We start from the raw sequence: 72,089 nt of genomic DNA on the forward strand, positions 1-72,089 counted from the left end.
TAGAATACAGCAATATGGAGGAAGTGTCACTACTGGACTTAAATTACAACAGATCATGACCTTTGTGTCGCTAGCAGATTCTTATTAGCCTTAATGAGACAAGAGGCATGTCAGAGATGGCTGGATGGGCAGAAACTGAGGGTAACTCTTTGCCAACAATCTATAAGGAACTGAGACTCAATTCAACAGCCTTTGGGGACTAAATCCTCCCAACAGCCAGGTCAGTGAGCTTGGAAGTAGATTTTTCCTTCATTGGACCTTTAAATAACATCCCAACACTGGCTTTTGAGAGGTCTCAAAGCAGAGCACCCAGCTAGGCTAAGTTCAAATATTCTTATCTCCTAGAAACTGTAGATAATAAATGTGTGTTGTTTTAAGCTGCTCGAGGGTAACTTATTGCACACCAATAGATAACTAATACAAAGTATGAAATACGTAACTAGATCAGAGACTATGTAGGAGCCACATTGTGTTGTGCCTGCTAGATCATAGCAAAGAAGTTGATTCTTATTCTAAATTGATTTTTATTCAGTGGGAAACCACTAGGGATTTTTCAGCATGGAAAAGACATGTCCTGAATTATATTTTAGAAATATTACACTGGCTGCTATGAGATGGACTTTATGGGGCTGCTTTAGTTGTATTTTACATGTCTTCTAACCAAAATTAAAATGATGTATTCTTTCCTCAGAGGAAGCAGAAGTATTCATTCTTGATCATCTCTTTGGTAACACTCAATATAGGACACCTCATTCCCTATGGAATCATCAGCTTCAGTATAAGAAATTCCAGCTTTAGAAGTTTTCTTCTTTAATTCTTTTTAATTTCTTTTTTGAGGTAAGTCTAGATTAACATGCAGTTTTAAGAAACATTACAAAGAGATCCTATACACTCTTCATCAATTGCCTTCAACAGTAATATCATGAGTAACTATAACACAATATCAAAACCAGGAAAGGCTACTACCTGCTAAAGATACTCAGATTTTGCTGAATCTGCATGTATTGATTTGAGTGTGTGTTTGTGTGTGTGTGTATTTAGTTCTTTGGAACTTTTTCACATGTGAACTTTATCATCATCACCACAGTCAAGATAAAGAAGAGTTTCATCACAGCAAGGATCCAGAGTGTTACCTTTTACAGTCACGCCACTTATTTTCTCTTTGCCTCATCTGTACTCTCTGGAACCAATAATCTATTCTCCTCTACAACTTTAGCATTTCATGAATATTATATACTATAAATAGAATCGTATGGTATATAATCATTTGCAATTAGCTTTTTCCCACTCATTTCATATTCCTACTGGCAATGTATGAACCAGTTTTCCTGTATCTTCATCAGGATTTGGTATTATCACTATCCTTTAATTTTTACTATTTTTCACATGTTTATAGTGATATCTCATGGTAGTTTAGTTTACAATTTTCTACTAGCTCATGATGTTGTACTCCCAGGTGGCACAGTGGTAAAGAATCTGCCTGCCAATGCAGTAGACACCAGAAACTCAGGTTTGATCCCTGAGTCAGGAAGATTCCCTAGAGGAGGAAATGGCTATCCACTCCAGTATTCTTGCCTGGAAAATTTTATGGACAGAAGAGCCTGGCAGCCATGGTCCATGGGGTTGCAAAGAGTCAAACACCACAGACCATAAACACACATATTAAACATCTTTTCATGTGGTTATTTGATCTGTATATCCTCTTCACTGAAATGTCTTAATGCATTTTACCCTTTATCGAATTGGATTGTTTTCTTTTTACTATTGAGTTTTGAGTGTTATTTACTGATACTAAGCATGACCCAGCCCATTAGAGTAAGACCCAGATTCCCTCACAGCCAGTCCCTCCCATGAGGAAGCTTCCACAAGCCTCTTATCCTTATCTATCAGAGGGCAGACAGAATGAAAACCACAATTATATAAAAATAAGCAAACTGATGACTTGGATCACAGTCTTGTTTAACTCAATGAAACTATGAGCCATGCGATGTAGGGCCACCCAAGAGGGACAGGTCATGGTGGAAAATTCTGACAAAACATGGTCCACTGGAGAAGGGAATGGCAAACCACTCCAGTATTCATGTCTTGAGAATCCCATGAACAGTATAAAAAGGCAAAAAGACAGGACATTGAAAGACGAATTCCTCAAATTGGTAGGCACCCAATATGCTACTGGAGAAGAGTGGAAAAATAGCTCCAGAAAGAATAAAGAGGCTGAACGAAAGTGAAAACAACACCCACTTGTGGATGTGACTGGTAATGAAAGTAAAATCCGATGCTATAAAGAACAACACTGCATAGAAACCTGAATATTAAGTCCATGAATCAAGGTAAATTGGAAGTGGTCAAACAGGAGACGGCAAGAGTGAACATCAACATTTTAGGAATCAAATGGACCAAATGGGCAAATTTAATTCAGATGACCATTTCATCTACTATTATAGGCAAGAATCTCTTAGAAGAAATGGAGGAGCTATGAGTGCTGGAGTCTGAAATGTAGTATTTGGGTGCGATCTCAAAAACGACAGAATGACATCTGTTCATTGCCAAGGCAAACCATTCAATATAACAGAAATTCAAGTCTATGCCCCAACCACTAATACCGAAGAAGTTGAAGCCAAACAGTTCTATGAAGACCTACAAAACCTTCTAGCTGCTGCTGCTGCTGCTAAGTCACTTCAGTCGTGTCCGACTCTGTGAAACCCCACAGAGGCAGCCCACCAGGCTCCCCTGTCCCTGGGATTCTCCAGGCAAGAGTACTGGAGTGGGTTGCCATTTCCTTCTCCAATGCATGAAAGTGAAAAGTGAAAACAGTCAAGTTGCTCAGTTGTGTCTGACTCTTTGCTACCCCATGGACTGCAGCCTACCAGGCTCCTCCACCCATGGGATTTTCCAGGCAAGAGTACTGGAGTGGGTTGCTGCTGCCTTTTCTGAGACCTTCTAGAACTAACACCAAAAAAACTAAAGATGGCCTTTTCATCATAGGGGACTGGAATGCAAAAGTAGAAAGTCAAGAGATACCTGGAGTAACAGGCAAGTTTGGCCTTGAGAACAAAATGAAGCAGGGCAAAGCCTAATAGAGTCTTGCCAAGAGAGCACTTTTTGTCACAGCAAACACCCTCTTCCAACAACACAAGCGATATGGGAAGGGAGTCTTAAAAAGAGAGACGTTTCCAAACACCAGGAAACACTCTCACTGCCGAGTCTGTGGTGAGCCTTGGAAGCACAGAGGGCAACATAACAGGGAGGAAAAATAAATAAATAATTAAAAGCAACAGATTACGAGCCCAGTGGTAACTCCCCCAGCAGAGAAGCAGAGCAGACGACTGCATCCGACACTAGCAAGCGGGGGCTGGGCAGGGAGGCGTGGGCTGCAGTGCTTTTTAAGAATCGGGCCAGAATGCCCCAAGCGTAACCAGAGCAAACTAACTTGGGCTAGCAAACCAGACTGTGGGATAGCTACCACGTGAAAAGCTCTAACATAAGACGCCACCAGGACTGTGCACAGAACAAAGGATGGAACAGAATTAGCTGGCTGCAGACCATCCCCCTCTGGTGACAGGCAGCCAGAGCCGGAAGGGCCGGAAGGGGGCAATCGCAGCCCCAGAGAAACATTAACTTCCAAACTGCAAGCAAGCTTCTTTGCTAACTAAGCTTTCTTGGGGTTCTGGACAGTCACCATCCGCCTAAGGAGGGGCGCCAGCTGTACACCCAGAAAACTGCGCAGCAGGAATGGGAGAGGCAATAGTCGCAGTGACCGCACTTGACAAACACCCGAGCTGCTCGGACCTGGGAAGGGCACAAAACGCAGGCCCAACCAAGTCTGCGCCTCTGAGGACTACCTGAGTGCCTGAGCCTGAGCGGCTTAGACCGGGGAGGTGCATGCAGCCCAGGGCCAGCCTCAGACGGTTCCCAGCGGAGCAACCTAGAGCCTGAGTGGTGTGTGCTGCGAGCGGGGACAGGACCAGTGTGGCTGAGACACTACGATCACACACCAGTGTTATTTGTTTGCATCATCCCTCACTCCCCACAGCACGACTGAACAAGTGAGCCTAAAAAAAAGTGCCCACCACCGCCCCCCTTGTGTCAGGGCAGAAAACAGACACTGAAGAGACCAGCAAATAGAAAAAGCTAAAACAGAGGGAACCGCCTTGGAAGTATAGATCTTAAGAAATATAAGCCAGACCAAGGAACTATCCGAAAATGAACTGACCCCACACTGCCCACAACACCAGAGAAAGTCCCAGATATACCTTTACTATTTTTACGATCATTCTTTTTTGTTTGTTTTGGTTTTTTCCTCTTTTCTTTTTCTTCTTTTTTTTTTCTAATTTTAACAGTTTTTAATTTTTAAGTTCTTAAAGCAAACGCCATATATATATATATATATATATATATATAGTGGTTGTTGGTTTTTTTTTTTTTTTAAATAATTCTTGTGACTTTTTTTCCTTTCTTCTTCTTCTTTTCTTTAATATTGTATTTTTGAAAATCCAATCTCTACTCTAGATTTTTAATCTTTACTTTTTGGTATTTGCTATCAATTTTGTACCTTTAAAAACCCAATCTTCAGTACCCATTTTTACTTGAGAGCGAGATTACTGACGACCGCTCTCTCCTCCTTTGGACTCTCCTTTTTCTCCACCAGGTTGCCTCATTCTTCTCCCTCCCCCTTCTCTTCTCTACCCAACTCCGTGAATCTCTGTGTGTTCCAGATGGTGGAGAACACTTAGGGAACGGTTTAATGGCTGGATCTGTCTCTCCTTTTCATTTCCTTCTTTTACCCTCCTGGCCACCTCTGTTTCCTTCCTCCCTCTCCTTTTCTCTGTATAACTCTGTGAACATCTCTGAGCAGTCCAGACAGTGGAGCGCACATAAGGAAGTGATTACTGGCTAGCTTGCTCTCTCCTCTTTTGATCCCACCTCATCTCATTCCAGTCACCTCTAACTCCCCCCTCCCTCTTCTCTTCTCCATGTAACTCAGTGAACCTCTCTGGGTGTCTCTCAATGTGGAGAAACTTTTCATCTCTAACCTAGATGATTTATCATCAGTGCTATATAGATGGAGAAGTCTTGAGGCTACTGTAAAAATAAAACTGAAGACCAGAAGCAGGAGGCTTAAGTCCAAATCCTGAGAACATCAGAGGACTCCTGACTCCAGGGAATATTAATCGATAGGAGCTCATCAAACGCCTCCATACCTACACTGAAACCAAGCACCACCCAAGGGCCAATAAGTTCCAGAGCAAGACATACCATGCAAATTCTCTAGCAACACAGGAACACACCCCTGAGCTTCAATATACAGGCAGCTCAAGTTTATCCAAAACCATTGACATCTCATAACTCATTACTGGACACTTCATTGCACTCCAGAGAGAAGAAATCCAGCTCCAGCCACCAGAACTCCAACACAAGTCTCCCTAACCAAGAAACCTTGACAAGCCACTGATACAACCCCATCCACAGCAAGGAAACTCCATAATAAAGAGAACTCCACAAACTGCCAGAATACAGAAAAGCCATCCCAAACACAGTAATCGAGGAATACCCAGCAGGTAAAGGAACAGGATAAATGCTCACCAAGCCAAACAAAAGAGGAAGAGATAGGGAATCTACCTGATAAAGAATTCTGAATAATGATAGTGAAAATGATACAAAATCTTGAAATCAAAATGGAATCACAGACAAATAGTCTGGAGACAAGGATTGAGAAGATGCAAGAAAGGTTTAACAAGGACCTAGAAGAAATAAAAAAGAGTTAATATATAATGAATAATGCAATAAATGAGATCAGAAACACTCTGGAGGCAACAAATAGTAGAATATTGGAGTAGAATATAGGGTTAGTGAAATACAAGATAGAATGGTAGAAATAAATGAATCAGAGAGGAAAAAAGAAAAACGGATTAAAAGAAATGAGGACAATCTCAGAGACCTCCAGGACAATATGAAATGCTCCAACACTCGAATTATAGGAGTCCCAGAAGAAGAAGACAAAAAGAAAGACCATGAGAAAATACTTGAGGAGATAATAGTTGAAAATTTCCCTAAAATGGGGAAAGAAATAATCACCTAAGTCCAACAAACACAGAGAGTCCCAAACAGGATAAACCCAAGGCAAAACACCCCAAGACACATATTAATCAAATTAACAAAGATCAAACATAAAGAACAAATATTAGAAGCAGCAAGGGAAAAACAACAAATAACACACAAGGGGATTCCCATAAGGATAACAGCTGATCTTTCAATAGAAACTCTTCAGGCCAGGAGGGAATGGCAAGACATACTTAAAGTGATGAAAGAAAATAACCTGTGGCCCAGATTACTGTACCCAGCAAGGATCTCATTCAAATACGAAGGAGAAATCAAAAGCTTTACAGACAAGCAAAAGCTGAGAGAATTCAGCACCACCAAACCAGCTCTCCAACAAATGCTAAAGCATATTCTCTAGATGGGAAACACAAAAAGGGTATATAAACCCAAACCCAAAACAATAAAGTAAATGGCAATGGTATCATACTTATCAATAATTACCTTAAACATAAATGGGTTGAACGCCACAACCAAAAGACAAAGACTGGCTGAATGGATACAAAAACAAGACCCCTATATATGTTGTCTACAAGAGACCCACCTCAAAACAAGGGACACATACGGACTGAAAGTGAAGGGCTAGAAAAAGATATTCCATGCAAATAGAAACCAAAAGAAAGCAGGAGTAGCTATACTAATATCAGATAAAATAGACTTTAAAACAAAAGCTGTGAAAAGAGACAAAGGAGGCCACTACATAATGATCAAAGGATCAATCCAAGAAGAAGATATAACAATTATAAATATATATGTACCCAACATAGGAGCACCACAATATGTAAGACAAATGCTAACAAGTATGAAAGGGGAAATTAACAATAACACAATAATAGTGGGAGACTTTAATACCCCACTCACACCTATGGACAGATTAACTAAACAGAAAATTAACAAAGCAACATAAACTTTAAATGATACAATAGACCAGTTGGACCTAATTGATATCTATAAGACATTTCACCCTAAAACAATGAATTTCACCTTTTTCTCAAGTGCTCACGGAACCTTCTCCAGGATAGATCACATCCTGGGCCATAAATCTAGCCTTGATAAATTCAAAAAAATCGAAATCATTCCAAGCATCTTTTCTGACCATAATGCATTAAGATTAGATCTCAATTACAGGAGAAAAACTATTAAAAATCCCAACATATGGAGGCTGAACAACATGCTTCTGAATAACCAACAAATCACAGAAGAAATCAAAAAAGAAATCAAAATATGCATAGAAACGAATGAAAATGGAAACACAGCAACCCCAAACCTGTGGGACACTATAAAAGCAGTGCTAAGGGGAAAGTTCATAGCAATACAGGCATACATCAAGAAACAAGAAAAAGTCAAATAAATAACCTAAGTCTACACCTAAAGCAAATAGAAAAGGAAGAAATGGAGAACCCCAGGGTTAGTAGAAGGAAAGAAATCTTAAAAATTAGGGCAGAAATAAATGCAAAAGAAGCAAAAGAGACCATAGCAAAACTCAATAAAGCCAAAAGCTGGTTCTTTGAAAGGATAAATAAAATTGACAAACCATTAGCCAGACTCATCAAGAAACAAAGGGAGAAAAATCAAATCAATAAAATTAGAATTGAAAATAGAGAGATCACAACAGATAACACAGAAATACAAAGGATCATAAGAGACTACTATCAGCAATTGTATGCCAATAAAATGGACAACTTGGAAGAAATGGACAAATTCTTAGAAAAGTACGACTTTCTAAAACAGAATCAGGAAGAAATAGAAAATCTTAACAGACCCATCACAAGCACAGAAATTGAAACTGTAATCAGAAATCTTCCAGCAAACAAAAGCCCAGGTCCAGACGGCTTCACAAGCTGAATTCTACCAAAAATTTTGAGAAGAGCTATCACCTATCCTACTCAGACTCTTCCAGAAAATTGCAGAGGAAGGTAAACTTCCAAACTCATTCTATGAGGCCACCATCACCCTAATACCAAAACCTGACAAAGATGCCACAAAAAAAGAAAACTACAGGCCAATATCACAGATGAACATAGATGCAAAAATCCTTAACAAAATTCTAGCAGTCAGAATCCAGCAACACATTAAGAAGATCATACACCATGACCAAGTGGGCTTTATCCCAGGGATGCAAGGATTCTTCAATATCCACAAATCAATCAATGTAATTCACCACATTAACAAATTTAAAAATAAAAGCCATATGATTATGTCAATAGATGCAGAGAAAGCCTTTGACAAAATTCAACATCCATTTATGATAAAAAAAAACTCTCCAGAAAGCAGGAATAGAAGGAACATACCTCAACATAATAAAAGCTATATATGACAAACCCACAGCAAACTTTATCCTCAATGATGAAAAATTGAAAGCATTTCCCCTAAAGTCAGGAACAAGACAAGGTTGCCCACTTTCACTGCTACTATTCAACATAGTTCTGGAAGTTTTGGCCACAGCATCAGAGCAGAAAAAGAAATAAAAGGAATCCAAATTGGAAAAGAAGAAGTAAAACTCTCACTGTTTGCAGATGACATGATCCTCTACATAGAAAACCCTAAAGATTCCACCAGGAAATTATTAGAGCTAATCAATGAATATAGTAAAGTTGTGGGATATAAAATCAACATGCAGAAATCCCTTGCATTCCTATACACTAATAATGAGAAAGCAGAAAAAGAAATTAAGGAAACAATTCCATTCACCATTGCAATGAAAAGAATAAAATACTTGGGAATATATCTACCTAAAGAAACTAAAGACCTATATATACAAAACTATAAAACACTGATGAAAGAAATCAAAGAGGACATTAATAGATGGAGAAATATACCATGTTCATGGATTGGAAGAATCAATATAGTGAAAATGAGTATACTACCCAAAGCAATCTATAGATTCAATGCAATCCCTATCAAGCTACCAGCAATATTTTTCACAGAGCTAGAACAAATAATTTCACAATTTGTATGGAAATACAAAGTCCTCGAATAGCCAAAGCAATCTTGAGAAAGAAAATTGAACAGGAGAAATCAATCTGCCTGACTTCAGGCTCTACTGCAAAGCCACAGTCATCAAGACAGTATGGTACTGGCACAAAGACAGAAATATAGATTAGTGGAACAAAATAGAAAGCCCAGAGGTAAATCCACACACCTATGGACACCTTATCTTCGACAAAGGAGGTAAGAATATACAATGGAGTAAAGACATCTCTTTAACAAGTGGTGCTGGGAAAACTGGTCAACCACTTGTAAAAGGATGAAACTAGATCACTTTCTAACACCATACACAAAAATAAACTCAAAATGGATTAAAGATCTAAATGTAAGACCAGAAACTATAAAATTCCTAGAGGAGAACATAGGCAAAACACTCTCTGACATAAATCACAGCAGGATCCTCTATGACCCACCTCCCAGAATTCTGGAAATAAAAGCAAAAATAAACAAATGGGACCTAAGTAAAATTAAAAGCTTCTACACAACAAAGGAAACTACAAGCCAGGTGAAAAGACAGCCTTAAGAATGGGAGAAAATAATAGCAAATGAAGCAACTGACAAACAACAAATCTCAAAAATATACAAGCAACTTATGCAGCTCAATTCCAGAAAAATAAATGACCCAATCAAAAAATGGGCCAAAGAACTGAATAGACATTTCTCCAAAGAAGACATACAGATGGCTAACAAACACATGAAAAGATGCTCAACATCACTCATTTTCAGAGACATGCAAATCAAGACCACAATGAGGTACCATTTCACACTAGTCAGAATGGCTGCAATCCAAAAGTATACAAGCAATAAATGCTGGAGAGGGTGTGGAGAAAAGGGAACCCTCTCAGACTGTTGGTGGGAATGCAAACTAGAACAGCCACTATGGAGAACAGTGTGGAGATTCCTTTAAAAACTGGGAATAGAACTGCCTCATGACCCAGCAATCCCACTGCTGGGCATACACACCGAGGAAACCAGAATTGAAAGAGACACATGTACCCCAATGTTCATCGCAGCACTGTTTATAATAGCCAGGACATGGAAGCAACCTAGATGTCCATCATCAGACAAATGGTTAAGAAAGCCGTGGTACATATGCACAATGGAGTATTACTCAGACATTAAAAAGAATACATTTGAATCAATTCTAATGAAGTGGATGAAACTGGAGCCGATTATACAGAGTGAAGTAAGCCAGAAAGAAAAACACTAATACAGTATACTAACACATATATATGGAATTTAGAAAGATGGTAATGATAACCCTGTATGCAAGACAATGAAAGAGACACAGATGTAAAGAACAGTCTTTTGGACTCTGTGGGAGAGGGCAAGGGTGGGATGATTTGGGAGAATGGCATTGAAACATGTATACTATCATGTAAGAAATGAATCGCTAGTCTAGGTTCCTTACAGGATACAGGATGCTTGGGGCTGGTGCACGGGGATGACCCAGAGAGATGATATGGGGAGGGAGGTGGAAGTGGGGTCCAGGGTTGGGAACTCATGTATGCCTGTGGTGGATTCATGTCAATATATTGCAAAACCAATACAGTACTGTAAAGTGAAAAAATTTAAAAAAAATTATATAGTTAAAAAATTTAAACACACACACACACACACACACACACACACACACACACACACACACAAGGGACGACTCTACACATGGAAATCACCAAATGGTCAATACCAAAATCAGATTGACTATATTCTTTGCAGTGAAACATGGAGAAGCTCTACACAGTTAGTAAGAAAAAGATCAGGAGCTGACTGACTCAGATCATGAACTCCTTAATTGGAAAATAAGGGTTAAATTGAAGAAAGTATGGAAAACCTCTAGACCATTCAGGTATGACTTAAATCAAATCCCTTATGATTATACAGTGGAAGTCACAAATAGATTCAAGGGATTAGATCTGACAGATAGAGTGCCATATTTCAGAGGTTTGTAACATTGTGCAGGAAGCAGTGATCAAAACTATCCCCAAGAAGAAGAAATGCAAAAAGGCAAAATGGTTGTCTGAGGAGGCTTACAAATAGCTGAGAAAAGGAAAAGGGAAAAAGGAAACATATATCCTATGAATGCAGAGTTTTAAAAAATACCAAAGAGAGATAAGAAAGCCTTTGTAAGTGATAAACGCAAAGAAATAGAGGAAAACGATAGAACGGGAAAGACAAGAGATCTCTTGAAGAAAATTAGAGATACCAAGGGAACATTTCATGCAAAGATGAGCAAAATGAAGGACAGAAACTGTATGGACCTAAAAGAAGCAAAAGATATGAAGAAGAAGTGGCAAGACTACACAGAAATGCTATACAAAAAAGATCTTCATGACCCAGATAACCACGATGGTGTGGTCACTTACCTAGAACCAGACATCCTGGAGTGTGAAGTCAAGTGGGCCTTAGGAAGCATCGCTACAAACAAAGCTAGTGGAGGTGATGGAATTCCAGCTGAGCTATTTCAAATCCTAAAAGATGATGCTGTGGAAGTGTTGCACTCAATATGCCAGCATACTTGGAAAACTCAGCAGTGGCCACAGGACTGGAAAAGGTCAGTTTTCATTCAAATCCCAAAGAAAGGTAATGCCAAAGAATGTCCAGTTACTACTGCAAAATTGCACTCATCTCACATGCTAGTAAAATAATGCTCAAAATTCTCCAAGCCAGGCTTTAAAAGTACATGAACTGAGAACTTCCAGGTGTTCAAGCTGGATTTAGGAAAGGCAGAGGAACCAGAGATCAAATTGCCAAGATCCTTTGGATCACAGAAAAAGAAAGAGAATTCCAGAAAATATCTACTTCTGCTTCATTGACTACGCTGAAGCCTTTGACTGCAGGGATCACAACAAACTGTGGAAAATTCTTAAATGGGAATACCAGACCACCTTATGTGCCTCCTGAAAAATCTGTATGCAGGTGAAGAATCAACAGTTAGAATGGGACATGGAACAATGGACTGGTTACAAATTAGCAAAGGAGTATGTTAAGGCTGTATATTGTCCCCTTGCTTGTTTAACTTAGATGCACAGTACATCATGCAAAGTGCCAGCTTGGATGAAACACAAGCTAGAATCAAGAGAGCAGGGAGAAATATCAATAACCTCAGATATGCAGATCACCACCCTTATGGCAGAAAGCGAAGAGGAACTAAAGGGCCTTTTGAGGAAAGTGAAAGAGGGGAGATACAAAACTCGCTTAAGAGTCAACATTCAAAAGACTAAGATCATGGCATCTGGTCCCATCACTTCATGCAAATAGCTGTGGAAACAATGGATACAGTGACAGACTTTATTTTCTTGGGCTCCAAAATCACCGCAGATAGTGACTGCAACGATGAAATTAAAAGAACTTGCTTCTTGGAAGAAAAGCCATGACCAACCTAGACCACATATTTAAAAGCAGAGACATTACTTTGCTGACAAAGGTCCGTCTAGTCAAAATTATGGTTTTGCCAAGTCATGTATGGATGTGAGAGTTGGACCATAAAGAAAGCTGAGCCCTGAAGAAGTAATGCTTTTGAACTGTGGTGTTGGAGAAGACTCTTGAGTGTTCCTTGGACTGCAAGGTGATCAAATCAGTCAATCCTAAAGGAAATCAGTCCTGAATATTCATTGGAAGGACTGATGCTGAAGCTGAAGCTCAATACTTTGACCACCTTATGCGAAAAACTGACTTATTGGAAAAGATCCTGATGCTGGGAAAGATTGAAGCAAGAGGAGAAGGGGATGGCAGAGGATGACATGGTTGGATGACATCACTGTTGTGAGGTTCATGAGTTTGAGCAAGCTTCGGGAGTTGGTGATGGACAAGGAAGCCTGGCATGCTGCATTCCAAGGGGCTGCAAAGAGTCAGACATGACTGAGTGGCTGAACTGAACTGAACTTTGAGTGTTATTTATATTTTCTTAGGCACACTTGCTTTCAGATATGTGGTTTGCAAATTATTTTATACTTCCAAATATTTTATACTACAAATGCAGCTTTCATTCTCTTAACAAGTTCTTAGACTAAACAGTTTAAATTTTGGTAAGATCTAATTTATCCATTTTTTCTTTTTATTGATCATATTTTTCTGTCAGGTCTAGGAACTCTATATATCTTAAGATCCCAAAGATTCCTATTTTTTTCTAAAAGTTTTTAAAAAGAATTTTCTGCACTATTGTAATTTTACATTTACTATATAATTCCATGATCTCTTGGGAGTTAAATTTTACATGGAATGTAAAGTTTAGGTTACAGTTCAATTTTTGCTTGTGGACATCCAATTGTTTCAGCCAGATTTAGTATCATGTGTGGAAAAGTCTATCCTTCCTCAACTAAATTGCTTTAGCACCTTTGCGAAACAAAATGAAAAGGTGGTGAATATCTACATGTAAGATTAAAGGAAAAAAAATTAAGAAACCAGACTCCTGTCCCTGTAGGAGATATTTTAAATATGTAAAAAATTAATTCAGAATACATCATAAACCTAAATCTGACTTAAAAATATAAAATCTAAGAAGAAACCATGGGAATAAGTCTTTATAATCTTTGATGAGCATTTATGCACAATGAAAGCATAAGTGACAGAGTAAAAGGTAGATAAATTGGCCTTTACCAACATTAAAATCTCTACTTCAAAGTTTCACTCTTTCATCAAAGAGTGAAAAGACAACCCATAGAATAGAAAGTGTGCTTGATAATCATATATCTGATAAGGGATTTGTATGTAGACTATATAAATAACACTAACAACTATACACAATATAGTACCTCAACTAGGCATTAGTTAATCAGTCTTGTCTGACTCTTTGCAACCCCATGGATGTAGCCCACCAGGCTCCTCTGTCCATGGAGGTCTCCAGGCAAGAGTACTGGAGTGGATTCCCATTTCCTTTTCCAGATCTCCCAACCCAAAGTTCGAACCCTGGTGTATATTAACTATACCTCAATAAAAATAAAATTTAAAGATAACATGAGAAAGAATTTTACTAACTCAACAATAAGGTAAATAACCCAGTTTTTTAAATGAGCAAAGGATTTGAAAACAGATGTCCTCAGTGACAGTATACACATGACAAATAAGTACACCAAAAAAATTGATCAAAAACATGTCATTGGAACAATGCAAATCAAAATTACAGTGAGATGTTACTTCACACATACTAAAATGGCTAAAACTTTTAAAAGACAGATAATAACAAATGCTAATAATCAGGTGGAGAAATTGAAACCTTCATTAATTGTTGATAGGATTATAAAATGATGCAGCCCCTTTGGAAAAGAGTTTGGCAGTTTCTCAAAATATTAAATATATAGTTATCATGCTGCTGCTGCTGCTGCTAAGTCGCTTCAATTGTGTCCGACTCTGTGCGACCCCATAGACGGCAGCCCACCAGGCTCCCCCGTCCCTGGGATTCTCCAGGCAAGAACACTGGAATGGGGTGCCATTTCCCTCTCCAATGCATGAAAGTGAAAAGTGAAAGGGAAGTTGCTCAGTCGTGTCCGACTCTTAGCGACCTCTTGGACTACAGCCTACCAGTCTCCTCCATCCATGGGATTTTCCAGGCAAGAGTACTGGAGTGGGTTGCCATTGCCTTCTCCTGACAATTCTACTCATAGTTATTTACCCAAGAGAAGTGAAACACATATATTCACATAAAAACTTGTACACTAAATATTCAGAGTAGCATTGTCCATATAGCTGTAAAAAATTAAATAAATAAAGCTAGAGCAAGAGTACTAGAATAGCAAGAAGTGGAAGCAGTCCCAAATAATGAATGGATAAATAAATTATGGTATATATGCTATATTATTTGGCAGTAAAGTTTTTATATATGCTATAAGACGGATAAACCTTTAAAACATTATGCTAATTGAAAAAAGCTAGTCACAGAATAACAGACTGATTTCTTTTATATGAAATGTTCAGAATAAGCACATTTATAGAGACAGAAAATAGTTGAGGGTTTTCAGGGGTTGAAGAAAAGAGGAAATAAAGAGCTATTGCCAGTGGATATTGAGTTTCTTTCGGGGGTGATGAAATTGTTCAAAAATAGTGATGGTGGTTATACAATTATGTGGATATTCTAAAAACAGCTTTTTTTCCATTTATAAAATGGTGAATTTTAGGTATACAAATTATATCTCAATAAATCTACTATTTAAGAAAAAAGCAAAACAAGCAAACAAAAAGAATTAGGTGAGCATATTTGCATGTATCTCTTCTAGCCCTGTACCCTGTTCCCTTGGTTCATGTGTCTGTTCTTCTGCCAGTACCATTTTGTGTTGACCACTATAGCTATAACCTAGAAAGATTCCTCCTAGTTTATTTTTCTATTTCAAAATTGTTTTAACTATTCTAGGTCCTATGGCTTTCCATATAAATTTTAGAACAATCTTGTCTACATCTACATAAAACCTGCCTGTGATTTTGACAGGACTTACCTTAAAGCTGTATGTGTAACAACAGCTATATTATACTGTGCTTTCCAATGAATTTGGTCCTGAACCCCCTTTTTAGCAGAATAACTAACATTATGCAGTACCTGTTTTATGAAATCGTCATTTAAGTAAATTTGCCCATGACAAAAATCATAAGTATAAAGGGAATCTAAAGATGTCTGGTATCTTTAATGTCTGAAGACTTTCACAAATACAAATTTTCTTACAGCTAACAGATGAGATGATTTATTTAAAATTATCATTGTTGACTCTGTATACATTCTACAATGTTTTAAAAATACCCAACCTTTTAAGAAATTTACCAGACTATACTTTATGAACTGACAAGAGCAGGCAGAGGTGCTAGGTATCGTTGTCTGCTAGCTAGAGGACTAAGATAAAAATTATGATTTATATGAGGAAGTCAGCATTCTTAAGTTTGATCAGCAAAGTGCAATTTGGAGACAATATATCTCTAAATTTCATAACTAACGAACATCAGCTCAGAGCAATGAAATGAGAAATCTGGCAGAGGAATAATTGAAAGTTCCTTGGGCCAGGAATCAAGAGACAGTGTATTTATTTGTCTTCTTCCTGTTACTAACTAGCTGTGCAAATTTAGGTCAGGTTCTTAATTTCTAGAAGTGGCAGCATCTTCTTATATACAATGAAACAGTCATGTTTAGTAGTAATTATGACCATGATTTAGAAATTAGAAGATTTAGGAGTGAATCAAGGCTCTGCTACTTCCTTACTTTATGACTTGGCAAGTTACTTGATCTCCTTAAGCTAGTGTCCTCAATAAGGTTCTTGTAACGATTAAATAAGATAATTCATAGAAAGTACTCAACGTGCACAAAGACTGGTAGCTATAACCATCTGGACACTGAATTCATTAGTGATCAGAATACGTGGTCTAGAATCAGACTGCCTTGATTTTACTCCCATATTCATCATTTATCAGACACTGAACTTGGAAAAATAAAATACTCTCAGCCTCAGTTATTTAATCTGTAAAATGGAGATTATTAATAAAGTTTCTGTCTCTTCAAGTTGTTGTAAAGATTAAAATAATGCATGAAGGTAGAGATTTAGCTTGGAAACGCACTCAAGTGTGATACTAAAAAATGTTAGATGTAATCATTATTAACTATAAGCAAAACTAAGAAGTTCCCACAGACCAGCAGAATTAGACCTTCTACCTTGTTATTGGGAGGTCACAGCTATAAATCTTAATACACTTTGGTCATGTCATATGTAAAGAAATAGACCCAGAAAGACAGAGAGAGATGCCCAAATTAAGGGTCAATAGCTTTCAGCATCCTATTACGTACACAATGTGGCAACAGACACTTGTATAGACCCATAAAGGACAGGCACTTTTTGTAAAAGAACTGGAATTGTCACCCAAGTTGCCCCTTGACCTTAATCTTTCCACTAGACTACATTTCTGATCAATTTATACCCCAGTTTTTAATGTCTCACGTTCAGGATTTTCTGTGTCGATTGAAAAGCATGGATAGACATGGCACTTCCAAAATTCACCATCGTCTGCACTTCTGCTGGGAGTAGTGGTCTTCTGATTAGTTCTAGTAGCATTCACAGATAATAACACTGCACATGCCATGTGGAATCCCTGAGGCAGAATACTGCCCTTTTCAGGAATTGGGATTTTTCTCCAAATGTAAAAATAATACTTTCGCATCATGTATGCATGCATGCTAAGTCACTTCAGCTGTGTCTGACTCTTTGGAACCCTATAGACCATAGCCCACCAGGCTCCTCTGTCCATGGGATTCTCCAGGCAAGAATACTGGTTTGGGTTGCCATGCCCTCCTCCAGGGGACCTTCCAAAACCAGGGATTGAACCTGCATCTCTTACATCTCCTGCATTGGCAAGCAGATTCTTTAGCACTAGCACCACCTGGGAAGCTCTTTGTATCATGACATTGAATCATTTTTTACAATATGAACCTAGAGAAAAAGTCTCATGGAGATGCATTATATATTTCTTTTTCAGATTGCCTCATTATTGTTATTATCTTAAAAAAATGTTTTTTTATTTTACTTTACAATACTGTATTGGTTTTGCCATACATCAGCATGAATCTGCCACAGGTGTACACGTGTTCCCCATCCTGAACCCCCCTCCCACCTCCCTCCCCATACCATCTCTCTGGGTCATCCCAGTGCACCAGCTCCAAGCATCCTGTATCCTGCATCGAACCTAGACTGGCCATTCGTTTCTTATATGATATTATACATGTTTCCATGCCATTCTCCCAAATCATCCCACCCTCTCCTTCTCCCACAGAGTCCAAAAGACTGTTCTATACATCTGTGTCTCTTATCTTTTTTATTTATCTTTAATTGGATGATAATTGCTTTATAATGTTCTTTTGGTTTCTACCCTACAACCTGAATCAGCCATAAGTATATATATATATACTTACATATATGTACACTTGAACCTCTCTCTCTTCCTACCCCATCCCACCCTTCTAGGCTGTTACAGAGCACCAGGTTGAGCTCCCTGGGCTACACCCACAACTTACCCACAACAGTAGCTACCCATTTTACATATGGTAATGTATATGTTTCAATGCTACTCTGTCGATTCATCCCACCCTCTTCTTCCCCCACCTGTTAATATTGTTATTTAATATAATTGTTAGTATCATTATTTAATTGAGCTAGGGACCAATCCTTGTTAGAAAAATACACACCTCCAAATATACTTCCTTTGTTGCACTATCTATTGAGAGTTTCCAGATAAAACACAGGATCACAGAAAAATCTGAATTCCCAATAAATAGCAATTCTGAAACTATAGGATGTCATATATATTACAAAGAATATACTTATATTAAAAATATTTTTATCTGAAACTGAACTTTATTTCCTGTATTTTTATTCAGTAAATCTGGCAATCCTAGGATCCAGAAGACTAATTTGTCAAATATATGTTTCTTTCCCTATCTCTAAGCTCTGAAAGGGTGGAGAATATGACTCTTATGCATCATTTGTTTCCTAGGGTCCATCATAGAACCCGACATATAATAGACATTTGATATACACCTATGGATTAAACTGAGGTTGATGGAAGTTCCTTCCCTAATCAAAGACACATATGTCATTTGGCTCTGAATGCTTCAGAAAGGACAACATTTTAAAATTAGAAATTTAGATACACTCAAATGATCATATGGCTTTAGGATGAATCCCAGGAAAAGGAAAGGAAGAAATGAATGTCTCTCTTATCAGTGAGATTAGAGAAAAAAAAAATCTCCTTTGGCAATCAGTGGGGTAATGTATACGAAAGCCACTGGACCTGTAACATTCTTGTTAGTTTATAAAATAATGACACTAACTTTTGAAACACATTTTCATCATCCATTCAAGTATCACTGACTCACCAGCACTTCTTTTTTCTTTACTTGCCTGTTTGCAAAATCCATGTTTGTTTTCTGAAAAAGCTTCTGACTTCTATTATCTTTACAGATATAAGATGAGAAAATAATTTTTGTCAATATTTTTATTAATTTTTTTATAAAATAAAAAGAAACTCCTACAATTGATTAAGGAAGGTGGTTATGGCTGGGGGGTTTGTGGGGTATTTTGTTTTGTTTTTGCCTTTCCTTTTAACTTTAAGCTTTAAGTTGAAACATTCTCAAATATTTGTGGGCAAAACATCCTCTTAAAATGGGTCCTGGTGCCTGTCTTCTGGGGAGGTGGTCCTGAGCAGGTGAACTGAGAGAGTGCACCCATCTCTTCCCCCTCAAATTTTGCCTCTTCAGTTCTTATGCCACTTTCCTCCTTACTTTGCTACATTTCTATAGTTAAGTTGGTTTTACTTGAATGATTCATGTTTAGGGAAAAAAAAATCAAAATACCCTTAAAATTTTTTTCAACTCCTCCTGCAAATAAAAAATTAAATAAATGAAGTGGCAGATGTTTAAAAAAAAAAATCCATGGTGCTGATCCATGAGTGGCTGTCTCAATTCAAGTGAAAATTTCCAGTGTTATTTTCTAGGATGCTTTTGAAAGTATGTTTAAAGGAAGTCTTTGGCTGGCTATGGTGTTGGCCTTAATCCAGAAAAAAAAAAAAAAAAGAAATGCGTTGCATCCCTGGGTCAGGAAGATCCACTGGAGAAGGGAATGGCAACCCATTCCAGTATTCTTGTCTGGAGAAAGTCCCATGGACAGAGGGGCCTGGTGGGCTACAGACCATGGGACCACAAAGAGTTGGACATGACCGAATGATTGAGCACATAGAACAATCAAAAAAAAAGAAGAAGAAGAAGAAGAAGCAAATTTCTACCTTAAAATATTATTCTTATCTTAAATGGGTGAAGACAAAACTTGGAGTGGATGATTAGAAGAGATGGATCTTCCATTGTAGGAGTGCAGAAGCTATGAGTATGGATGATACCAGACTAAACACACCTTATCTGTCTGAGACAGGGGACTGACTCCTAGGGGAAAAGGACATAGAAAATGATATGAGAAATGATTTACAAAGGATATGAGCAGTATGAGATGCATACATTTGCTTTCCTTTCGGTAATCATGACAAAGTGTGTAATAAGAAAGGGTTACGTTATTTTTGTCAGATGAGAACAGATAAGATTCTTTAACAGATAAGATGCCCTTTACTTCTGAAAGGAATATCCTGATGTTTCTTAAGGAAACAACACCTCCTCCATTGCATATTACTTAGCATAGCTGTCATTCAAGGTGTCCTGTTCTCCATGGCCAAAATGTGGGCACTTTAACGAGATAAGCCAATCACCTTCTCTCCACCTGAAATTTGGATCTTGATTTGTGTAACACAAAGACTGAAATGTATTTATAAATACTATAAATTGACTCATTTCCCATTAGTGCTCTGAAGAGACTCTATCCAGATCCAAGTAATGCCCAGTTCCTGGGTTTTCCATGTCCTTCTAACACATTTCTCTTTGCCTGAGTTAGCAAGAGTAGTTTTCTGTGCTTGGATCTGTGAGTCCTAAATTAGACAAACTTATTAGTCTAGAGGGGATAGACAATGAGAATTGAGTGGATGGGCATTATCTCAAGCACAGCTGAATAGTATTAGCACTATCTAGTATTAGCACACCTGAAATTCCACAGGAGCTTTTAGTAAGAAGTAACACTAGTGCCAGGAAACAGTTCCAGTAGCAGGAACATTTGGGAAGCCTCTGTTTCCTATTTTCAATTTCAAATGTTTGGGAAAGAGCTAGAATAAGAAAGGAAGAGATGTGGATGTCATACAGTAGCTCATAAAATATGTTACCTGTTTATTTATACAATTTTCTGGGGGAACACTTTGAGTGGAGAGAGAGCTGGATGCTCCATGTAAGGGTCTAAGAGTTATTAAGCTATAATATTTAAGTTCCAAACCACCATCCTTTATAGGATTCTTGGTGAAGCATACGTGTCCAGATTGTTCCCTACTAGGTTCTGCTTATAAATGGTGTTAGAGGGAAATGATAAAGATGGGACTTATTCTTTTCTCTGTTGATTTCCAGTTCTTTCTGCATTTCCATACAAGTGTTCCTTCATACTAGCAGGACTTATCACTCCAAGAGTTACCAATCAGGCTTCTTGGCCTCCATAATCAATAGAAATTGATAAGTGGCCAGTAAGAAATTCAGACACAGGTTTACTGGGGCCCCTGCTGCAGCAGGGGGAAGTGACAGCAAGAACCAGGTCCCCTTGCTCGCTTGCACCCTGAGAGGGGAAGAGCTGCTTCCTCACATGGGGTGAGGGTAGGGGTATGTCCAGGGGTTAGACTTGAGGGGTGGCTTAAGTGGTTTGTCACCCCTTTGGCGGTGTTCATGGGCAGGGGGCATGCACAATATCCTGCTTTTGCTCCCAGCTTTTCAGAGGTAGCAGTGGGGTTTTTGGTCTTTTTTGTATCTTGTCCATAATTTACCCCAGCTGCACATGTATGCAGTTATTTTTATATCTTATAGTTTCTTTGTATTTTGTTGCTTGAGAAGATGTTTGAACAGGTGCAAGCACTGCAGCAAAGGGTCCTATGTCCCAAGTCCCAGCCTGTCTCACAAGTTTCCACCTTTTCCTTTTTATTTCCATTAAAAGTTTCAATCAATTGATGCTTTCAAATTGTGGTGCTGGAAAATGCTCTTGAGAGTCCCTTGGACTACAAGGAGATCAAACCAGTCAACCATAAAGGAAATCAACACTGAATATTTATTGGAAGTACTGATGCTGAGGCTGAAGCTCCAGTACTTTGGTCACCTGATGATGCAAAGAGCTGACTCATTGGAAAAGACCCTGATGCTGGCAAAGACTGAGAGTAGGAGATGACAATTGAGAAGGCAGCAATTGAAAGACAATAATTGAGTCCCAGCTGAGGAGGGGACAACAGCGGATGAGATGGTTAGATGGCATCACTGACTCAATGAACATGAGTTTGAGCAAACTCCAGGAAATGGTAAAGGACAGGAAAGCCTGATGTGCTGGGGTCTATGAGGTCACAAGAGTCAGACACGACTGAGTGACTGAACAACAAAAATAATAATTATGCCTGGATGGTAGGTATTCTTCCAAGGAGCAAGTGTCTTTTAATTTCATCACTGCAGTCATCATCTGCAGTGATTTTGGAACCCCAAAAGTCTCTCACTGTTTCCATTGCTTCCTCATCTATTTACCATGAAGTGATAGGACTGGATGTCATCATCTTAGGCTTTTGAATGTTGAATTTTAACCCAGGTTTTTCACTCTGCTCTTTCACTTTCATCAAGAGGCTCTTTAGTTCCTCTTGGCTTTCTGCCATTAGGGTGGTATCATCTGCATATCTGAAGTTATTGATATTTCTCCTGACAATCTTGATTCCAGCTTGAGCTTCACCCAGACTGGCATTTTGCATCACATACTCTACATATAAGTTAAACAAGAAGGATGACAATATACAGCCTTGATGTACACCTTTCCTGATTTAGAACCAGTCTGTTGGTGCATGTCCAGTTCTAACTGTTTCTTCTTGACCTGCATACAGATTTCTCAGGAGGTAGGTAAGTTGTCTGGTATTCCCATCTCTTTAAGAATTTTCCAGAGTTTGTTGTGATCCACACAGTCAAAGGCTTTTATGAAGTCAGTGAAGGACAGGTAGATGTTTTTCCTTAATTCTCTTCTTTCTGTATGATCCAGTGGATATTGGCAATTTGTCTTTTGGTTCTTCTGCCTTTTCTAAATCCAGATTATCAATCTGGAAGTTCCTGGTTCATGTACTGCTGAAGCCTGGCTTGAATGATTTTGAGCATAACCTTAGTATAAATATTAAATTTATACTTATATAAATGGCAGGCCACTCCAGTATTCTTGCCTGGAGAATCCCATGGATGGAGCAGCCTGGTAGGCTACTGTCCACTGAGTCGCGAAGAGCTGGACATGATTGAGCGACTTCACTTTACTTCATAGTTAAATTTCAATTTATATAAATGTAATTATAGTTGATCTGTAATATTATATTAGTTTCAAGTGTACAGCTTCAGATTTTTTCCCATCATGGGTTATTCTAAGATATTGAATATAGTTCTTTGTGCTGTACAGTAAATCCTTGTTCTTATATGTAGTGGTATGTAGAATTCTATATTCAGGAAAAATTAGCTCTCTAAAGTGCCAAAGAAATAAACATTTTTCTCAGGCAAACAAAACAACATATTCTGCAAGAAATGTTAAGGGAGTTCTTTCAGGAGAGGAATAGTATATAGGGGCACAACTTAGATCCACATAAAGAAAGGAAGATCATTAAATAAGGAATAATATAATGTAAAACCAAATATTTTATTTTTATTAATTGATACAAATAGTAAGTGCTTAAAGTAATAATAGTAATGATATGTTGAGTGATTATAGCATAGGGATAAGTAAAATTAATAACTGTGATGCTATAAGGGAGCATTTGGAAATACTATAACATGATATTGTAAGATATATATACTATAGAAGAGGACAGTGTAACAGTAGTGTCATTGAAGGTGTATATAATCTGGTAAAAATGTATATTCAAAATTCTAAAGCAAGATTTAAAACATTTAAAAAGAAGTACAATTAACATGCTAAGAGGGGAGATAAACTCAAATCATTTAAAATGCTAAATTATACCCAGAGAAGAGAAAAATGGAGAAAAAAGAAAAAAATGTTACAAACAGAAAATAGTTACAAATGTGGCAGATTGTAATCCAACTATACCAATAAACACTTTAAATGTGTCTGGCCTAAATACACATATTAAAAGGTAGAGACTGTCAGATTGAATTAAAAAAAAAGGAACACCCAAAAAACAAAAAGAAGACCTTTAACTATACATTGTTTACAAGAGACACATTTTAAATATAAATAATCAAATAGGTTGCATATAAAGACACAGAAGAAAGATACCATATTAACAGTAAATGAAAGATCTTAAGAGTACAGAGTAGCTATATTAATTCCAAAGAAAGCACAGCAGAACAAAGAAAATTCTAAGGTTTCAGAGGAGAATTACACTGTAACAAAAGGGAAAAATGGAGGGCTTTCTAGGTAGTGCAGTGGTAAGGAATCTACCTGCCAATGCAGGAGGTTCAGGGATGTGGGTTCAATCCCTAGGTTGGGAAGATCCTCTGGCATAGTAAATGGCAACCCACTCCAGTTTTCTTGCCTGGAAAATTCCATGTAAAATCCATGGGGTCACAAAGAGTAGGACACAACTGAGCAATTAAATGCACAGATATAACAATCCTTAATGTGTATGCCCTAAACAACAGAGCAGCATGATATATGAGCCCAAAATTGGTAGAACTGAAAAGAAGGAGATGAAATCCACTATTATAGTTTGAGCCTTCAGTACTCCTCTTTAAGCAAATAGATCAAGCTGTCAGAAAATCAGTAAAGATATAGCTGACCTGAACAGTACTATTAATCAACTTGACCTAACTGACATTTACAGAATATTCCTTTCAACACCAGCAGAATACACATTCAAGCTCCTATGTAATATTCACCAATCTTGATCTCATTCTGGGCAAAAAAAAAAAAAAAAAAAAAAAAATACTCCATAGTTTAAAATGACAGAAATCATGTAAAGCACACTCTGAACAATGTGATAAACCAGAAATCAATAATAGAAAGCTGAAAAATATTAAAGTATTTGGAAATAAAGTAACAGTCTTTCAAATAACACGAGCCAAAGTGGAAGAGAAATACTAATTTTAAAATATTTTAAATTTAAACAAAAATACAAATGCAAGTTATCAAAATGCTGTGAAAGTAGTGTTTAGAGGGAGATGTACATAATTAAATGCATAGAGCAGAAAGTGAAGAAGAACGAAAGAGCCTCTTGATGACAGTGAAAGAGGAGAGTGAAGAAGTTGCCTTAAAGCTTAGAAAACTAAGATCATGGCATCCGGTCCCATCACTTCATGGCAAATAGCTGGGGAAACAATGTGAGAGACTTTACTTTTGGGGCTCCAAAATCACTGCAGATGGTGACTGCAGCCATGAAATTAAAAGACACTTGCTCCTTGGAAGAAAAGCCATGACCAACCTAGACAGCATATTAAAAAGCAGAGACATTACTTTGCCAACAAAGATCCATCTAGTCAAGGCTATGGTTTTTCCAGTAGTCATGTGTGGATGTGAGAGTTGGACTATAAAGAAAGCTGAGGACTGAAGAATTGATGCTTTTGTAGTGCTGGAGAAGACTCTTGAGAGTCCTTGGACTGCAAGGAGATTCAATCAGTCAGTCCTAACAGAAATCAATCCTGAATATTCATTGGAAGGACTGATGCCGAAGCTGAAACTCCAATACTTTGGCCACCTGATGCAAAGAACTGACTCATTGGGAAAGATCTTGATGCTGGGAAATATTGAAGGCAGGAGGAGAAGGTGACAACAGTGGATGAAATGGTTAGATGGCATCACCGACTAAATGGACATGAGTTTGAGTAAATTCCAAGAGTTGGTGATGGACAGGGAGGGCTGGCATGCTGCAGTCCATGGGGTTGCAAAGAGTTGGACACAACTGAGTGACTGAATTGACTGATGAGTAGAAATGAAGAAAGATCTAAAGATCAATAACCTAAGCTTACATTTTAGAACTAGTGAAGAAGAGCAATTTAAGCCTAATATAAGAGAGGAAAAAGTATAATAAAACTTTGAAAATAAATAAATAAAAATAAAGTGGAAATTTAAAACAAAGAGAAAAAATCAGTGAAACCAAAACAGGTTCATTGCAAAGATTAATGTAATTGATAATTCTCTAGCCAGGTTGATCAAGAGAAAATAGAGAAGAGATAAATCACCAATAATGAAACGAAAAAAGAGACCATTAGTACTGGTCACACTGACGTCAAAAGGATAATAAAAGAATACTGAAAACAACTCCACAAATTTGATAAACTAGATCAAATAGACTAGTTCTTTGAAATACATAATCTACCAAACTTATGTAAAGAGAAACAGATACTATAAGTAAGCACATACCTGCTAAAGAAATTGAATAAAAAATGAATAAATTTTCAAAGAGGAAAGCACCAGGAATGACCAGGCTAGTTTCTTTGATAAATTCTACCAAATATTTATGAAGAAATAAGACCAATTCTCCAACATTTTTTCTTAGAAAACAGAAGAGTGAACATGTCCCAAATCATTATGACATCAGTATTACTTGATACCCGAATCAGATAAGAATATTACATGAAAGGAAAAGGACAGACTAACATCTTCCATGCATATAAATACAAAAGTGTCAAAAATTATGAATAAAATTCAGATTCATCTGTGTAGAAAAATACTATCCAAACACTGGTATAATATTTATTCAGGTAGAATATTTATCCTAATATTTATTCATTTAAACTAATTTATTTAATTAATTATTTAAATTAATAGATAATATTTAAATATTTATTCTAATATTTATACAAGTAGAATTTATTCTATGTATGAAAGACTAAGTTAACATTCAAAAGTCAATCAACACAATCTACCATGTCAACAGGCTAAAGAAGAACAATCATATGATATATCAATTGATACTGATAAATATTAATATGTGACAAACTACAATATCCATTCATGATAAAAACTCTTAGCAAATTACAAATAGAGGGAAACATTCTCACTTTGGTGATAAACCTCTACAAATAAAACCTACAGCTGACATCATATTTAATGGTAAGAAATTTAAAGAGGAAGAGGAGATTTAAAGAGATGAAACACAAGATTTGTTTTTTTAGAATACTGAAACTATTTTGCATGATATTTTAATCACAGATGTATGTCACTGTCCATTTGTCTATACATTTTATATTAAAGCACAAACACTGAGCCTTAATGTATGCATTTTTTTTTCAAAACCATTTAGGAAATGGGGGGACTCTCATGATAAAATGTTGAATACAAAACAATCTAATTATGCTAAAAATGTATGAAATGTATGTAAGGCTAAAGGTAAAAGGAACTGTTTCATTTGAGTTTGATAAGAAGTATACAGGTTTAGCCCCTCAACATTTTATTGATTTGTTTTTATCAACATTTTATTTTTAAGAAACCTCCCTCAATAGATAATAAATATATCTCTACTACAAACACTAAAATTTCCTTGTTAGGGTTATTAAACAGTGAAAATAAATGCTGAAAGTATTTCCAATGATACAGGCAAGCTTCTCCGCACCAGAAGACAATCCAGTAAAATGTAAGGTAAATCTCTCAGGTGGAGACCACCCTCAGATGGGATTATGTGGTTGCCTAAGAATGGTTTGTATGCTGATAGCTCAGTTGGTAAAGAATCCACCTGCCATGCAGGAGACCGTGGTTGGATTCCTGGGTCAGGAAGATCCGCTGGAGAAGGGATAGGCTACCTACTCCAGTATTCGTGGGCTTCCCTTGTGGCTCAGCTGGTAAAGAATCCGCCTATAATGCAAGAAACCTGGGTTCAGTCCCTGGGTTGGGAAGATCCCCTGGAGAAGGGAAAGGCTACCCACTCCAGTATTCTGGCCTGGAAAATTCCATGAACTGTATAGTCAATGGGACTGCAAAGAGTAGGACAGGACTGAGTGACTTTCACTTTCACTAAGTATAGTAGGACAATGGTGAAGCCCTTCTTGTGCTGGTCATAGAAATATCTTTTGGTCAAACAGCTGAGTTTCAAAGCCTCTGAGCTGCTTCTGGTGAATTCCCTCCCTAGAGACTAATATCCCAAGAATTTGAAAGGAGTTTGGCACAACACAGGCAGTTTGAGAAATGAAAATAAATGGACCTTGAAGAGAATCAGAAACAGAATCTGAACAGCTATATAAGCTTGGGCATATATCTTAATTTTTGTGAGCCTCAATTCCTTCTTCTGCCAAATGGTGTTAATAAAGGAGCATCTTATAGAATCACACTAAGGATTACACAGAATATATCTAAATATAAACATGTTAAATTATAAGTAATAGACTGCTATTGTTATCACCACTATCATCAATGAACCAACTTGATACAGCTACAAAACATAATTCTTATGTACAGAGTACCATCAAATTATTTCCTTCTAGTGCCTTACAATCGGAGAAGGCAATGGCACTCCACTCCAGTACTCTTGCCTGGAAAATCCCATGGGTGGAGGAGCCTGGTAGGCTGCAGTCCATGGGGTCCCTAAGAGTCGGGCTCGACTGAGTGATTTCACTTTCACTTTTCACTTTCATGCATTGGAGAAGGAAATGGCATCCCACTCCAGTGTTCTTGCCTGGAGAATCCCAGGGATGGCGGAGCCTCGTGGGCTGCCATCTATGGGGTCGCACAGAGTCGGACACGACTGAAGCGACTTAGCAGCAGCAGTGCCTTACAATAATAAAATAACGATAATAGAATTAACAGCACTACTATAAGGATAACACTAAGAACACTAGTTGAGCACTAACTAAGCAATAAGCACTGTACCAAGTGACATATATGTTTCATGTGTACTTAATCCACAGCTTTATCATATTCAAAGGACAATTTTGACCAGGGTCTGTCTTCACTCGCTGTTGGAATATGATCATTTAATAGCAACATCTTGTGAGACATAAATAACCCAAGATTAGTGCTAACCACTCAATTTTCATCCATTAAACCATTACATATAAACCAAAGAAGGAGAAATTCATTTTGCAATGCATTATGATATTCATAAAAGGCTTCTGAGTACCCAAAGAGATTAATCTACCTCCAGCTTTGCAAACTAATGTTTAACAATCATGAAGAACCAAGGTTTATATTTCTGATTCATTTAGTGTCCTTATGTGCTGTGCTTAGTTGCTAAGTCATGTCTGACTCTTTGTGACCCCATGGACTGTAGCCCACCGGACTCCTCTGTCCATGGGCATTCTCTAGGCAAGAATACCAAAGTGGGTGGCCATGCCCTCCAGGGGATCTTCCCAACCCAGGGATTGAACCCAGGTTCCCTGCACTGCAGGTGGATTCTTTACTGTCTGAGACATAAATACATATTTTTTCAATTAATGCTCAATCCATAGACATCATCCAGCTCATATTTACTTTATGATATGTATGGATTGAGCATTAATTCAAAGAAAAAATATTGATGTTGTGTAATGCTGCCAGGTTATCTTAAAAGAAGGGTAAAAACTGAAAAGACACTTCTTTATCCTGTGATGATATTTATGTTATTTATTTAAAGTAGTTTTTTGTCTGAAAATATTTCTGAAATCTTTGTTAAACTTTTCTTGGAAAAGTGATATTATAAATCATTTCTTGTACATTTCAGAAAGTTACTAAAAACAATGTAAAAGGCTTGTTCTCTTTCTTCAGGAAGTCTACTAGTTCATTTTCATATAGTAACATAGTATCAAACTGTGTCTAAAGTAGTAGCATCAGAGAGGGAGCAAGTTGGATGGCTCTTAAAGTCAAATGTTTTTGTTTAAGCTTTTATATATATTTTCTAATTTTATTGAGTTCTAATTAATGTACACATTGTGTACATTTAAGTTACATATATACAACATAAGGATTTGATAAATATTGCAAAATTATTATGACAATAAGTTTAGTTAACTACTATCATTTCGCATAGTTACAAACATATTTTTCCTTGTGATGAGAACTTTTAAGATCTACTCTCTTAGCAACTCTCAAACATACAAGATCATTAACTTCAGTCACAATGCTATATATTATATCACCCCAAACTTATTTATAACTAGAAGTTTGTACCTTTTGATCACCTTCACCCAATGTTCCCACTCCCCTGCCTCTGGAAACCACTAAATCTGCTCTGTTTCTACAAGGTTTTGTTTTTGTTTTTCTTTTCAGATTTCACATATTAGGGAGATCTTGCAATAGTTTTCTTTCTATCTGAAAAGTCAGACTTCAGTTTTCAATATAAACCAAACCATGTCTGTGCCCTGTGACTGGGTAAATGGTTTAGTGTCATTTTTCCCGTCTATAATGTGAGTGTAAGAAGTGTACACATTGATCAGGGTATTGAGCTTATTAAAAGATACATTTACAAAATGTAAACAGTATGAGACATAGAGACATTCAATAAAGATCAATTCTCTTTTTTTTCTTCAATTCGTAACTGAACCTTTAGTGTATCTCTTAAAAGAGACAAAAGTGGTATTTCTCTGATATCAATCCAAATTAGACTTTATGTATCTATAATTATAAACTATGAGCAAATGCCTTCTCCATAATATTATCCAATGAACATTCATGGAAATACTGAAAGTGTACATTCTTCCTCTCACTGTTGTGTGAGTTGCCCAGTCGTGTCTGACTCTTCGTGACCTCAAGGACTGTAGCCCACCAAGCTCCTCTGTGCATGGAATTTTCCAGGCAAGAATACGAGAGTAGGTTGTCATTTCCTTCTCCAGGTGATCTTCCCAACCCAGGGATTGAACGCAGGTCTCTTGCATTGCAGGCAGATTCTTTACCATCTGAGACACCAGGGAAGCCACTATATAACTCAGGAAACTATGCTTCAGAGAGAGCTAAGCAGTCATTTATGCACAGGTGGCACTGGTGGTTAAGAATCTGCCTGCCAATGCAGGAGATGTAAGAGATGTGGATTAGATCCCTGGGTCGGAAAGATCCCCTGGAGAAGGAAATGGCAACCCACTCCAGTATTCCTACCTGGGAAATCCCATGAACAGAGGTGGGCTACAGTCCATGGCATTGCAAAGAATTGGACATGACTGAAGTGACTTATCACAGCACATAGGAGGTGCTGAAGAAGATTTGAAGACATGCTACAGAAATTCTGATCTTGAGTCCCCTAACCAGACATTAAGACCTCTTTAGCTAACCACTTTAACACTTTCAGATTGATTAGCAATTTGGTTCCTCTTCCATAGGATCTGAGACCTCAGGAAGCTGGGGTGGCTTCGAGTCCTCTGCTTCAGCATCCAGGCTGCCTATCACCTTATGTGATGATCATCCTGAGAATTCTGTAAACTTATCACTTTCAGAGCTCCAGAAGGAAGTGGAAAACAGGTCTCTTTTACTTTCAACCTTCCACTCATCTGGAGTATTTATTGGCCACTATCTACATGGAGGACACTTGAGTTGCAAAAATAAGCAAATTGTAGCAATTCTTAAACACCCACTAACATCTATACTGCAAAACTGCTATAGGCTAATTTGACCATTCACAATTTTCGGGTCATTGTCTTTTGATAATATCAGGTTACTCTGATATTTAGCGATAGAAAAGGCTCTTGTTCCCTGTCCTTCCCACTACCAAGTGTTTTCTTATAATGTGAACAAGTCTAACATGATAACTGCCACAGAGATAAACATTTCTTAGCACAGGTCCAAAGACAGTCACAAAACCTGTTTTTCATGCTTAGTTCTTTCTGATTTCTGCCAAGTTCAGCCCTGGACAGTCAACTTGAATGAAAGGTTTATTATAAGACAAATGCAGAAATGATTCCATGGCAGGATCAATATATTTGTTGGTAGATCACACAGGAAAACTTTTCTCTAGTGAGGACAAGGGAGTATAAATTTCCAGATGTAATATATAATTTCAAATTTGATTACTGGGATTACTAGGCTTTTATAATTTTTCAAATTCCATTCATGCAAGAGCACACATGCCTGTACAATATTTGTAAACACTGCATATTTAGAATATTTACTTTTAACACTGAAGTTGTTTCTAATATCCCTTAACCAATTAGTTAGTGCATTTTTAGAAAGCTTTTGAAATACTTGCTACAAAGTCTTGGGAAAACACGAAAACCTGATCAGGTTGTTTTGGTGCTAACCAACAATCTTTGGAAAGTAGATTTATGATTAGGGTGATTTAAAAGCTAACTGCCTTTTGATTGTAAATTAACATTAATTTACCTACACTAGTTCACACTATCAGTGTTTTCTAAACTGCAGGCCTCTGATCATTAACAATTAATGAAAACAACTTGTATATCAAGAGTAGTATTTTTACAAAATGATATATAATAGGAAAAAAAATCAAAATATAGGGACATGGAATGGAAGGATAAATATTTTCCTTAATATGCTTATATCAGTTATATATGATATAACTTAATATGTTTCTATCAGTCATGTCCAACTCTTTGTGTCCCCATGAACTGTAGCCCACAAGGCTCCTCTGTCCATAAAATTTTCCAGGCAAGAATACTGGAGTGGGTTTCCATTTCCTTCTGTGATATAATATGAAAAAAATATCAAAATATAAGGACATAAAAAGGAAGGTTAACTATTTCCCTTAATATGTTTATATTAATCATATGTGTATGTGTGCATTCACACATGCATGTGTGTTTACATGTATATGTGTGTGCATACACACTAAATTTCAGTGTATATGGGTTAAAGTAACAAAAAAGCTTAAAAACAATTCATTTTTCCAGAAGTATTTTAAACTACAGACAACATAACAATCATACTCTTTTGCTCTCTTCTCTAAATCTCTCTTTCTTTTCCAGTTCAGAGTGGATTTATCGTTTCTAAAAAGAGCAAAAAAAAAATAAAAAAACCCAAAAACCCTCATGAAGTATTCTTATAAAAATTGCATCTCTCTATAACAGAACTTCTGCTTTTGAACACTGAAAATGAAGGGTGTGGATCATTGATTCTGCTCTGATGCATCCTCTTGGACAACAGAGGCTTCATGCCTAATGGTCAAAACTGGCAAAATCATGGATTTAAAGGAACTTCATTGAAAGAAAACCAACCAAACAAAACAATTCTATATTCACATTATCATCTTAGCTCGCTAGCATACAGTACCAGCTTTTTAAGTAACAATTCCAGAAATATTAGGTGGGTATGCCTGTCAGGCTGATTTAAGAGAAGAGTCAGGAAATCTGGACATGAAAAGGTAAAAAAGCGGGAGAGATATGGAATATATTAAAAACCTAGAATTGGTAGAATCAATTAGGTGGGTGGGAAAAGAAGGGTTAGGACAACTTAAAGATTTCTGGCTTGAGGGACTTCTTAGGAAGGAAATGTCTTTAAGAGTGAAAAGGGAAATGTGTGTGTGTGTCTGTGTGTTTAAGGTGAATGAAAGTAGAGATCATGTTGACTTGGAGCTATGTATGGGATACCACATTGGAGACACTCAGCAAACAGCTGTCTGAATAAATCCACTGTCTGTGCTGTGCTTAGCCACTCAGTCTTGTATGACTCTTTGTGACCCCATGGACTGTAGCCTGCCAGGCTCCTCTGTCCATGAAGATCCTCCAGGCAAGAATACTGGAGTGGGTTGCCATGTGCTCCTCCAGGGGAACTTCCCAGCCCAAGAATTGAACCAGGGTCTCCTGCATTGCAGGTGGATTCTTTGCCAGTTGAGCTACTCGGGAAGCCCTAAAGACAAAGGCCTGTATTAGAGATACAGCTTAGTGTCATCCCTTTGTGGGCTTCCCTGGTGGCTCAGAGGTTAAAGCGTTTGCCTGCAAGGCGGGAGACCCAGGTTCAATCCCTGGGTTGGGAAGATCCCCTGGAGAAGGAAATGGCAACCCACTCCAGTATTCTTGCCTGGAGAATCCCATGGACAGAGGAGCCTGGTAGGTTACAGTCCTTGGGGTCACAAAGAGTCGGACACGACTGAGCGACTTCGCTTTCACTTTCACTTTCACTTTAGTGTCATCAGCATATCTGGTGATTGTTGAAGCTCTGGAAGAAAATGATTTTTCAGGGAGAACTTGTTGACTTAGATGATTTGAAGGCTAGCGAGAGGAGAAGGGGATGACAGAGGATGAGATGGTTGGATGGCATCACCGACTCAGTGGACATGAGTTTGAGTAAACTCTGGGAGTTGGCAATGGACAGTGAGGCCTGGCGTGCTGCAGTTCATGGGGTTGCAAAAAGTCAGACACGACTGAGCAACTGAACTGAACTGAGTGGAACTTGAGACAACATAACCTTTCAGGCATGAACAAAAGAAACCACCCATTTAGAGAAAATGAAAAATAATACTGAGATAGGAGAGAAACACAGGAAGAATCTTCATATGTATCAAGAAAAGTCAATTTCAAGGAAAAAGTGTTCAACACCATCCCATGGCACAGTAGATCAAGTAATATATGAACCAAGAACTTTTAGAGTGAAGATGGTTATGTTCTCTTTTAACTGCTGCTTCTGCTGCTAAGTTGCCTCAGTCATGTCCGACTCTGTGCAACCCCATGGACAGCAGCCCACCAGGCTCCTCTGCCCACAGGATTCTCCAGGCAAGAATACTGAAGTGGATTGCCATTTCCTTCTCCATCTGTTTTAACTGAGGATGATAAATTTTAGAGAAAAGAAAGAAGCCTGACTATATAGCCTGTTGAGGAGTACAATCTGTGGTGAAGAAATGAAAATAAATACGAACTATGCTTTCAAAGAACATGACTATGAAGGAGAGAAAGAAATCAGTAGCCGAGGTGGCCACAGGATCATGAAGAGATATGGATAACATCTCCCATGATTTTATATGTTCTGGTGCACAGCACAGCTTTGTATATAATACTGATGGCTAATTCATGTTGATGTGTGGCAGAAACTAATACAATATTGTAAAGCAATTATCCTTCAATTAAATATAAATTAATTAAAATGTTTTTAAAAAGTCTAAGACATTAATTTCTGTCTCCCATTCTTAATTAGAATTGGAATTGTCAATGTGCTATAGTCACATGATGTCCAAAAATACCTTGTGAAGTGAAAGTCACTCAGTTGTGTCCAACTCTTTTGACCCCATGGACTATTCAGTCCATGGAATTCTCCAGGCCAGAATACTGGAATGGGTAGCAGTTTCCTTCTCTAAGGGATCTTCCCAATCCAGGGATTGAAACCTGGTCTCACATATTGCAGGTGGATTCTTTACCAGCTGAGCCACAAGGGAAGCCCAAGAATACTGGAGTGGGTAGCCTATCCCTTCTCCAGTGGATCTTCCTGGCCCAGGAATTAAACCAGGGTTTCCTGCATTGAAGGTGGATCCTTTACCAACTGAGCTATCAGGGAAGCCCCAAAATACCTTAAATGTAACCAATTTATATTCCACCCCTGACCCTATCCATCCCTATCTTCTTTATATGTAGTGATGGCAACATTCATCACTAAAACAAACAATAAACAAATGCATCTGAATTTTCACTGATTTTTTCCTTCTTACTTCTTCTTATATTTCACATCTCTTAGAGCTATTGTTTCTGTACATGTATTAATAAAATACAGAGAATCTTCCCACCTCTACTTTGACCATCCTGTTCTGACTCATCACTACCTTACTCCTAGATTTTTCTGCAAAAGGCTCCAAACCGCATCTGTATAGTCTATTTTCAACCCACAACAGCCAAAGTTCACCTTATAAAATGTAAGTCATATAATGTCACAGAGATACACAAAGCTGCCCAATGGTTTCCCATTTCTCTCAAATTAAAGTTAAAGTAATTAGTATGGCCTTCAAGACTGATTGATCTGGGCTCTGTTTCTTTGTTGTCTGGCCCCATCTCCTGCTCTCTCTGCTTCAGCCATGCCCACCTCCACAATTCTTTGAAGAGTTAAACAAAACCTCTCCTCAGATCCTTTATTCTACCTGCTCTCACTTCTAGAAATTCTTTTCTCCAAAACATTCATTAAAATGAAATCTCTTGCTTCCTTCAAGTCTTTGGCTCAGATTTCACCTTAAAACAAGGACTGTCTTGACCACCTTATCTGAAAATGCCAAATCTCCCCAATAATTTTCTGTTTGTTTTGTTCTTTGTTGTGTTCTAAGTACTTAGGACACTTCCTGGCATATAACAGGTACTCATAAATGTTTAATTGTTGAATGAATCTATGAGTGTGCAAATTTAGTCTTTTCTGATCATGTCCAGCTTCTGGAAGAATACCACTCGGCATGTTACTGACAAGATATGTATATATAGGTAGTTTGGGACAACTTTACATTTTAAGATAAACATAATTTTAGTGCCAAGATGCCAATATACTGTCAACTTAGGAAGTACTTTAAAATAAATATTGGGGACCAAAGGCTATTTCTGGGGAAAGGAATATTCACAGGAAATGGAATCAATTCCAATGCAATAATATACATCCTCTTCTCCTGCCCCAGAGGACCATCTGACTCATCTTCATTCAAAGGAGTCCATAGCTTCAAGGCAAATCACTTTGTGTACTAGAGTAAAGCAGTAAGACCCACTCCACAGGAAAGCAGCCACTTTGGGAGGCTATTATTATACGCCATATTTCAGAACTTTAGTACCTATTACATTATTTAACTAGATTTGGGAACTGGGAAAAAAATTTATATTCTGTCTTCCTGCTCCAACCAGGATTGCCACATTTGTTCAGAATGTCCAATGGATGAAGTAGTCATAAAATTTATCATCCAATTTAGGGCATTTTTTGTGATTGAAAGGGAGCACTATTAATGAGGATAACAGGATATAAAATAGGAATATGGTCATTCAACTATGGATACAAAGACTCTGATGTGGTAGTGCTATGAAATGCCCTAGTCATTATACCTTCATTTGCTGAATCATTGGTTGGTTGGTCTTACCAGTGTGTCCTAGGGGAGGAATTGAAGTCATTCAGAAGCTTTAAGAGATATGTAAGGAACTTGGAGCACTGGGCATTTTCTCACTGGTGTAGATAAAGAACATCTACATTTTAGCAACCGCACAGGCTAAGTTTTCCCCCAGTGACTTCATATCATCTCAAATTTGCCTAGGATGGTCCTGTTTTATGCTTATTGTCCCAATGGAATTATGAACGACTTCCCTTTATTTTCAAATTTTCCCAGTTTGGGTTATAAGTTACTGTTAAAATTTACTTTGAAAAACTGCTGTTTCATCAAAATCTGCAAATTATACTGAAACATTGAAATCTTTCACTTGGTGAGCAAAACAGATAAAAGAAGAAGAAGAAGAAGAAGAAGAAGAAGAAGAAGAAGAAGAAGAAGAAGAAGAAGAAGGCTCAAAGCTTGTTGTAGTAGGTTGCACCTCATGCTACAGATTTTAACTCTCCAATCAAAGTCACCAAAGTAATTTGATCAATTTCTCAACTCAGGTCTGCTAAACTAATGTGGTCTTGCCAATAATCAGACTCATGTCTACTTATACTTATTTTCTTATACATATTGCCACATTTTCTGGTTTTTAAAATTTAACATGAGTTTAATCCTAATATGCCCCCAGAACTATATAATACTTGGGTCAAGTTTATACAGTCAGCCTTCTGTGTGTGAGTACTGTGACCACAGAGTAAACCAACCAGGGATCAGTTCATTTCAGTTCAGTTGCTCAGTCGTGTCTGATCCGGCGACCCCATGGACTGCAGAATATCAGGCTATCCTGTCCATCACTAATTCCCAGAGTTTGTTCAAACTCATGTCCATCGAGCCAGTGATGCCATCCAATCACCTCATCCTCTGTCATCCCCTTCTCCTCCCACCTTCAATCTTTCCCAGTGTCAGAGTCTTTTCAAATGAGTCAGTTCTTCACATCAGGTGGCCAAAGTATTGGACTTTCAGCTTCAGTATCAGTCCTTCCAAAGAATATTCAAGACTGATTTCCCTTAAGATGGACTGCTTGGATCTCCTTGCAGTTGAATGGACTCTCAAGGGTCTTCTCCAACATGACAGTTCAAAAGCATCAGTTCTTCGGCAGTCAGCTTTCTTTATAGTCTAACTCTCACATCCATACATGACTATTGGAAAAACTATAGCTTTGACTAGATGGACCTTTGTTGGAATGAAAACCACAATCACAGAAAATTAACTAAACTGATCACATGTATCACAGCCTTGTCTAACTCAATGAAACTAGGAGCCATACTATGTAGGGCCACCCAGATAGACAGGTCATAGTAGAGAGTTCTGACAAAACATGGTCCACTGGAGAAGGGAATGGCAAACCACTTAGTGTTTTTGCCTTGAGAATCCCATGAACCAGGGATCAAAATATTAAAAAAAAAAAAATTCCAGAAAGTTCAAAAAAGCAAAACAAATTTTCTGCTCACAAGCAATTATTTCTTTCACCTACATTGTATTTACCACTTTTTACATAGCATTTACATTGCATTATGTATTATAAGTCATCTAGAGATCATTTTGGAGAAGGCAATGGCAATCCACTCCAGTACTCTTGCCTGGAAGGTCCCATGAATGGAGGGGCCTGGTGGGTTGCGGTCCATGTGGTCGCTAGGAGTCAGACACAGCTGAGTGACTTCACTTTCATTTTTCACTTTCATGCATTGTAGAAAGAGATGGCAACCCACTCCAGTGTTCTTGTCTGGAGAGTCCCAGAGATGGGGGAGCCTGATGGGCTGCCATCTGTGGGTTCACACAGAGTCAGATACAACTGAAGCGACTTAGCAGCAGCAGCAGCAGAGATCATTTAATACAGAAGGTTGTGTTTTGGTTATAGGCAAATATTATGTCATTTTACCATAAAGGATTCGAACATCTGTGGATTTTGATACTCATGGAGGTCACGGCATCACTGTCAACACAAACACCAAGAGACAACTGTAAATCCTCTTTGGCATTAATGAAACATTGTTATAAATTGAAACATTTTTCCATACTAGATTATAAAACATATATTACTAAACAAATTCTATGAATAATCAAAAAATGGTTTATATATCTTTTATAGCCTTCTGGGGCTTCCCAGGTGGCACTAATGGTAAAAAGCCACCTGCCAATGCAGGAGACATAAGGGACATGGGTTCGATCCCTGGGTTGGGAAGATCCCCTGGAGGAGGGCATGGCAACCCAACCCAGTATTCTTGCCTGGAGAATACCATGGACAGAGGATCCTGGTGGGCTATAGTCCAAAGAGTTGCAGTCAGACATGACTGAAGTGCCTTTGCCCATGTAACCTTCTAGAACATTAACACTAAATCACTTTCCTGTGCCTCAGGTGGACAAGGACAAGGCCTTCTCTCATGCTCATGTAATAACCACACACAATTTCTCTGACCATCATTTTCCCTTTATCGTGACTTAAAAAAGAAAAATATCTTTTTATTTGAGCTTCCCAGGAGGCTCAGTGGTAAAGAATCTGTCTGCAGTGCAGGAGACATGGGTTTGATCCCTGGGCTGGGAAGACCCCTCAGAGAAGGAAATGGCAACCCATTCCAGTATTCTTGTCTGGAAAGTCCCACAACCAGAGGAGCCTGGTGGGCTACAGTCCATGAGGTCACATAGGAGTCACCCGACTCAGCGACTAAAACAAAAGCAACAACCATTTTATTTACCTCACTTAAAATTTACTTTTTTAATCAAATAGATTTTATTAAACTTTCTAACTACAATACTTTAAAATTATTCTATTGTTATGTAAACCACATATTATATATTTATATAAATTGCCATTTAAATAATATATTTATATATTGTTATAATTATATATTTTAGTGAGATGTGATATAAATAATTTGTTAAAGATATAAGAACATTTATATTCATGATCACAGATGACCACTAAATTTCTTTAATGTTTTGGACCAGTGGGCAAACTTTCCAAAGACATCTGTACTGAAGAGTCTCTTGAGTCAGATGTCTCAGCTTGAAGTTTGTTTCCATATTTGATTAACTGTACAATATTGAACAAGTGATTTAACCTACTTTTCCTTAGTCTCCTATTCTATAAAATGTGGAAGATAGTAACATTTACCTTATAGGGTCGCAGTAAAGATTAAACAAGTCACTTGCACACAATGGTGTTATAACAGTGCCTGGCTCATAGTAAGCACTTTGTAAGTGTGAGCTTAAAAGTATTTCAAAAGGCAAAGTGGTACATGGTATAATGGGGATGGGGTTAGCAATTTGATGACATGGATTTGGATCCACATCTGTATTTATTAGCTTTGTGACACTGAAGATGTGAGATCTCCCAGAATTCCCTTCTTCTTTGCTTCCTCCCTCTCTGCCTCCCTCCCTCCTTTCCTTCATTTCTCCACTGTCAATAAAATAGGGACAATAATACCTGTAGTGTATGATATAGGTACTGAGTAATGATAAAACCTTGGGATCACTTACTTAAAAACACTTATTAGGGTCTTAATTACAGTTTTCCAAGCATGCAGTTAAAATCATAGGACTTAATAGGAGTGGGGATTTCTTTAATAGAATCCTCTGCAACAAAATCCTTCCAATTGCACGCTTTGATGGATCACTGACTCTTTGACCTGAAAGTTGAAAAGAATTCCGCCACTTCCCTTAGAAGTCCATTTCAGCAGTGAAAACAGAATTGTCACATAACTGAGTTAGTGTTTTTCAAACACTAATAAACACTAAGTTGTCATGCAGCAGTGCTCATAAAAATCAATCTGGTGGATGGCCATCATCATTAACAAAATAGAATAGAGGCAAATAGTTTTTAAGAAATATACACAATATAGCAGAAGTAAGCATTTTCTTAAATATTTATTTCTCTCATATTTTTACACATACACACATGCATACACACATGCATATACACATGTATTTATGTGTGTGCATATGCACATGGCATTATATATATACATTGGTGGTAATGGGTCATGCTGATGTATTTTATGTATACATGTGGCATTATGCCTATGTGATGATTGGTCATGATGTTAAGTGTGTACCTTACACTATGACTTGAGGTCAAGGTTTTTATTTTTGTTTTGTTTTTTAAATTTATTTATTTGGTGGTGTCTTAGTTGTGACATGGGGGATCTTAGTTGTGGCATACAGGATCTTTCCTTGCAGCGCCCAGACTCTTTAGTCGTGGTGTGCAAGCTTAGTAGTTGTGGCTCCAACTTAGTTGCTCTGCAGCAGGATCCCAGTTTCCGGACAAGGGGAATACATGTACCCTGCATTGCAAGGCAGATTCTCAACCCCTGGACCAGCATAGAAGTCCCAAGGTTAAGCTTTTAATGAGATGATTTAGAACCTATTATCTCATTTAACTTTTGCCCTCCCTGAATTTCCATCTTTCCTTTTCTTTCAACAAGGAATTAGCTCTTTATGTATTGATAGAAAAGACAGATGTGACAGGGAAGAACTCAAAAATATATTTTTTTTTATGTTCCAAAACCTGAAATCTTTAAGACAATTTAGAAGACATGTGGAAAAGAGAGAACTTAGACCAAAATTAAGGGGAAAAAATTATCTTTCAGCTTAAGACATTAGAGAGGGAGAAAATGAGAACAGCGTTGACTTCTCAGTAACTTCCTGGAAAGTAGTCATTATCTAAGAAAGGAAATTGGTCAGCTGAGGTAGAAGAAATCATGACAGACTCACAAAAAGTATCTCAAGGCCCCAAATGATATAGAAGCTGAGCCAAAAAGTGGCCACCAAATTGGCTATGCATAATGGCACCCCACTCCAGTACTCTTGCCTGGAAAATCCCATGGACAGAGGAGCCTGGTGGGCTGCAGTCCATGGGGTTGCTAAGAGTCAGACATGACTGAGGGACTTCCCTTTTACTTTTCACTTTCATGCACTGGAGAAGGAAATGGCAACCCACTCCAGTGTTCTTGCCTGGAGAATCCCAGGCACTGGGAAGCCTGGTGGGCTGCCGTCTCTGGGGTCGCACAGAGTCGAACACGACTGAAGTGACTTAGCAGCAGCAGTAGCAGCAGCAAGGACATTTCAGGGATTCCCTGGTGGCTCAGACAGTAAACCATCTGCCTGCAATGCTGGAAACCCAGGTTTGATCCCTGGGTCGGGAAAATCCCCTGGAGAAGGAAATGGCAACCCATTCCGGTATTCTTGCCTAGGAAATACCACAGACAGAGGAACTTAGTGGGCTACAGTCCATGGGGTCCCAAAGAGTCAGACATGACTGAGCGACTTCACTTTCACTTTCACTTTCAAGGACATTTCAGTAACTACTTGTGTATCTCGATATTTCTAAGGAATATATTCTCACTCATCTTCTACATAATTCTCAGTTCAGTTCAGTCGCTCAGTCGTGTCTAACTCTTTGCGACCCCACAGGGGTCGCAAACCACAGGCCTCCCTGTCCATCACCAATTCCCGGAGTTCACTCAAAATCATGTCCATTAGGTTGGTGATGCCATCCAGCCATCTCACCCTCGGTCGTCCCCTTCTCCTCCTGCCCCCAATCCCTCCCAGCATCAAGGTCTTTTCCAATGAGTCAACTCTTCACATAAGGTGGCCAAAGTATTGGAGTTTCAGCTTCAGCATCAGTCCTTCCAATGAACACCCAGGACTGATCTCCTTTAGGATGGACTGCTTGGATGTCCTTGCAGGCCAAGGGACTCTCAAGAGTCTTCTTCAACACCACAGTTCAAAAGCATCAGCTCTTCGGCGCTCAGCTTTCTTCACAGTCCAACTCTCACATCCATACATGACCACTGGAAAAACCATAGCTTTGACTTGATGGACCTTTGTTGGCAAAGTAATGTCTCTGCTTTTTAACATGCTATCTAGGTTGGCCATAATTTTCCTTTCAAGGAGTAAGCGTCTTTTAATTTCATGGCTGCAATCACCATCTGCAGTGATTTTGGAGTCAAAAAAAAAAAAAAAGTCTGACACTGTTTCCACTGTTTCCCCATCTGTTTCACATGAAGTGATGGGACTGGATGCCATGATCTTAGTTTTCTGAATGTTGAGCTTTAAGCCAACTTTTTCACTCTCCTCTTTCACTTTCATCAAGAGGCTTTTTAGTTCCTCTTCACTTTCTGCCATAAGGGTGGTGTCATCTGCATATCTGAGGTTATTGATATTTCTCCCAGCAATCTTGATTCTAGCTTGTGCTTTTTCCAGTCCAGCATTTCTCATGATGTACTCTGCATAGAAGTTAAATAAGCAGGCTGACAATATACAGCCTTGACGTACTCCTTTTCCTATTTGGAACCAGTCTGTTGTTTCATGTCCAGTTCTAACTGTTGCTTTCTGACCTGTATATAAGTTTCTCAAGAGGCAGGTCAGGTGGTCTGGTATTCCCATCTCTTTCAGAATTTTCCAGTTTATTGTGATCCACACAGTCAAAGGCTTTGGCATAGTCAATAAAGCAGAAATTGATGTTTTTCTGGAACTCTCTTGCTTTTTCCATGAGCCAGCAGATGTTGGCAATTTGATCTCTGGTTCCTCTGCCTTTTCTAAAACCAGCTCGAACATCTGGAAGTTCACGGTTCACGTATTGCTGAAGCCTGGCTTGGAGAATTTTGAGCATTACTTTACTAGCGTGTGAGATGAGTACAATTGTGCGGTAGTTCGAGCATTCTTTGGCATTTCCTTTCTTTGGGATTGGAATGAAAACTGGCCTTTTCCACTCCTGTGGCCACTGCTGAAATTTTCCAAATTTGCTGACATATTGAGTGCAGCACTTTCACAGCATCATCGTTCATGATTTGAAATAGATCAACTGGGATTCCATCACCTCCACTAGCTTTGTTCGTAGTGATGCTTTCTTCACATTCCAGGATGTCTGGCTCTAGGTGAGTGATCACACCATTGTGATTATCTGGATCATGAAGATCTTTTTTGTATAATTCTTCCATGTATTCTTGCCACCTCTTCTTAACATCTTCTGCTTCTGTTAGGTCCATACCATTTCTGTCCTTTATCGAGCCCATCTTTGCATGAAATGTTCCCTTGGCAACTCTAATTTTCTTGAAGAGAACTCTAGTCTTTCCCATTCTGTTCTTTCCCTCTATATCTTTGTATTGATTGCTGAGGAAGGTTTTCTTATCTCTCCTTGCTATTCTTTGGAACTCTGCATTCAGATGCTTATATCTTTCCTTTTTGCTTCTCTTCTTTCCACAGCTATTTGTAAGGCCTCCTTAGACAGCCATTTTGCTTTTCTGCATTTCTTTTTCTTGGGGATGATCTTGATCCCTGTCTCCTGTACAATGTCAAGAACCTCTGTCCATAGTTCATCAGGCACTCTGTCTATCAGATCTAGTCCCTTAAATCTATTTCTCACTTCCACTGTAAGGATTTTACTTAGGTCATACCTGAATGGTCTAGTGGTTTTTCTTACTTTCTTAAATTTAAGTCTGAATTTGCCACAGTCAGCTCCTGGTCTTTTTTTGATGACTGTATAGAGCTTCTCCATCTTTGGCTGCAAAGAATATAATCAATCTGATTTTGGTGTTGACCATTTGGTGATGTTCATGCGTTGAGTCTTCTCTGGTGTTGTTGGAAGAGGGTGTTTGCTATGACCAGTGCATTTTCTTGGCAAAACACTATTAGTCTTTGCCCTGCCTCATTCTGTATTCCAAGGCCAAATTTGCCTGTTACTGTAGGTGTTTCTTGACTTCCTACTTTTGCATTCCAGTCTCCTATAATGAAAAGGACATCTTTTTAGGTGTTAGTTCTAAAAGGTCTTGTAGGTCTTCATAGAACTGTTCAACTTCAGCTTCTTCAACCTTATTGGTTGGGCATAAGCTTGGATTACCGTGATATTGAATGATTTGCCTTGGAAATGAACAGAGATCATTCTGTCTTTTTTGAGACTGCATCCAAGTACTGCATTTCAGACTCTTTTGTTGACCATGATGGCTATTCCATTTCTTCTGAGGGATTCCTGCCCACAGTGGTAGATATAATGGTCATCTGAGTTAAATTCACCCATTCCAGTCCATTTTAGTTCACTGATTCCTAGATTATTGACGTTCACTCTTGCCATCTCCTGTTTGACCTCTTCCAATTTGCCTTGATTCATGGACCTAACATTCCAGGTTCCTATGCAATATTTCTCTTTACAGCATCAGATCTTGCTTCTATCACCAGTCACATCCACAAGTGGATATTGTTTTTGCTTTGTCTCCATCCCTTCATTCTTTCTGGAGTTATTTCTCCACTGATATCCAGTAGCATATTGGGCACTTACCGACCTGGGGAGTTCCTCTTTCAGTATCCTACCATTTTGCCTTTTAATAATGTTCATGGGGTTCTCAAGGCAAGAATACTAAAGTGGTTTGCCATTCCCTTCTCCAGTGGACCACATTCTGACAGGCCCCTCCACCATGACCTGTCCGTCTTGGGACAAAACCCTAGAATTACATATATGCCCCTGGAAATCATTATAACATCTCAGGAAGGAGTGATTTAAAATCCTTCCAAGCCTAGCATTCATGAGGTCCTAAATTAGAACACATGTTAATATAAATAAGAAAGTCATCTATTTGTAGACTTGCATTTGAGAATTAAGTTCTTCTCTGATTTGTGACATGACAAACACTATTCTATTTTAGGGAAATGTCTGATAACTGGTCCTGGGATAAAAGTTAGAAGATCCAGGAGGGGTGACAGAAAAAAATCAAAACAAAAAATTGTGCTTCCAAAAAAATGAGATTAGTTATTCCTATTAATAAACTATTCTGTGTGGTTGCTTAATCAGATCCTAGATCCAGCTCTGGAAAATTATGTTTATTCTCTAGCAATGCACTTAAGGTATGTACAGTCTAAGTGATTTGCAAAAGTGGCCATCTTTGGACAGCACAAGCCACAGATAAACCTTGTGTATATTAAGAAATGGTTATACCTGTATGGGCTTCTGTAGTTGCTCAGATGGTAAAGAATTTACCTGCAATGAGGAGACCCAGTTCAATTCCTAGTCAGGAAGATCCTCTGGAGAAGGGAATGGTTACCCACTCCATTATTCTTGCCTGGAGAATTCTATGGACAGAGGAGCTTGACAGGCTACAGCCATGGGGTCACAAAGAATTGGACATGGCTGAGCCATTTTCACATTTACCTTTCATACTATTTAAGTAAAAAAAAAAAAAAAAGAGCAACTATATAAAATCTGTCTTTACAATCTTAATAATCTGTTCATTCTATCTTCCCTCCATCATTACTCAGTTCTGCTCAGTAACAGGAGGAAGGAAATTTATTTCTGTAGTCTCAGGTAGACTCAAAGGTCATAGGCTCTGGGAAATGAACTTTATGAGAATATTGTCAACTGACCCCAAACATGATTGCTCAGATTCAAATGCAATGGTATTAGCCAACAGTACAATTAGAGGGAACATTCTCCACTAGACCACCTTCACCTTTGACACCAAGTCTGGGGGACTCCCAAAACAACCCTCAAGTTTGATAATTCATGAGAAGAACTCACAGGGCTTGCTGAAAGCTATTATACCAATGATTCATTACAGGGAAAGGACACAGGTTAAAATTAGCCAAAGGAAGAGAGATTCATAGGGTAGACTTGGAGGGATCCAAATGCCAAGCTTCTGCTTGCCCTTTTTCCATAGAATCATAGATAGTGTTACTCTCTCCTGGCCACACAGTGTAACCATACACACACTCATAGAATTGCCAACCAGAGAAGCTGTCTTGAGCCTATGATATCCAGAGTTTCTATTGGGGCTTAATTATATACCATCTTCATGGCTGATTGCTGGTATCCAGCCTCTCCTAGACAACATCAGGGTATGGTTACCAGTTCTCCTGATAATTTGTGTCTCTAAGCTCTCATTATAAATCACATTATTAGACCATCTAGTGGCCCAAGCCCTCAGGCAAACAGAGAGGCTCTTACCAGAGAGAAGTTCCAGGAACCTAGATATTACCACTTAGTAGCCAAGGATAAAGGCTAAAATTCTCTCTGCTGCCGCTGCTGCTAAGTCGCGTCAGTTGTGTCCGACTCTGTGCGACCCCACACAGAGACGGCAGCCCACCGGACTCTCCCATCCCTGGGATTCTCCAGGCAAGAATACTGGAGTGGGTCGCCATTTCCTTCGCCAACGCGTGAAAGTGAAATCGCTCAGTCGTGTCCGACTCTTCGCGACCCCATGGGCTGCAGCCTACCAGGCTCCTCCATCCATGGGATTGTCCAGGCAGAATGAGTAAGGTTAATTCTTCACTGCACAGAGCCATCCATGGATCTCTAGTCCTCTCTCCTGAGAACAGGAGTCTCCACTAAACTCGAATGAATGATATTGATGAAGAATAAGCCATGATGGCTTTGGGAAAGACAATGCCTAATGCTTTTCTCACTTTTATTGGTTATCCTATAATGCTTCCTCCATGATAGGAATATTCTAGAAAAATCATGACAATTGTTCACTGAGAGGATATTTTCAATAATTAAATTATACAAACACACATGAAACAAGCAACAACTAATGGTAAAGATTCAAAAACTAAAGGAAAGCAGACCACGTTACCAAAAAGGTCATTTCAGAAAGGAAAAGGAGTAATCAGATAATTTTAATAGAATGGAGTAAGTTACGAATGGGATAACTTTTATCTGTGGTATCACAGAAGACAGGAGCTTAATCCGTCCTGGAGCTTTAGGGAAATCTTTCCATCGAGGAAAGATTTCCTTGAACAGTTTCTGGCAAAAAGAGGATGTAGCAGCAACAGCAGCAATTGTAATGGAACTAGTTAACAATTATACAGAATTATAATGCCAGACACTATTCTAAGCCCTTTGAATACATTAATTCATTTAAATTATGAAATTCAGAGGATTGGCAAAATCTATTAGTGAACTCTGAGCCTCTGCTCTCTCTAAATTCGTGCCTTAAGGTAAAATGGTCTTGAAAGTCTGTCGTCACTTCTCGAAATGGAGCTAGGGGAGTTTAGATAGCCCTATCCAGAAAGAAAGCATGTCATTTGACTAGACATATTACTGCACAGAGGCACGTACAGAAAGTGAAGTGTTTTCAGAATTCACTCATATTGCAGCAATTGTACAAACCAGGAGAGCTTTTCCTTAAACGAAAACATTCCTCTTCTCATTCCTCATTCACAGACTCTCCTCCCTCTCACTATGAAGTAAGAAGCTGTGTTTGGAGGCAATGACAAATCCTGGGGCCTGCATTTCACTCATCTTGCATGCAGTGCTCCCGTTGAGGCCACTTAATCCGATTGACGTCAGCTGGCGCTCCGTGCACAGAATGTGCCACTCAGAATCTAGGAGAATCGATCATCCCGCAGCTCGCATTGCCATGACACCTACAGCCTCCAATTTATTTCAGGCTTGTCGTTTCTTTTGTTTTTCTTTCTCTTCCCTCTCCTACTAACAGAAGGTTATTTTTTTTTCTTTCTTTCTTCACAGACAACACTTATGAGAGCCCAAGCCTCACCGTTGGAAAATTCTGACTATTATCACTTTGCACTGATAATTAATGTTTTTGAATAAAGCTGTTGTGGACAGCCAGGTTGGATTTACAAAAAGAAACAAAAACCAAACCAAACAAAACAAACAAAAAACCACCACACATTTCAGGTTAAATATTCACTGAGATGTGGCTGTTAGTAGACATAATTTTTTTTTGAGGAAATATAAGCACTTGATAGGGAATTTCGGTAGCCCCATTAAGGAAGGAAAAGAAAAGGAGATTCAAGAAACATCTACTCTGTTCTGGGCATACCACACACATTGTCATATATAAGTTGGTCCTCAATCAGGTGTAATTTCTCATCCACTCCCCAATTTCCTGAGGAAATCTGGCAATGTCTGGAGACACTGTTGGCTGTCATGCCTGGGGGGGATAGTTGGTGCTGACATCCAGTGGGCAGAGGCCTGCAACACTGCTGAACATCTTGCAACACAAGGGACAGTCCCCACCTCCATCTACACACACACAACAAGCAATTGTCCAGCCAAATTCCCGATACTACCAGCATCAAAAAATCTTGAAACTGACTCTCACAAAGCCTATGTGGTGAGTATAATAGTCTCAGTCTATAGATGAGGCCACTGGTAGGTATTAAATGACTACCCATGGCAGATTCATGTCAATGTATGGCAAAACCAATACAGTATTGTAAAGTAAAATAAAGTAACAATAAATAAATAAATAAATGACTAGCCTGTATTCACAAAGTTAATAAGTAACAGGATTTGAACACAGGCTGTTTTAGCTGCCAAATTCTGGACCCTTCTGCACCATGCTGTGCTGGACAAGTCTTTGTGGTCAAGGAAATCAGAACTCCAAAAGGCTGGTCTCTGGAGGCATTCACCTTTTTCCATGTGTAGAAATCCCTTTCATAAAGTTTGTTTCATAAAAACAGGAAGGCACCTCTCTGGTACTGAACTATGAAGACTTACTTCATAGTTCAGTGAGAGCTCCGTGGAGTATGCAGGCTACATATGCAAAAGATAATCTCATTTAATCCAGTATCAAGGGCCTGATTTGCTACATGTATACTGTGAATCAGTGTGCGTGTATGTATGATTTATTCTTCTACCTTCTCCCTCCAAAATACATACATGAATATACATCATGAGACTGTACCTTAAGCTTGTCCTGTATACTGGAGAAAGGCGGGCAGTATAGTATTCAAGACCAAAGTTATACACTAAAGGCCACAGTACCAGTAGCTGCTGACACCAGAAAACTGAATCATCCATCACTCATTCATTTGGCAAACAAGTGTTTATTAAATTCTTGGTATAGACTTCAGTGAGACATAGAGCAAATAATTACTACATAGAAAACAGTGACAGCAACAGTCAGCTCCTGGTTTTGTTGGTGACACAATACAGGAGGCAGTGATCAAGACCATTCCCAAGAAAAAGAAATACAAAAAGGCCAAAAGGTTGTCTGAGGAGGCCTTACAAATAGCTGAGAAAAGAAGATAAGCTAAAGGCAAAGGAGAAAAGGAAAGATGTACCCATTTGAATGCAGAGTTCCAAAGAATAGCAAGAAGAGATAAGAAAGCCTTACTCAGTGATCAGTGCAAAGAAATAGAGGAAAACAATAGAATGGCAAAAACTAGAGATCTCTTCAAGCAAATTAGATACCAAGGGAACATTTCATGCAAAGATGGGCTTGCTAAAGGACAGAAATGGTATGGACCTAACAAGCAGAAATTATTAAGAAGAGGGGGCAAGAATACACAGAAGAACCATACAAAAATTATCTTCATGATGCAGATAATCATGATGGTGTGATCACTGACCTAGAGCCAGACATCCTAGAATGCAAAGCCAAGTGGGCCTTAGGAAGCATCACTATGAACAAAGCTAGTGGAGGTGATGGAATTCCGCTTGAGCTATTTCAAATCCTAAAAGATGATGCTGTGAAAGTGCTGCACTCAGTATGCCAGCAAATTTTGGAAATTTCAGCAGAGGCCACAGGACTGGAAAAGGTCTGTTTTCAGTCTAATCCCAAAGAAAGGCAATGCCAAAGAATGCTCAAAATATCACATAATTGTATTCATCTCACACATTAGCAAAGCAATGCTCAAAATTCTCCAAGCCAGGCTTCAAGAGTACATGAGCCATGAACTTCCATATGTTCAAGCTGGATTTAGAAAAGGCAGAGGAACCAGAGATCAAATTGCCAACATCCATTGGATCATCAAAAAAGCAAGAGAGTTCCAGAAAAACATCTACTTCTGCTTTATTGACTATGCCAAAGCCTTTGACTGTGTGGGTCACAGTAAACTGTGGAAAATTCTTCATGAGATGGGACTACCAGACCACCTGACTTGCCTTTTGAGAAATCTGTATGTAGGTCAAGAAGCAACAGTTAGAACTGGACATGAAACAACAGATTGGTTCCAAATAGAAAAGGGAGTACATCAAGGCTGTATATTGTCACCCTGTTTATTTAATGTGTATGCTAGGTACATCATGAGAAATGCTGGGCTGGATGAAGCACAAGCTAGAATCAAGATTGCCAAGAGAAATATCAATAACCTCAGATATGCAGATGATACCACCCTTATGCAGAGAGCCAAGAAGAACTAAAGAGCATCTTGATGAAAGTGAAAGAGGAGAGTGAAAAAGCTGGCTTAAAACTCAACATTCAGAAAACTAAAATCATGGCATCTGGTCCCATCACTTCATGGCAAATAGATGGGGAAACAGTGGATACAGTATCAGATTTTATTTTTTGAGCTCCAAAATCACTGCAGATGGTGACTGCAGCCATGAAATTAAAAGATGCTTGCTCCTTGGAAGAAAAGTTATGACCAATCTAGACAGCTTTTTAAAAAGCAGAGACATTACTTTGCCAACAAAGGTCTGTCTAGTCAAAGCCATGGTTTTCCCAGTGGTCATGTATGATGTAAGAGTTGGACTATAAAGAAAACTGAGCACTGAAGAACTGATGCTTTTGAACTGTGATGTTGGAGAAGACTCTTGAGAGTCCCTTGGACACAAGGAGATCCAATCAGTCAATCCTGAAGGAAATCAGTCCTGAATATTCATTGGAAGGACTGATATTGAAGCTGAAACTCCAATACTTTGGCCACCTGATGCGAACAACTGACTCATTTGAAAAGACCCTAATGATGGGAAAGATTGAAGGTGGGAGGAGAAGGGGATGACAGAGGATGAGGTGGTTGGATGGCATCACTGACTCAATGGACATGAGTTTGAGTAAATCCTGCGAGTTGGTGATGGGAGGCCTGGCGTGCTGCAGTCGGTGGGGTCGCAAAGAGCTGGACACAACTAAGCGATTGAACTGAACTGAATCAAATTTACATTTGAGAAAGACCTTTCCATTGTTAGTAGGGATTCAGGGATGTGGGGGAGAGTGGAGCTCAGTTCAGTTCAGTAGCTCAGTTGTGGAGCTCATAGTGGAGATAGGAAGACACATTTTGAGTCTGTTATAGTAATCCAGGTAAAAAAGAATGATAAAAGCCTGAATTAAGCCAAGTGCAGTGGGGATGGAAAGGAAAGCCCAGAGTCAAAATAGAGTTGGTGGTAGAATTTACAGGTCTTGGATGTAGAAATTAAGAGAGGGAAGATTTCTCCCTGGAAGAATGAGAGTACAGAAAAAACAATTTACATTTGGACAAAGTTACCTTTACAGTACCTATCTGAGTATATAATTTCATGGGCTAACTAAATATCAGAAACCTTATTAGACCATTCATATATTAATAATTTCAAAATCCTGTGACATAGGTATTAAATTTTATTTTAAATATGAAGGCTCATATAGATTAACTTGTTCCATTTAATATTGTAAATGACAAAGTCAAAACGTTATTGTAATTTAGATATTTCTTCAAGTATATACTTGTTAAACACTATGCAAGACTGCCTCTCCTTATAAATCAGGTACTTACTTTATAAGACTTAAAACAAGACTTAAAATATGGATTTGACCTAGAAATACAATTCTGGAGCTAATGTTTCTCTAAGTGGCAGTTGAGATCTTAGATTGATATGAGATCATTTACGGAGAATATCGATTAGGAAAGAGTAAGAAAGAACCAGAGGTCCAGATGGTTGAGGACTGACTCATTTAAGATGAGTTCTTCAAGGGAGGGGGAGGGCAGGTGGATAGATTGGGAGTTTGGGATTGACATGTACACACTGCTATATTTAAAATAGATATCCTACAAGGAACTACTGTATAGCACAGGAAACTCTGCTCATTACTCTCTAGTAACCTAAATGGGGAAAAAATTTGAAAAATAGATACATGTATAACTGAATCACTTTCCTTTACACCTGAAACTAATACAACATTGTTAATCAACTATGGTGGTTTAGTCACTAAGTTTTATCTGACTCTTATGACCCCATGGACTGTAGCCCACCAGACTCCTCTGTCCATGGAATTCTCCAGGCAAGAATACTGGAGTGGGTAGTCATTTCCTTCTCCAGGGGATCTTCCCAACCCAGGGATCGAACCCAGGTCTCCTGCCTTGCAAGCAAATTCTTTACCAACTGAGCTACGAGGGAAGTCCACTCCAATATAAAATGTCAAAAGAAAAGATAAATTCTTCAAGGAGGTGACCAGAAAGCAGGCAAATGAGTGGGAAAGGATGACTAGGTGAGGATAGTATCACAGATGCAAAGGGAGAAATTGTGAACAGTCTTGATGAGGGGTCACATCTGTTTTGCACTTATACACACACACACAAAGCCTCATTGCACAGGCATGGTTAGGATCCATGCTGGGAAGATCTCAGTTGGTTCTGTTCCAGAGGAAGTGATGCAGTGTCCCTCCTCTTACCACTGTAGCCATTCTAATTCAAACCTTATTGATCGTGTGAAATGATGGGTATAAAGTCATCAACACATGTAGATGTTCAAAAATGGTAGACCGTTCCTCCCTCACTGCCCCAGATATTAGACAACAGCTCTAACAGCAAGGACCTTCAATTCTAGCAGAGAAGAAAACCTGACACTTCATCATTGTTTTAAATGTCGGCACTGCTTTCAAGCTAATTATTACAATTCCCATTACACAGGTCTTGAAAGTTTAATACAGAGAGGTTAAAAACATTTTTTAAGGTCTCAGAGCTAATAAGTGGTCAACATTGCATTTGAATTCAGGTCTGTTCAGCACTAAAGTTACTGTCATTTCCTCAGTTTGCTTTCTCTTTAAGAAAGGGCTATATCCCAGAGTTGGACAGGACTGAGCAACGAACACTTTCACTTTCACGTTCACATCCCAGAGAGTTATCTGTAGCCCAGCTCCTTGCACCATTGCGGGCACACCTTATTTTATAACACTATGCTTTGCAGATACTGCACGTTTTACAAGTTGATTGTCTATGGCAATCCTGCTTCAACAAAGTCTACTGGCACCATTTTTTCAACATTTTCTCACTTTGTGTCTCTGTGTCACAGTTTGGTTTTGTTGCTGTTATTCAGCCGCCAAATCGTGTCCAATTCTTTGTGACCACACGGACTGTAGCCTGCCTGGCTCCTCTGTCCATAGGATTCTCCAGGCAAGAATACTGGAGTGGGTTGTCATGCCCTCCTCCAGGGAATCTTCCCAACCCAGGGACTGCACTCACGTCTCTGGGTCTTCTGCATTAGCAGGTGGGTTCTTTACCAGCTGAGCCTTTGGGGAAGCTGACTGCTTGCAATTTTTTAAACCTTCTACCAGCAAAAAGATTACAATTCACCAAAGGCTCAGATGATAGAATATTTTTACCAATAAAGTATTTTTAAACTAAGGTATATACACTGTTTTTTTAGACATAATGCTCTTAAATACTTAACAGATTACACCACAGTAAACATAACTTTCACATGCACTGGGAAACCAGAAAACTCAAGACTAGCTCTATTGCAATATTCATTTTATTGCAGTAGTCTGGAACAGAACCCATAGTATCTCTGCTGCTGCTGCTGCTAAGTCACTTCAGTCGTGTCCGACTCTGTGCGACCCCATAGACGGCAGCCCACCAGGCTCCCCCGTCCCTGGGATTCTCCAGGCAAGAACACTGGAGTGGGTTGCCACTTCCTTCTCCAATGCAGGAAAGTGAAAAGTGAAAGTGAAGTCGCTCAGTCGTGTCTGACTCATAGCAACCCCGCGGACTACAGCCCACCAGGCTCCTCCGTCCATGGGATTTTCCAGGCAAGAGTACTGGAGTGGGTTGCCATTGCCTTCTCCATAGTATCTCTGAGGTATGCCCATATTAGTCATGGGACTATTCATAGGACATACTAGTCATAGGACATGGGAAAAACCTAAGTGTCCATTAATGGATGAATAGATAAATTATATCGGTAACATAAACAGGAAGTGCCATATATATCAATAACATAGATGGGCCTTGAATGCAATATGCTGAGTAAAACAAGTCACATAGAGACAGACAAACACTAAATGATCTCACTTATATGTGGAATCTAAAAAGAACAAACTATAGGAACAAAGAACAGATTAGTGAAAGTTAAATGTAGAGGTCTTGGGCATGGTGGGAAAACGAGGTGAAGATGGTTAAAGATGTACAAGCTTTCAGTCATACAATAGGTACTTCCTGGGAATGTAATGTCACAGCAGGGTGACTGCAGTTAACAGTGTGTGTGTGTGTGTGTGTGTGTGTGTGTGTCGTTGCTCAGTCATGTCGAACTCTTTGTGACTCCATGGACTGTAGCCCACCAGGCTCCTTTGTCCATGGAATTCTCTAGCAAGAATACTGGAGTGTATTGCCATTCCTTTCTCCAGGGGATCTTCCCAACCCTGATATCAAACATAGGTCTCTTGCAATGCAGGCAGATTCTTTACCATCTGAGCTACAAGGGAAGCCCATAGTTAACAATATTGCATTATTTCAAATACTGTATATTTGAAAGTTAAGAGAGTAGATCTTGAAAGTTCTCATCACAAGGAAAAAATTGAACTATTTGAAGTGATAGATATTAACTAAACTTACTATGTTAAATGTATATGTATGTTTAAGGCTTTAAATTTATGCAATGTTATATGTCAATTCTATCTCAATAAAACTGGAAAATCTTTTAGCAAGAAAGCGATATATTTTAACTTTGAAGATGAGTACTGCTGGGTGGAAGAAAATATGGGTGTGGCCAAGGGTTTGGAGCTCTTAATCACACCCACCCCTCTATCCATCCACCATGATCCCAAAGTTCAAACTCGAATTCTGAATGGGACTGGGCTCCTTGTCTAGGTTTTAGAGCAGGGTTTCTCAACCTCAGCGTGACTCATATTGACCCAGCTAATTCTTTGTTGGGGGTGGGGATGGACTCTCCAGGATACTGTAGAATGCTTAAAAGCATCTTTGGTGTGTACCTACTAAATGCAAGTAGCATTACCCCAACCCACCCTGTATCCCGTTATGATGGGTAAAAATGGTTCCAGACTTTACCAAGTGATTCTAAGGGACAAAATGTTCCCAGGTTGAGAACCGCAGGTTTAGATGTATGGCATTCCCACTCTAAGATTAATTTACAACCTGACACCTGTGCTTATGAGCTCTTTGTTTTGTTTTTTGTTTTTGCTTTTTTTTTTTTTAGGCTTCATCTGCTCATGCCCAGACCCCATCTCCACTCTCTGTATCCCATCCCACCATCCAGCCATCCATGTCTCCCTGCTTTGAAGGGCTCCAGTACAGGAGCTTGGGCAAAGGACCTGGAACCCCTTCCCTGATGTGAGAGCTGAAACAAGTTCCTGGTCTGGAGACCAATGCCATGAAAATGTGCTTCCAAATGCTTTGCAGCATTTGGGTGGAAATGGCCTCATCAATCATCTTATTGTTTTGTGGGCCTCTGAGGGTGCTCCTGGGAACGACAGGGACTGTGACTCATCCTGCTGTACTGCTGTAATATTAAAGAAAATAAATAACGGAACTAAGAAGGCATTAAGTGAGGAAATGAGGCACGGGAGCATGAGGCAGAGGTGATCCTACTGCACTGCTTCTAAGTGAATATCACCCAATTAATGGGAAGCAGAACCCAGGAAACGAACTGCCAAATCACAGTTCTCTGAATGAACTGCAGAACGTAGAGTCAGATGGTAGTGAATTCCCCAGGCCGGCCTTTTCCTGTGAGCTCCCTTTCTGAATAACAAGGAAGTGCATGCAATTGGCTTGTAATGGCTTGTTCTCTGTCTTAAGTAATAATGGCGATAACAAGACCTTATGTTTGTGCAGTGTTTCCTGGTTTACACAGCACATTTCCATACATCACGTTATTTTATTCACAAAGTAATCCTGTAGACACCCAGCCAGGAGGAAGGCAGTGCTCAGAGGGGCATTTCTATAGGTTTGAGACAGCAGAGCATGCTTATGAGAGCATAGGCTCTGGAACTTGAAAATCTAAGAATATTGGTTCTTAGACCAGCTCTGGAACCTTAAATCTTAACTGTCAAAGTTCAGTGTTCTTCTCTATCAGGGGAGATAATAGCACTGTTGCAAGGTGTTCAAACAAATCAGACCTATAATTACTGAGCACAATATATTTTTTACCATTGGCAAAAGGCTCTTAATAGTTGCAAAAGTAATCCTTAACTCACGATGATATGTAGATGGTTGTTGTTCAGTTGCCAAGTCATCTCTCACTCTTCACAACCCCATGGACTGCAGTGCACCAAGCTTCCCAGTCCTTCACTATCTTCTGGAGTTTGCCCAAGTTCAAGCCCACTGAATGGGTGATGCCATCCAGCCATCTCATCCTGTCACTCTCTTTTCCTTCTGCCTTCAATCTTTCCCAGCATCAGGGTCTTTTCCAGGGAGTTGGCTGTTTGCCTCAGGTGGCCAAAGTATTGGAGCTTTAGTTTCAGCATCAGTCCTTCCAATGAATATTCACGGTTGATTTCCTTTAAGATTGACTGGTTTGGTGTCCTTGCTTTCCAAAGTAATCTCAAGAGTCTTCTACAGCACCACAGTTTGAAAGCATCAATTCTTTGTCACTTTGCATTAATTACTGCCCAGCTCTCATATGCATGTATGATTACTGGAAAAACCATAGCCTTGACTATATGGACCTTTGTTGGCAAAGGGATGTCTTTGCTCTTCAACACACTGTCTAGGTTTGTCATAGCTTTCTTGCCAAGAAGCAATCATCTTCTAATTTCATGGTTGTCGTCACCATCTGCATTGATTTTAGAGCCCAAGAAGAGGAAATCTGTCACTGCTTCCACCTTTTCTCCTTCTGTTTGCCATGAAGTGATAGGACCAGATATAATGATCTTAGTTTTCAAATCCTGAACTTTAAGTTGGCTTTTCATTCTCCTTCTTCACCCTCATCAAGAGGCTCTTAGTTCCTCTTCACTTTCTGCCATTAAAGTGGTATCATCCATATATCTGAGGTTGTTATTTCTCCTGGCAGTCTTGATACCAGCTTGTAACTCATCCAGTCCAGCATTTCACATGATGTGCTCTGCATATAAGTTAAATAAACAAGATGACAATAAACAGCCTTGTTATACTCCTTTTTCAATCCTGAAACAGTCAGTTGTTTCATACAGGATTCAGAAGTGTAAACAGCACGACGTTTTGTGTCATCAGTTCAGTTCAGTCGCTCAGTCGTGTCCGACTCTTTGTGACCCCATGAATTGTAGCACGCCAGGCCTCTCTGTCCATCACCAACTCCTGGAGTTCACTCAGATTCACGTCCATCGAGTCAGTGATGCCATCCAGCCATCTCATCCTCTGTAGGCTCCTTCTCCTCCTGCCCCCAATCCCTCCCAGCATCAAAGTCTTTTCCAATGAGTCAACTCTTCGCATGAGATGGCCAAAGTACTGGAGCTTCAGCTTTAGCATCATTCCTTCCAAAGAAATCCCAGGGTTGATTTCCTTCAGAATGGACTGGTTGGATCTCCTTGCAGTCCAAGGGACTCTCAAGAGTCTTCTCCAACACCACAGCTCAAAAGCATCAATTCTTCAGTGCTCAGCCTTCTTCACAGTCCAACTCTCACATCCGTACATGACTACTGGAAAAACCATAGCCTTAACTAGACGGACCTTAGTCGGCAAAGTAATGTCTCTGCTTTTGAATATGCTTTCTAAGTTGGTCATAATGACTTTAGAGATAAATTACCAGGGTTTGAATCTAAGCTCTGTCACTTGAAATTGTGTAATTTGAAACAAGATTCTTAAATTCCCTATGCCTCAGTTTTCTCATCCATAAAATAGGTGCTTTGAAGATTAAATGAGTAAGTATATGAAATGCACTGTCTCACTGCCTGAGTCATCTGTACTTGGTTACTCTTTGTTTCAGGCTCTGCTGTCTATTTTCATATTATTTTCACCTCAGTTAATGTGATTACTCAGAACTGTTTTAAGTACTGTACTTTACTGTGGCAAAGAAGCTGCCTGCCAAGGCAGGAAACAGGAAACATAAGAGATGAAGGTTTGATCCCTGGGTGTGAAAGATCCCCTGGAGGAGGGCACTTCCTGGAGGGCAACCCAATCCAGTATTCTTTGCTGGAGTATCTCATGGACAGAGAAGCCTGGCGGAGTATGGTCCATAGGGTCACAAAGAGTCACTGAAGCAACTTAGCACAGCACAGTATTATTTAAGGGAATTAACACTGGATGCTATTACAGACAAATCTCCATATCTCAATGGCTTACCAGAATTAAACTTCCTATCCATATCAAATTCCAACACCTGATAGTCAGAGTCTGTGTGTGTTGTTGTTGTTTTTGGGGTATACTCCAGGCAGGTATTTTGAGACCAAAGCTCTTATCATGCTGTGTCTCTACCCATTCCTACACCCTCAGAGTTTTCTCCTTTTGGTAGTTGAGGGGAGCATAGGAATGAGGCCCAGGAATTTCTATAAGTCAAGACTGGAAGTTGAACACATTGCTTTTGCTCTCATTCCTTGTACAGAACTCAGTCAAACATATGGCCATCCTTCACTCAAAGAAGTCTGAGAAATGGAGTCTAGCCTTGTGCCCCAAAAAAGGAAAGTTCAGACGCAAGAGGCTTCTAGGAATCTCTGCCACAAGTCCAGAGTACAGGGCTTCTTCGCTTCCCAGCAGCAGACTCTGTAAAGTGTTGCACTACTAATGAGGGCCATTGTGTCCTGATACTCTCTAATCTTTCCCCTTTCTCCCAAGGCATCATTCTCCCATGATGGCCTCATGAGCAGTGCTCTTTACCTTGACAGCAAGATTGGTCCTACTTCTGATCACGGTCTAAACTGTAAATAATCTTTCCTTTGAATGGAAACATAGCTCTCTTGACATTAGAATATGTCAAAAACATGCTACTTGAGAAATCAGCTAAGGGCAAGACCCATAATGCAGAAATTCAGTGCCTTGTGACAAGCCCTCCATTTGCTTTCAGAGGCTAAACTTCAGAGCCTGATCATAGGGACAAGGTCAAGGTAGACCTACAAGTTATAGCAGGCAAATGGAAATGAGCTGGAAGGCAATAAAATAAAATAAAATCAGAGACTAGGAAGCAAAGTACAACTTTAGAGCTAAGAGGAAATTTCAGACACAGTAGAAAACTTTAAAAAACTGGGAACCAGGCACATGAAGAGTTGTTGTGACTGAGTCACCAAGTCATATCTGATTCTTTGAGACCCCATGGAGTGTAGCACACAGGGTTCTCTGCCCTTCAGCATCTCCTGGAGTTTGCTCAGACTCATGTCCATTGAGTCAGTGATGCCATCCAACCATCTCATCCTCTGTCACCCCCTTCTCCTGCCTTCAATCTTTTCCAGCATCAGGGTCTTTACAATGAGTTGGCTCTTCACATCAGGTGGCCAAACTATTGGAGGTTCAACATCAGTTCTTAAAATACTCAAGATTGATTTTCTCTAAGATTGACTGGTTTGATCTTGCAGTCCAAGGGACTGTCAAGAGTCTTCTCCAACACCACAGTTTGAAAGCATCAATTATTCAGTGTTCACCCTTCTTTATGGTCCAACTCTCACGTCCATACATGGCTAGTGGAAAAATCATAGCCTTGACTATAGGGACCTTTGTCAGCAAAGTGATGTCTCTGCTTTTAAATACAACCAGGAAACAAGAATCTCTGACAAAATCATACCTGCATAGATTACAGTAGACTGTATAGAAGTACCAGTTGGGTGTCCTCCAACACTGGCTCCAGCTTTCACTGGACTCTGGTCCCAACCACTCCATCAGTGTCTTTGCCTTGACCCCCAGTCCCACGTTGACCAATGCCTGACAGCCAGTGAAGGTTTACACACAATGAGGTCCAGAAATGAGACAACCAGGGCACCAGGCATGTCATCCAGCTACACTGAGTGGCTGAAGGGCAGGTCCCTGCTAGTTAGAGTGTGACAAAACGTGGTCCACTGGAGTAACAAAGGGCAGACCACTTCACTATGGTTTCCTTGAGAACCCCATGAATAGTATGAAAAGGCAAAAAGATATGACACTGAAAAATGACCCCCAAGGTCAGTAGATGTCCAATATGCTACTGAGGAAGAGTAGAGAAATAGCACCACCTGGGAAGACCTCAAATAGTCTCCCTTTGATATTCTTTCTTTTTAAAAAATTTTTTTAAAATGTATTTTTAATTGAAGGATAATTGCTTTGCAATATGGTTTGATTTCTGCCATACATCAACATGAATCAGCCATAGTTGTGTGTATGTCCCCTCCCTCTTCCACCACCCTCCCATCTCCAACTCTTCTCCACCCTTCTACATTGTTACAGAGCCTTTATTTTGGAGCTTTGGAAAACTATGTGATAGTCAGGCATCTTAGTTTATATTCTTTAAGAAATACCTGAAATCAAGATATTTCAATTGCTTTAGCAGTTCCTGCAGAGTCAGTAAGTTATACTGGTTTAAAGCATGGACCCTAAAGCAAAATCAGCCTCGGATTGAATCCTGATTTTCTGTCGCAGCTGTACAACCCTGAGGAAGTACATACCTTCTCTGTATCTCAGTATTTTTGTGTGTAAAATGAAGTCAGTGAATAATATGTACATCACAGGATTGTTGTGATGATTAAATAGGAATAAAAAGCATTTAGACTAGTGCTGCACCTTCAGTAAACATTCAATAAGTTTGCATTGCTGTTGTCTAGAGGTAAGTTTTGACAGTTAGGATGTTTTAATAAGAATGTGCTAAATTGAAGGTCCATATACAGGTGAGCCAAAAAGATCAAGGTCTTTTGTCTCAATAATTTAAGACTCATTTTTAAATATGTGAGCAGTTAGATAGTCTAGGCCCACAGTAATGCATAGGATCATGAAATTATTTTAGCCTGAACATTTTTTTTTTTAAATCAGAGTACAGCTGCTTTACAATGCTGTGTTAGTTTTTGCTGTACAATAAAGCGAATCAGCTATATGTATACATATATCCCTTCCCTCCTGGACCTCTCTCCCCTCACCCTATCTGACCCATTTAAGTCACTACAGAGCACTAGGCTGTGCTCCCTGTACAGTAGCTTCCCACTAGCGATCTGTTCCACACCCAGCAGTATACATAAATCAATCCCAACCTCCCAATTCATCCTACTCTCTACCCCATGTTCACATGTCTGTTTTCTACATCTATGTCTCTATCTTTGTCCTGAAAATAGGTTCATCTGTACGATTTTTCTAGATTCCACATTTTTTTAAAGGAAATTACCAAATGTCCCAAGAAGCCATATATTTAAAATAAAATGAATAAAGTATCTGTAGGATAGCTAAATTTAAAGTTTTAACTTTACTATCAGTCCTTCAAGATAAATCAGTTGCAAAATGTGTGTCTAGGTTAAGCCTGTTGATTTCACTAACTCATCAACTGCTGAGCATCATGGGTGAAGGTCATGTGTGAAGCATCAGTGATAAGGCAGAGTCACCAATGAGACGAGGTAGTCTTTGTGTTCAGTGACAAAAAACATCGAGGAAATAATCACTCAATTAATTCTTTCAGCTGTACTACATATGAAGAAAAAAGGAAAAGCTTATGAAGAAATAACACAGAAAGAGTTATTTTAAGGTGAGGGTCCCAGGGAAGTCTTCCCCAAGCAAAGTATATCTATCTAAGCCAGGAGTTCCTGGTTAACTAGAAATTCCAAGACATTCACTAAAGTATTGATTGTAGTCTGGAGGTACCCAACACAAATCTATAGAAAATATTTCACTTTCTATCTGTATGTAGACATAGAATTTAAGATCATACATCTTGTCCGTCAAAAGTGCTATCAAGTCATATATACAAATTAGAGGAAGAGAATAGGAGGAGGAATTGTCAAGTGCAGACATCTATTTTTAAAATTTAATTGGAAATCATGTTGACTATTGAGAGACTATTTCTAATAAGTCTGATGTTTGAAGTGCCATTGATAGGCAAGTTCTAAACATATGTTCTTTTCTATGGTTATTCTGAGCCATATATTTCACTTAGTAGTCAATACCTATGTTCTGATGAAAATGTCCATAAATGTTGCAAATTCTATAACAATTTTCCTGTCATATTTTTCCTGCATGTGATAAAATACACAGAAATAATCAATAGAGACATGACTGTACCTAAAAGTGTCTGCTTCTGTTGTGAAATATTGACTTGAGAAACATAGGTATGTGGGCAGAGTAGTAATGGTCTCTCAAAGATGTGCACATCCTAATCCCTGGAATCTGTGGATATGTTATGTTACATGGCAAAGGGGGATTTGGAGGTTGTATATGGAATTAAACTTGCTAATCAACTGAATCAATATTGGGAAACATTCCTGGACTATCCAGGCAGGGCCATTATGGAAGAAAGAGAAACAGAGGAATCAGCTTCAACGCATGTTCAATCACTCAGTCCTTTCTGACTCTTTGTGACCCCATGGACTGTAGCCTGCCAGTCTCTTCTGTCCATGGAATTTTCCAGGCAAGAATACTGGAGTGGGTTGCCATTTCCTCCTGCCTCAGTGTCAGAGGGATGTGTTTTGAGAATGACTCAGTCATCATTGCTGGATCTGAAGACGGGAAGGGCTCATGACCCAAGGGGTGCCAATAGCCTCTTAGAGACTGAAAGGGTGACAACGTAGATGCTCTTTTAGAGCTTCCAGAAAGAACAGCAGCTCTGATGATACTGCTTTTAGAGCAGTCTCTGAGCCTTAACCATTTAGCCCAGTTCTGGAGTGAGCTCAGAAGTCTATTCATGTGAGTCTCAGTCACTTCTGCTAGCTCATACTCGGGTTACTGTTGGTCCTCCTACAATAGGAGGGACTTCCAGAAATACTTCTACCATGTAGTATGCCAAACCATCCAGGGCCGTGGTGGCATGAAGGCCTAGGGTCAGAGGTCATGTTGTGATATGAATATGTCCTAAGCACCAGTTATAGAAGGTATGTAAATAGTGGATGAGAAATGAATTTAAAGTGTTTCAAATCAGAAGCCGTATGCAAAATTTTTCTACCAAATATCACAGCTCATATTTAAAGGAATCTGAATTATAAAATAATATAAAATTGAAAGATAATAAATCTGAGTTTTTAAGATGCTAATTTTGTAGTAAATAGAATAACAATGGGAAACTACTACAACATGTCTTTCAGAACAAATGTTTAAACATCTAAGCATTCCAAATTTTGAGAGGATAAATGTTTCTTTATTAAAAAAAAATGATATATCCTTTGGAACATTCTGACACCACCTCTAATCTGTAGCTCTGATTCTTAACAATCAATAATTATACTGATCTGATCCAAACAGGTTAGGCTTCTCTTACAGACCCATTATAAAAAATATATATTTTTAAAGACAAAACAAGAATGGTTTATTTTCCAATGTCCCATGTAGTTCAGTTCAGTTCAGTTCATTTCAGTCACTCAGTCGTGTCCGACTCTTTGCGATCCCATGAATCACAGCACGCCAGGCTTCCCTGTCCATCACCAACTCCCGGAGTTCACTCAAACTCATATCCATCGAGTCGGTGATGCCATCCAGCCATCTCATCCTCTGTCGGCCCCTTCTGCTCCTGCCCCCAATTCCTCCCAGCATCAAAGTCTTTTCCAATGAGTCGATTCTTCACGTGAGGTGGCCAAAGTACCGGAGTTTCAGCTTTAGCATCATTCCTTCCAATGAACATCCAGGACTGATCTTCAGAATGGACTGGTTGGATCTCCTTGAAGTCCAAGGGACTCTCAAGAGTCTTCTCCAACACCACAGCTCAAAAGCATCAATTCTTTGGCACTCAGCTTTTTTCAAGTCCAACTCTCACATCCACACATGACCAATGGAAAAACCATAGCTTTGACTAGAGAGACCTTTGTTGGCAAAGTAATGTCTCTACTTTTGAATATGCTATCTAGGTTGGTCATAACTTTCCTTCCAAGAAATAAGCATCTTTTAATTTCATGGCTGCAACCACCATCTGCAGTGATTTTGGAGCCACCCAAAATAAAGCCTGACACTGTTTCCACTGTTTCCCCATCTATTTCTCATGAAGTGATGGGACCAGATGCCATGATCTTAGTTTTCTGAATATTGAGCTTTAAGGCAACCTTTTCACTCTCCACTTCCACTTTCATCAAGAGGCTTTTTAGTTCCTCTTCACTTTCTGCCATAAGGGTGGTGTCATCTGCATATCTAAGGTTATTGATATTTCCCCCAGCAACCTTGATTCCAGCTTGTGTTTCTTCCAGCCCCACATTTCTCATGATGTACTCTGCATAGAAGTTAAAAAAGCAGGGTGACAATATACAGCCTTGACGTACTCCTCTTCCTATTTGGAACCAGTCTGTTGTTCCATGTCGAGTTCTAACTGTTGCTTCCTGACCTGCATACAGGTTTCTCAAGAGGCAGGTCAGGTGGTCTGGTATTCCCATCTCTTTCAGAATTTTCCACAGTTTATTGTGATCCACACAGTCAAAGGCTTTGGCATAGTCAATAAAGCAGAAATAGATGTTTTTCTGGAACTCTCTTGCTTTTTCCATGATCCAGCAGATGTTAGCAATTGATTTCTCATTCCTCTGCCTTTTCTAAAATGAACTTGAACATCTGGAAGTTCACGGTTCACGTATTGCTGAAGCCTGGCTTGGAGAAGTTTAAACATTATTTTACTAGCATGTGAGATGAGTGCAATTGTGAGGTAGTTTGAGCGTTTTTTGGCCTTGCCTTTCTTTGGGATTGGAATGAAAACTGACTTTTTCCAGTCCTGTGGCCATTGCTGAGTTTTCCAAATTTGCTGGCATATTGAGTACAGCACTTTCACAGCATCATCTTTCAGGATTTGAAATAGCTCAGCTGGAATTCCATCACCTCCACTAGCTTTGTTCATAGTGATGCTTTCTAAAGCCCATTTGACTTCACATTCCAGCATGTCTGGCTCTAGGTGATGTCCCACTTAATCACTAAATAATTGTTAAATATATGGGCTTATTTATTAAACTGCTCTTTGAAAATTTAATTGGATATATAAAAACCAGTACACTTAAGTTTTCACATTGAAAAACAAATCTAATCCTTGAAAAGTTTTGCTTTCTTCTTCATTTTCTCCAACTCACCTCAGGCTGAAACCTAAGAATCATGCCTGTCCTCTCTTTTCCTTTCATCTCACCACTAATTCTTTAAAAAAAAGAAAAAAAGTCAAGGACTATGTACCAGGAATTGTTCTTGACTCTACAATGGACTCATGAGTTAAATCCATTGGTCTTATCTTCAAAAATAATATCTGAATCTAACTAGTCCCTACTTCTACCTTCATGACACCTTTCCAAAGTACCACATTGCTCAATTGGAATCATGCAATAGCTTTTTAACTTGCCTCCTGATTGTACTATAATGATATAGTAGAATTAGCCCCAACAATCTATTCTCCACATAGCCGTTAGAATGATTTTTAAAAAGATCAGATCATATCATGTAATTTTCCTTCTTATAACATTCCAACGGCTTATTAGTATAATCAAGTAAAAAGCAGACATCTTCCTGTGATCATGCCTCTATACAATCTGGCCCTTCATTTCTGACCACATCCCTTAGTATTTTCTTCCTTGTTCACACCACATCATTCATGCTAGCTTCCTCGATCCTTGAACAAGATCAATGTATTCTCGACTCAGAACCCTTGCCATTGCTGTTTCCTCACCCAAAGATGCTTTTTCATAAGCTCTTCACATGGTGCACTCAGTCAGGCTTCAGCTTACCTAAGTACTCTCTCGAGTTCCAAAGTCTTCTCATCTTATCAAACATTTTGATACAGTTAAGCCACTGTAAATGTATAGCTCATTATGAACACAGTTGTTTTAAAAGTCCGGTTTGACATCTTTTTTGCCAGTGAACCCAGGTTGACACTCTCCATCCTTAATGCTTATCATGCCTGTGTTTAAAAATCCACTCCGGATTTACAGTAATGCTTAACATCAGCTTCACCCATTACATGTGTCACCATTTCTTCCTGTTCTGCCTTTGATCAGTGGAGATATCTGCCTCCACCATGCAGTTCTTTGATTAGTCATTATTTCTCCAAAATTAAACATCAGTGATACTGAGACTTTAATGCAAAGTTTATTCTTTACACTGTAACAAAAAATATCTGGGTCTTTAAACTTGAGTATCTATATGACTCTCTTAACATTCTCATTTACACTGAGTTTTATTAAAGAGAGTTAAAAATAAGCATATATCAGTGGAAACAGAACAGGCTATGCAATCCAGAGGCCTGAACACCAACAGTGTTCCTTGGAAATTTTAGTTCTGCCTCAGTGGCTTGAGCTTCCTGGCCCTGCCTCGGGACTGCCTTTCATCTATGCAATACGATAACAATTGCAGGTAAAGACTTGCATGTGTTAAGTCTTTTGTGAGATTCTGCATTCCATTTTATATCTGAGCATTTTAGAATTCCAGATCATGATCTTAGTGTCGGAGTTAAAATTTTTACCATCTTGAAATGTGTTGTGTAAGATAAATGTAAGCTTGATGTTTTATCTCTTCTTTAACATTCAAATGTACTGAAATTGAATAAGCTTGCTCTTTCCAGTGGAGCTTAAGGCATCCCCTTGTTTCCTCCTGTGATGTAGACGGACATCATGATGTCAGACAACATTAATCTTCACCTTCACTGTAGTAAACTGGCACCACCTGGGAGGCCACACATTTGCCAGGAGATTCTCTATACTGTCACAGCTGTCATTTCTTTCTTTAGAATTGTCACACCCTTCACAGTTAGCAAATTGTTTATTTATACATTCAACAAATACCTACTGAGTACTTAGGTCAGGGACCAGCCAGATGCTGAAAGTACAGATATAAATACAATCATAATATATGATGTGTAATAATACTGATAAAGTAGAAGCAAAACAGCTGTAGTAACAGCAGAAGGGTATCCCAAGAAATTCTTGGACAGTTGGATGACTTTCTTATAACTAACATAGTTATTGATTTAACTTTGTTTAGAAGAATTCTTATCTTTTTTCAGAGTGGGTATTTATCAATGAGAATATAAGATGTTTCTCCTTCTATCCAGAGAGAAGAAATTGGCCCTTACGTTTTCAAAATGCAGCATTGATTTGCAGCCATGAAATTAAAAGATGCTTACTCCTTGGAAGGAAAGTTATGACCAACCTAGATAGCATATTCAAGAGCAGAGACATTACTTTGCCGACTAAGGTCCATCTAGTCAAGGCTACGGTTTTTCCTGTTGTCATGTATGGATGTGAGAGTTGGACTGTGAAGAAGGCTGAGCGCCGAAGAATTGATGCTTTTGAACTGTGGTGTTGGAGAGGACTCTTGAGAGTCCCTTGGACTGCAAGGAGATCCAACCAGTCCATTCTGAAGGAGATCAGCCCTGGGCTTTCTTTGGAAGGAATGATGCTAAAGCTGAAACTCCAGTACTTTGGCCACCTCATGCGAAGAGTTGACTCATTGGAAAAGACTCTGACACTGGGAGGGATTGGGGGCTGGAGGAGAAGGGGATGACAGAGGGTGAGATGGCTGGATGGCATCACCAGCTCAATGGACATGAGTCTGAGTGAACTCCAGGAGCTGGTGATGGACAGGGAGGCCTGGCGTGCTGCGATTCATGGGGTCGCAAAGAGTTGGACAGGACTGAGCGACTGAACTGAACTGAACAGTAACAACCATATGAATCTGATATTACCATTACTTATATTTTATATAGAATAACACTGAGGCTAGTAGGTATTAAATAGTTTGCACTTGGTCCCTTGCCTCCAAACACTAAAGCTTCTCACAATAAAGTTGAAACTAAATAAATTTACCCTATGAAGAGTGTAATTTCTTCACTTTACTCCATGTTCACCAAACAATGGAATAATTACTTCATTGACCAGATGAAAAGTCACAAAGCCAGTATTTTTATCAGTTTTTCCCTTTAATATTCAAACTTCATCACCTTACCTTCATGGCCCTTACCTCCCTGAATAAATTTGTGACAATCATACTTGCTTCATCTTTATCCAATGTTTTATTTTAGGTTTTCCTTAAAAGCAGAGTTGGGTGGTTTGTTTTTGCTTTTTCTTTTGAGGGGTGATCCCAAAGAATAAGAGCAGAGAAACAAAAGATGGGCAACAAGAAAGCAAGGAAAGTTAACCCAAAGAGTGGGTTATGAGCTGATCCAACTGTGGGTAACGAGGCTTCAATTTTGCTAGAATTCTCTGAGGATTCATGGAGAATGCATTTCAGAATTTTCTGCCTAAGGATCAGAAGAGGCAGGTGTGAATTACTGGATTCTCTTTGCCACTGGTGAAGGATTGACTTATAACTACCTTATATTTGTTGGCAAATGCATCAAAATGGCTGCATGGGAACCTGGATACAGAAAGTGAGTAGCTGTGGTGAGATGCTCTTCATTTATAATTATGCACATCTAGGTTCTACAGCGCGGAGAAGGCAATGGCACCCCACTCCACTACTCTTGCCTGGAGAATCCCATGGATGGAGGAGCCTGGGAGGCTGCAGTCCATGGGGTCGTGAAGAGTCGGACACTACTGAGTGACTTCACTTTCACTTTTCACTTTCATGCATTGGAGAAGGAAATGGCAACCCACTCCAGTGTTCTTGCCTGGAGAATCCCAGGGATGGGGGAGCCTGGTGGGCTGCCGTCTATGGGGTTGCACAGAGTCGGATACGACTGAAGTGACTTAGCAGCAGCAGCAGAGCAGCAGCAGCAGCAGGTTCTACAGCGAAGACGAGAATAAAACGATAGGCTGAGAGTGTGTGGTGATAGATACAAAACTCATCTAATGAAAGCAGTCCCCTGTCTTTTTGGCACCAGGGACCAGTTTCATGGAAGACAATCTTTCCATGGACCAGGGGTGGGGACATGGTTTGGGGATGATTCAAGTGCATTACATTTATTGTGCACTTTATCACTATTATTACATCAGTTCCACCTCAGATCATCAACCACTAGATCCCAGAGGTTGGGGACCCCTGATCTAACACATAACATCTTTTGTCTTGACTTTAAGTCTTATCTCATCTGAATTCTTTTATGTAACCACAACATCTTCAAATGTTTGTATATTATTATCATCATCTCTATACATTTTTATGATGGAAATAATAGTTTCAAACCCTAATTAATGAATATACTGCTTAATGTTTTATTGATAGAAATACTACTTAATTTTTAGATCATCCTTTAAGAGCCACCTTCATTTTTATGGTCTCTTGACAGTGTGAGAGTTTAAGAAAAGTTATTTGTTCTCAGGTAGAAGGCAGATGAGTAGAGATGGGCCATGACTCTGTGGATGCTGTTCTTGCACCTGGAATGTTAGTGATTGCTCCCGTATGAGGATGGAAAGTGTTGCAATCAACATCCAAGATTTCATGTGTCCTTTTGGTATCCATCATAAAATTCTGAGATCTCATCAATACCAGAAATTTTCTTTTCTATTAGTATCAAAGGAGTTTGTAATTTGACATCTACCATTGCCAAAAATTTAAGTATTTACAAGGCTCTATTGTCATCAGTTTCTTAAACCCTTCTTCCATGACTGCCATTCAACTGGCAAATCCCAGTTGTATTTACCCTGACACCCATCAGTTGTCAACTGTCAGTTGATTACATCCTTTCCTTGAATATAGGATTATATCCTATATTTACTCTGCATCTTAGTTTTGTCTTTTTGTATTATGAGTACATTTTTGGTCATCACTTCTCATTTCCCAGTGGCAACAGGCAACTGCTGGTATGGACAGTAAAACAGCCCTATCTCCAGTCTCCTGGTAACCATATACCCATTCAGTTCAGTTCAGTTCAGTTGCTCAGTCTTGTCCGACTCTTTGCGACCCCATTAATTGCAGCACGCCAGGCCTCCCTGTCTATCACCAACTCCCAGAGTTCACTTAAACTCACATCCATCGAGTTGGTGATGTCATTCAGCCATCTCATCCTCTGCCGTCCCCTTCTCCTTCTGCCACAATCCCTCCCAGCATCAGAGTCTTTTCTAATGAGTCAACTTTTCCCATGAGGTGGCCAAAGTACTGGAGTTTCAGCTTTAGCATCAGTCCTTCCAAAGGACACCCAGGACTGATCTCCTTTAGGATGGACTGGTTGGATCTCCTTGCAGTCCAAAGGACTCTCAAGAGTCTTCTCCAACACCACAGTTCAAAACCATCAATTCTTTGGTGCTCAGCTTTCTTCACAGTCCAACTCTCACATTCATACATGACCACTGGAAAAGCCATAGCCTTAACTAGACAGACCTTTGTTGACAAAGTAATGTCTCTGCTTTTGAATATGCTATCTAGGTTGGTCATAACTTTCCTTCCAAGGACTAACCGTCTTTTAATATACCCATTACTTTAGTGAAATACTTCATCCTTCATTTATTTCACATGGGAGCTAACAATCATAGCCTCCCATTCTTATGGCCAAACGGGCAAACATACGACCGATCTTGCACTGACAACAGGGTCATATCTCCAGAACGAAATATTGCTACCAGGAATATGACTCAAACAACATCATATTCGGCCTTACCTGTCCCACCTTCTAATCAGAATTACCAGTACCCAGTATTTCACTCTCTTGGTAACAGAGACCTGAAATACATAAGGCAACATGTAGAGAGAATTAAAGATGTGAGAGAATGAAAACAGTGACAGAGATTGAGCAGTCTTTGATTCTATTTAGGATAAGATTTATTGATTTATATTTTATGCTGCTGCTAAGTCGCTTCAGTCAAATCCGACTCTGTGCGACCCCATAGACGGCAGCCCACCAGGCTCCCCGGTCCCTGGGATTCTCCAGGCAAGAACACTGGAGTGGGTTGGCATTGCCTTCTCCATTATGTATTATAATAATATGTTAATATTATAATAGTCTTATACATATTAATATAACAGATTATTATCAAAATCTATATAATTTATAGTTATTATTTATAGATTTATTAGCTCCCCATATCAAACCATAAAGAGGATAAGTGTAAACAATAAATATTACATTTGCAGAAATTACCTTAAGTTGAATTTCTGTTACCTCAACCAAAGATTTCTGAATACTTCACTAAACATATGTCTTCCAAATAATGTGTCAAAAATTTCTAAAAATTATCCAGCCCCTATACCACAAGCATTCAGTAGTCATCATTCAGAAGCTTTCAACCTCTGCCTTTACTTATATGAGTAAACTTTTTTTATTCTAAGAACACATTAAGCTTTGAAAAATTAGAAAGTTTGTATTCTTCCTGCCTAGTTTATTCTGTGCAAACAGGACACTAAGAATCGCATGGACAGCAGCCTGTGCTCTCTAATTCCCAGATACTACCATGTTCATCACTCTTCCCAGAAACCCATCTTTCCAACAGACAGGGCTTTCATTTTCCCATATGGTCTGGAAGCCACTACTTTCATATATTCTCCTTCCAGAGGCAATTACTCATATTCATATTCTCTGAGGTTATAAGCCTCATCTTAAAGGTGGAAAGTCTTCAGGAAAATAAACCTACAGAGATGGGGTCATTTAGAAAGACCACTTGACCTGCCTCCTGAGAAATCTGTATGCAAGTCAAGAAGCAACAGTTAGAACTGAACATGGAACAACAGACTGGTTCCAATTCAGGAAAGGAGTATGTCAAGGCTGTATATTGTCACCCTGCTTATTTAACTTG

The sequence above is a fragment of the Capra hircus genome, chromosome 15 (assembly GCF_001704415.2).
Source record: "Capra hircus breed San Clemente chromosome 15, ASM170441v1, whole genome shotgun sequence".
NCBI lineage: Eukaryota > Metazoa > Chordata > Mammalia > Artiodactyla > Bovidae > Capra > Capra hircus.